Below are 72,089 nucleotides of genomic sequence, written 5' to 3'. Positions count from 1 at the left end.
TTCGGTAAGGCATGCCATCTTTCGGTAGAACTTGAGCATAAGGCCATGTGGGATTTGAAGAAGTTGAACCTTGAATGGGATGTCGCGGCAAATCTAAGGGTGTCACAATTGAATGAGCTTGATGAATTCCGGTATCATGCCTACACAAGCTCGTCCCTTTACAAGGAGAAGATGAAGTACCTCCATGACAAGTACATCCACAACAAGGAATTTAAAGAGGGTGATCTTGTGCTATTTTTCAATTCCCGGTTACGGATGTTTCCGGGCAAGTTGAAGTCAAAATGGAGTGGCTCCTTTGAAGTGGTGAATGTAACCCTCTTTCATGATCTAGATTTGAAAAATAAGAATGATGAGGTGTTTAGAGTCAATGGGCACCGAGTTAAACATTATCTTGGCAAGGTTGATGATGGCCACATTGTGGCGGTTCTTCATTTCAAATTATTAGTAATCTGCGTCGTACCGCGACGTTAAATCGGGCGCTTCTTGGGAGGCAACCCATGTGTATTTTTCTTTTTATTTTCTTCTTTGTTAGATAGGTGTTATTTTGTGCTAACTTGTTTTGAAGTGTATGCAGGAATGGGTGTGCATTGTAAGGATTGTACAAGAAAAATTGGCTAAGTGTCACAAAAAGTGCGGACCACACAACCACTCTGCGGCCGCACAATTCTATGTGCGGCCGCACAATTCTATGTGCGGTCGCACAACTGGAAGATCAAAATTGCATGCTCTCTGAAGTTTGGCCTGTCATAAATCCTTAACAAAGTGTGGCCGCACACAAAATTGTGCGGTCCGCACAAATTTTGCGGCCGCACTCACTTTTGTGCGCTGCGCAGAACGTCTTCGAAGGAACAGGTAATGAGTATGGACCGCACTCAAAATTGTGCAGACGCACTCAGGTAAGTTCTGGGCCCGACGGGTTAAAGTATAAATAAGGCTTTTCTCAACTTTTTACACTTTACATTCTCTAAACCTTCAAGCCCTAAGCAAACATAGTGCATCTCTTAGATTCTCAGCTGCATTCTCCATCACTAGTATGTTCATTTCATCTTTAGATTTTTCATATTCTCTTAGTTTTGTTCTTTTTTCTAGGGTTAATTTCATACCTAAAAATGTCAATAGTTAGTCATCTTTGCTCTAAATCATGTGGGTAGCTTCATAATTGTTAATTGGGGCCTGGGTAAATAGATAATCATGCTTGATTATTAGGGCCATGTCTAATTCTTGCAAAACTTGTATGAATCGTAAAGCAGTGCTGTGTTAATCCAAATTGTGCGGCCGCACACACTTTCGTGCGGTCCTCAGTCTCTAAGTTAGGGCATCTGCATGCTTGAATTGTGCGGACCGCACTCAAAAATATGCGGTCCGCAGTGAAATTATGCGGTCCGCACTATTAAATGATCAGAGACCCAGTAGTCTGAACCCGGGGCTGTGTGGCCGCACTCAAAATTGTGTGGTCCGCACTTTTGATTTTGTGGCTGCACTCACTTTTGTATGGTCTGCACTGCCTCTTTTTTTTTTTTCATAACTGGCCTGCAACTATTATGCATATATCTGTGTCCTATGTACCTGAACTCTAACTGATTCTTATTGTTATGAATTGCAGATGATGGTTAGATCACGAGGTGGAGGAGATACATCAAAAGGGAGGGCAGAACCCTCCCAAAGCCGAGGCCGAGGACGAAGCAAGAGTAACCTACCACTAGCCATCCAGAGAGTGTTAAGTAAGAAGGCTATGGCCAACAGAGTCCCTGAATCATCAAACACCAGTGAGTATCTCCCGTCTAGGGAAGTTTCTGAGGGAAACTCTGACCAAGCCCCACCTAACACCCAACCTCAACAAGTCCCGGGTAGATTCCACTTAGTTGACGAATCATCTTCTGCTGCTAGTTCTTCTAAAGGTTCAGAAGAGGGTAGCCATGATTTTGAGCCCTCTTCCTCACATGCCCCGGCTGCACCAATCAATGTTGATGATGATGATGACATAGCGGATAAAGGTAGAGGGGGAGACACTCAAGTGGGTGGTCTTGAGAGGACAAAGAAAAGGAAGATGTGAAAAGATAGATTTGTCAGCTTGACTGCCTTCAACAGATTTAGAGAGTGGTGGCCCCAGAGATCGTTCATTCTTGAGCGACAATTCTTGATGAAGGATTTGGACAAGCACAACCCAAATGTCCTCAGACAGTTCCAGGAGAGAAAAGGATGGAAATGGTTCACCCAAAGCACCCTCGATGCAAATGAGCACTTGATTAATGAATGTTTTGCCAATGTGGCTCACATTAAGAAGGGTACCAAGGTGAAAAAAGTGCGAAATCTAAAAATCCGATTCGACTCCTGTGCTTTGAACTCTTACATGGGATTTGAAGAAGTGGAGGCAGCCCAATACTTGGAAAAGATGGCTATGGGTGATACAGTTTGCCCGTGGCTAGCTGAGATTTTGGCTATTCGAGGATCAATACCTATGTGGCTCATAACAGGGGTTCCAATAGTCTGGGCCACCCTAAACTTTGAAGCTAAATGGTGGCAGACATTCGTGTGCAGCCGCATTGACCCATGCTTAAATGAGAACAAACTCCCACTTCCCCAAGCAGTCCTGGTGGCTTCAATTATGGCTGGGTACCCGATCAATGTGGGTGCTATAATGTCAGCCAACATCACTTTGGTTTTCCAGAAGGATGAGAGATCCTACAACTACTCGAACTTCCTCACAGAGTACTTTAATGATCAAAAGGTGGAGCCGAGGCAATATGATACTAAAGTAAATGCCAAGAAGCCTTTCTCATGGTATCACCTACAGGGTTCTGACAACCCAAAGTTCAAGGGTAAGGCAAATAACTCCGTTGTCCAGTCTGAGGAGCCAACGGTAGTAGTTACTGATTCAGTTGTTGAGCCTTCCGCAGGTGCTATGCCTTCCACAATAGCTGGACCTTCCACTGGGACAACAGACATGCCACCATCTTCTTCTTCCAGAACATCAGCTCCATTATTAGTGCCAGATTCATCTACTTATCTACTGACTATGCTGCGAGTCTCCCAGACATTAGCGAGTCTCAACAACTGGATACAGGCAGCTACTTCAAAGCTGTCTGACATATTCAGTGTTGTTGCAGCACAGTCTTCTACCCAGGCTGCACCACAGGTACCTCTTTCAGTGGAGGAAATATTGAATAAGATTCTGGACAACCAGAAGACCATTATGGAGACTCTGGTGGCACATGGGGATGTCATTGAGGATTTGGGCAAGTAGGTAAAGAAAATGCGAAAGTCTCAAGCTTCGAAGAAGTCAGTGGATAAGTTGACAACAACAGTTACCAAGCTTTCATCGTCCGGATATCTACCACTGGACCTACTCATGGAGGGAAAACCTTCAGCACCAGCAGTGCCAGAGGCATCACATATAGCAGTTGGCCAGTCTGAGGAGCCGGTTGTGACTGCCCACACCGCTGAGGAGATAATCCAGATGCTCAGCAACCCTGTTGTCCCTTAGCCAGGTGATGATGAGATACAACTAGAGGAGACCGAGGGTGTTGAGGATCCCATGCAAACTGAGACCACATAGGAAGTTCTCTTAACTCTCTACCCTTCCCTGTTCTTATTTTTGTTAAGCATTGAGGACAATGCTTATTTTTATTCGGGGAGTGGTCTATTTTGATTGATTGACATTGACATGTGGCCTGTAATAACTCTTATACTATTTTTTTTCCTTTATCTTTATTTTCTCTTTGGTATGTATATATTCCCCCCCTTTGTTTGATGTATATATTCATTTTACTTCGGTTTGTATATTCATTTATCTTGCTTTCCGTAGTTTATTTCATAGCTTCTTTACTTTGTCTTTCTTAGTAGTAGAACTTCTTATTTACTTTAGTAGTTTCTTTTTGATTTGTTAGCTTCTTTTTACGTTTGAGTGATCAATAAGCCTTTGGTTTTCTTAATGCCACGGTTCTGTCCAAAGGTAGATTTTGTGTGAACCGGGTGACTTTTCCCAACGATGGATAGTGTGATAATCTTCTAAAGGGATTGAGTCTGTTTTCTTTTATGTTTAGGCAAATATAGTAGTAATGAATAAAAGAGTCTCTAACATGCTTCACTTGGTACCAACACATTTACCCATGACCTTATGGTTAAAAACAAATTGTTGGCAGAAATTAGCTCTAGTTGTGACCTTTTGCCTCTTGTGTTGACTTAAGTAGTCATCGAGTGGTTCAGTCGAGCCATTTGTGATTCTCAATATCAACTAGGGTTATTGTGGTCCCTCAACTCCGTTCTCTTTAGCAATCGTGAGAGGTGAGGTATTGAATTGCAAGTCCAAGTACTTGTGCTAATAGTCTAGAACTTGCCCCGAATATTTTTCTAGGCGAAATTCTTAGTGTAGCTTGGCTTGAGAAATAGATTGTAGGCTCTCCTTGGTCCAATTTGTAAATTTGAAATCTTTCATAGCCTACCAATGTGATATCCCTAGTCAACCCATTTGAGCTTTTTCTTTCAATAACCACGTTACAAGCCTTTATCCATTTGGTAATGACCCTCTCTTGGCACCCGATCTTTTCTTAGCAAAAATATAAGTTTGGGGGAGAGATGAGGAGTTTAGAAGTGATAAAAGGTACAAAGAAAAGAAAGAAATGAAGAAAAGGGAAGGCAAATAAAAGAAAGAAAGAACAAAAAGAAAAATACCAAAAAGAAAGTGAATAAGGTAGAAAGTTGAAGGGATTCAAAGAAAACAATGATGATAGGCATGGAGTAAATAGAAAAGCAGAAAAATGAATGTCATGATCAATAAAGAGTGACGTTACATCTCTCTAGTTCCCCCGAGGAAAAAGAAAATGACTCAAAGAGTCGAAAAGGTATGAGCCGAAAAGAGAAAATGGAGTGCTTGAGGAAAGATGAAACCATTCTATTCCAACAAATCCTACCTTGATCCTAAAGCCTTAATTACATCCCGCAAAAGCCCTACATGATCTCAGGTTGAGTGAGCTTACATTAGTGGTGATTTACATGAGGGGCAAGCTTATGGTACTTAGAGCCGGACTTGTGACATTCTTTTGAGAGAGATAAGCGCACTTTTCACAATCCTTGATTCGAGTGTTACATTCTAAAGTGAGATTTGCTAATGGAGAGTAGAGAAGGAGGAGTTTGGGATTCAAAATGACCTACGTGAAAGAACGAGCATCCTCAATGAATAGAGTCAACTCTTGATGCTCTAGTGTCGCATTAGAACTATGGTACTCAAAAGGTCAAATTATCGCATTGTTGATAATTCATATGTGTTATGGGTAATTGTTGGTCCCAATTGATGTGTAATTGATTCACCTTAGGCCAGCTAAAATATCCATTTCTCTAGTGGAGGTGGGAATTACCTTAATTGCTTGAGGACAAGCAAGAGCTTAAGTTTGGGGGAGTTGATAAGTAGGGATTTTGACTGTTTATTTGCTCTCTTTTACTTGCGTTTTAGCTCAAAAATGCGTAAAGGTATTCCCAAAAACTAATGAAATGTGCTTTTGTACAGGCACATTGCAAAATGAGCCAAAGAAGTCAAAACCAACTCATAAAAGAGTCAAAAGTGGACAAGGACCAAAACAAGGCAAAAGGTCCACAGTGCGGACCGCACAATACTGTGTGCGGCTGCAAAATAAAGAAAGAGCCATGTCAGTTTTTCTTCAGAGTATGCGGACCGCACAAATATTGTGTGGCCACAGAAGAGGAAATTCAGAGAGCTGGTTATGGGCAAGTTGAAGGAGTGCGGACCGCACCATAATTGTGCGGCCACAAAATGACAAGTGCGGCCGCACTCAATATTATGCAGCCCGCAGAAGTCAAAGATCAGAGAGATGGTATTTCAAGTTCAAGAATAAATGCGGACCGCACCATTTTTTGTGCGGCCGCATAATCAAGAGTGCGGCCGCACTCATATTTTATGCGATCCGCAGAAGTCTCACACAACTAGAGCTTAAGATCAAAGAGTGCGGACCGCACTATAATTGTGCGATGAAGAAGCAAGAGTGCGGCCGCACTCACAAATGTGCGGTCCGTAGTAGTTGAATGAGTATGGCCGTAATCCAGAATTGTCAAGCGAAGTCTCATTGTGCGGACCACACAACATTAGATTTTCTTTCCCTAATCAATTATTAAGCATTATATCTTAATTTCTTCTTGTATTTCTTTATTTTTTGTGAGTAGCTAAATTTCTAGCTAGGGTTGTGGCCCAACCCTAGTGTGGGTACTTAATGGGTGTTTGATTTAGGGTTTGTTTGTGATTGGGTTAGTGATATTTAGCCTAGTTCTTGCTTGAATTCAAGAATTAATGGTTGCAAATATTGATTCGTGCCTAATTGACTTAGTCTCTACTTGAGAAAGAGAGACTAAGTCTAGAAAAACTTGGCTAACAAGAAATTGGGGTGAACTCAAGAAATTGATAGCCCCAATTAAAGGGTTGAATATAGAGATAGTAAGAGCCGACTTGAGCTGTTATCACTTGTTTTGTGCAATACCCATTTGGACTGGAGAAAGTCAAATTGGGCAAAACCACTCAAACTACCGAGAGGTATAGAGTGGGTAATTGTGTGTGATTGCTATATTACAACCCCGATCAATCAGGCTTGTCCTAGAGTTTTTAACCCATTAGTTAACCACCTAGGTGGAAGTCACAACCCTAGATCTTTTATCATTTGGAAAATAACCAAAACCAAAAAAATTGTCTTCTAGTTTTATAATTGCAATCAATAGTTTAAAGTAGAAGTAGAAACAACAAACAAGAATGTGGAAGTATAATCTAAGGCATATTATACAATTACACTAAATATATACCTAATCCCAATTCTAACTACCTGAGGATTCGACCCCAACTTACGTTGGATTTTATTATTGCTTCGACCGCCTCACTACCTATATTTGTAGTGTGAGTTTGGGCGACATCAGAAGGTCACCTTGAAGGCCGAAAGTGTTGTGGAAAGAAATTATTTTCGCTTGATTGTATAGAAATTGGTTTTGATTTGAAAGGTACTTTCTAGGTGTCATGTCCAGATATTACTCTTGATAATATAATGTCGGTAATGTTGAGATTAGTGTTGTTGATATACCTTGTGATGCTTTGTCAAGTTGTGGATGTGTTGATAGGGTGATTTTAGTGATTCTCTGGCAGGTAGATAGGCCCAGTTACAGGGAAAACTCTGCCGAAATTTTAAAGAATTTGTAAAGATAGCCAAATTTTAAGGGCCATAAGTAAGTTGAGATTTTGGAAAGGAAGTATAAGACCCATGTAGTCATAAGTGACTATGCATAATGATTGGAGGTAAAAGTATGGTAACTCTATTATTAGAAGTGACTTGTAAAACATTCAAGGACGAATGTTCTTAAGTGGGGGAGAATGTAACACCCCGAAAAATTTCGAAGTACTTAAGTGCTATTAAGAAAATTGATGTGCGCTAATTATATTATTTTGGGTGCAGACAAGGACTATTATATAAATGATATCGATTGATCATGATAATATATGTATGAGGTGCATTAAGAATGGTTTATGGTCTAAGGAGAGCCCTAAGTCCAAGTCAACTTGAAAATTTCATAATAGACTAAAGTTTCAAGTGAGTTCGCACAAAATCTAACTTCAAATAAGCATAACTCTCATTATACGAAGTGTTATATAGTGTACTACCCATCAAATAAAATATCTTTGAGTCTAGTTTCTAACTCTTCAAACCGTTCATCATTTGGATACTTCTACAAGAAGTTATGACCAAATTACCAAAGGATGGAAAAATATGATTCTACGACCAATTCTGCGATCGCAAAATCGTTATGCGATCGCGAAACTGCTTCTGCGACCGCAAAACTGGTCGCAGAATGGACCAGAACAGCCCAATTCTGGGCATCGATTTTGTGATCAATTGTGCGGCCTGCATACCCATTCTGTGGTCCATTATACGGCCGCAGACCTGATTTCGGAGGGTTAATTTTTCTATTTTCATAACCCGACCCCATTTTAATAAATAACCTTTAGGGCTTATTTTGGGGTATTTTTCTGAGGGTTTTAGAGAGAGGTAAGAGCATTTTAGAGAGAGAATGAGGTAACCTAACATTCTAATCATCCAATCTTCAAGAATCAAGGAAGCTAATCACAAGATCTTCATCTAAGAGGTAAGATTCAACCTCTAGTCTTCAATTTCGAGTTTGGGGTAAAAGATTGGTGATTGGGAGTATGATTCTTGGGTGTAAAAGTATTATGTATATATGATTGTACCAATAAGGTTTGTGGGAAGATTGTTGAGATCAAATAAGTAAATATTGGGTTGTGGAATGAAGAAAAACTTGTAGAAGAACCTTGTAACCAAATTTGCACACCTAGTGTTTGATAAAATGCTCAAATGAGTTGAAACCATGAAAATCTTCCTAATTATGGTTCACTTTTGTTATGTTTCTAAATAGATTGAAGTTGCTAGGATTTTCGGAACCTCGTAGTAATGTAAGGAAGGTTCAAGAAATATTGGAGCCGTCCGGAGGTCAATTCACATGAGAAAGCTATTTTCGAATATCGGCCTAAGTTCAAAAAGGTAAGTATCTTGCCTAACCTTGAGTGGGGGAATTACCCCTTAGGCATTGAGTCTTATGTAAAAATTGTGTAATTGAAAACCATGTACGTGAGGTGACGAGTACGTACTTGGTTTATATGTGCAAATTATATCGCTTGAAATTCGTAGACTCCCTTATGTATTAAATTGGAAAATTGTTGGAACTTAGTAAATCCTTGATTTGTCATGTCTCATTCCTTGTTTGTCGAATTTGTATTTTATATGATAATTTGGTGTGATTACCATTTGACTTTTATGTGAACTTTGTGTTTGTTTGAGTTGCCATTTTTATGGAAAGTACTTTCATTATTGATTCTATATATAGATAATTGAAATGGGAAATTTAGTTAATAAGATGGATAATTCTATTATTTTACGTGCTGTGATTTAAACGAGGTGTTGTTCCTTGATGAATTACTTTTCAATTCATGTTGTTAAAAACTTGGTGTAACGACCCGGCCGGTCGTTTCGAGATTTATAGCCCTGTTTTTCCCATTTCTACTTTTTTGTGCTTTTCAGCTATATTATGATATATCGGGTTAGTTGGTTCGGGTCCGGAGTGGTTTCGGAGTGGATTGAGACACTTAGTCTCTAAAGTAGAAGCTTAAGTTGGAAAAGTCAACTGAACATTGACTTATGTGTAAACGACCTCGGATTTGAATTTTGATGGTTCTGTTAGCTCCGTTAGGTGATTGTGGACTTAGGAGTGCGTCCAGAATGTGATTTGGAGGTCTGTGGTAGAAATAGGCTTGAATTGGCGAAAGCTAGAATTTTGGCGATTTTGGCCGGCAGTGCAAATTTTGATATCGGGGTCGGATTGGATTTTCGGAAGTTAGAGTAGGTTCGTGGCGTCATTTCAGACATGTGTGCAAAATTTGAGGTTATTCGAACGTGATTTGATAGGTTTCGGCATCGTTGGTGGAATTCAGAAGTTTAGAAGTTCTTAGGCTTGAATCCGGGGGTAATTTGGTGTTTTGATGTTGTTTTGAGTGATTCGAAGGTTCGACTAAGTTCGTATGGTATTTTAGAATTGGTTGGTATGTTTTGTTAAGGTCCCGGGGGCCTTAGGCGTGTTTCGGATGCTCAACGGGTCATTTTTGGACTTAGGGAGTTGGCAGATTTTCTAGTGTTATTGCAGACATTTTTGTTCATCGCGTTCGCGAGGGAGATCTTGCAATCGCGTAGGTCATCTGAGAGGTCAGCTAAAATTGCTCTTCACGTTCGCGAAGATGAAGATGCAATCGCGTAAGGTTATCAGGAAGTGCACCGCGAACACGTGGGCTAGGCCGCGTTCGCGAAGAAGAAGTGTAGCAGCAGTGGAGTTTGAGTGTTACTCTTCGCGGTCGCGTGAGGAAAATTACGATCGTGTATGTGTGAGCAGCTAGTGCATCGCGTTCGCGTGAGGTATTATGCGTTCACGTAGAGTAAATTTCTGAGGGAGCGAAGTTGTTCTTCGCGATCGCGAGGCCATTTTCGCGATCACGATTAAGGAAATCTGGGCAGCAGTGTAAAATTTTATATCGAGGGTTTGAACCCATTTTTCATATTTTGAGTTAGAGACTACGGATTTAGGCAATTTTTGAAGGGATTTTCAGGGAGTTGATTGGGGTAAGTGTTTCTCACTTGATTTTGGTTAAATTCCATGATTATATCTTGATTTTTATCATCTAAATTGTGATTTGGGGTGGAAAATTGGGGAAAGGTGGAAGAGTTCTTGAGATGGAATTTTGAGGTTTTGAAGGGGATTTTTTGTCGGATTTTGGCAAATTTGGTAGGACTAGACTCATGAGTGGATGGGATTTCGGATTTTGTGACTTTTGTCGGATTTCGAGACGTGGGCCCGGGGGCCGGGTTTGGGCCGATTTCGGATTTTGGCTATAATTTGGTATTTTTTTCTTCTGGAATTGATCCCTTTGGCCTATTTTGATCGTATTGTATTGCTTGTGGCTAGATTCGGGATGCTCGGATGCCAATTCGAGAGGCAAGGGCATTGCGGAGTAGAGATTTGCTCGGATTGAAGTAAGTAACGATTGTAAATCTGGTCCTGAGGGTATGCAACCTCGGAATTTTGTATCATTTTACTATTTGGAAGTGGCGCACATGCTAGGTGACGGGTGTGTGGGCGTGCACCGTTGGGGATTGTGGCTGAGTCCGTCCCGTATCAACTGTAAAGTTGAATGTTTTGTTGAAACTATATGATTCTTATGTGTTTTAGAAAGAATTTCTGTAAGTCAGGCTGGATGCTATGTTTAGGCCTTATGCCAGTGTTGTTAGGACCCTTAGAGGTCATTTCTTGCTATCCTCTCACTGTTTTTGATTAAAAATATATACTCAGTCATGTTTATACATATTTACAATATAACTCAGTCTCTATTACTCTATTTTGATGCATTATATATATGTTGTTTGGGCTGAATACTTTGTTTTCTGAGAGCCCGAGAAGCTGGAGAGGTTTATGACTGAGTGAGGCCGAGGGCCTGATTTGTGAGGATATTTATGGGATCGGGCTGCACGTCGCAACATGTTTGATATAGGCCGAGGTCCTTATTGATTTATGCCATGATTGGATTGATATAGCGCTTGGGCTGAAGGAGTCCCTCCAGAGTTTGTACACACCCCAGTGAGCGCAGGTACCTACTGAGTGCGAGTGTCGAGTGCAGAGTGACTAGGAGGCATGAGTGATGGTGAGGTTTTCCTGAGGGGCTGTATATGAGTGATGTTGCCCCAGGGGCTGATTATGATTTCATTTTTTTGCTCACCTTTGCATTGAGCCTTTGTTTGAAAACTGTTGAAAGATGTCTTTAAATGATTTTACTGAAACTGGATTTAAAAGAACTTATTTGATTCAAACCCTGGTTTTGAAAGCATGCTGTATTTTATTGAATTTTTGTGATATGAACTTTACTTGCATTATTGCTCGTCACTACTTCTCAGTCTTTATTTACTGTTGTTACTTACTTAGTTGGCGTACTCATGTTACTTCATGCACCTTGTGTGCAGATCCAGGTGTATCTGGACACGGTAGCGATTGTTGACTATTTCGGTTGCAGTTTCTCAGGGATAGCAAGGTAGTTGTCTAGCGATCGCAACCCTGCTTTTCTCCCTCTTATCTTCCTTTAGTTGTATTTAGCTATTTTCCAGACTATGTTAGTCTCGATATTGTCAGACAAATTGTAGTAGATGCTCATGACTAGTGACACCCCAATGTCGGGATTTTCTTTTCCGCACTTCTGTTTTGATTTGAACTCCTTTACGAAGGTTTTTATGTTAAATAGCCTTGAAATTATCTTTGAAATGAAAAATATCGGTTTGTTTTGGTAATGAGTCGGCTTGCCTAATTCCACGATAGAAGCCATCACGACAGGGTTAGTTTGGGTCGTGACAAGTTGGTATCAGAGCCTAGGTTACATAGGTCTCACGAGTCATGAGCGAGTTTAGTAGAGTCTTGCGGATTGGTACGGAGACGTCTGTACTTATCTTCGAGAGGCTGCAGAACCTTTAGGAAATCTCACATTCTTGAATTCTTGTCGTGCGAATCCATTGATTCTAGTAACTAAACTTCTATTGTTTTGTTCTCTCACAGATGGTGAGGACTCGTACTATCGGTCAGGATGGACAGCCACCAGTACCACTAGCCATAGGCCGAGGCTGCGGTCGAGGCCATGGTAGGGTTAGAGGTGCAGCCCGCACAGCAGCTAGGGCAGTACCTGCAGACCCACCAGTTACCCCAGATCAGGATCAGCTCCCAGTTATTGATGCCCCAACTCAGGCACCACCTGTTCTTATTATGATTCTAGGCCTTCTGGAGGCCCTAGCTCAGATTCTGACAGCGTGTACCAGCCTTGCTCAGGAGGTCTCTATCTCGACGGCCGTAGCTACTTCTCAGGCCAGGGGAGGCACTCACACTCCCGTCGCTCGCACACCCGAGCAGGTTGTTCAGGGACTCCAGACACCGGGGGCACCACCAGCCCAGCTGGTTGCAGCTGCTCAGGACTATGTGGTTCCTGTTATGCCTGAGGATGATCAGCATAGGTTGGAGAGGTTTGGGAGACTCCAGCCTCCACCTTTCAGTGGCACAGAGAGAGAGGATGCCCAAGACTTCTTGGACAGGTGTCATAGGATACTCCGTACAGCTGGTATTCTGGAGACTTGTGGGGTCTCATTCACTAATTTTCAATTTTGGAGGGCTGCACTCAGATGGTGGGAGACTTATGAGAGGCGTAGGCCTATTGGTGCAGCACCCCTTACTTGGCAGCAGTTCTCCGTGGTCGTTTTGGAGAAGTTCGTGCCTCAGTCCCACAGAGAGGAGCAGCGCAGACAGTTTGAGTAGCTTCGCCAGGGTGATATGTCTGTGACGCAGTATGAGATGAGATTCTCAGAGTTGGCCCGTCATGCTATCTGGTTGGTTCCCACAGACAGGGAGAGGATCATGAGGTTTATAGATGGTCTCACTTTTTAGCTGCGGTTGCTTATGACTAGAGATAAGGTATCTGGTGCTACTTTTGATGAGGTTGTCGATGTTTCTTGGCAAACTGAGATGGTTCGCGGTCAAGAGAGGATTGAGAGGGGGCCAAGAGGCCTCGAGGATAGGGAGGATTTAGTGGTGTTCCTTATGGAGGTCAGTTCCAGCATGACAGAGGCCGTCCATTCAGGCATGCTTAGCCAGCACGACCAGTTCACCGTGGTGCATCATCGGGCCATGGTTCTCACAGTTCTCATCAGGGCGACTCATCACTCAGTGCCCTTCCAGCCCAGAGTTCGTCCCGTACTCCATCAATTTAGGGCTCCTCTATGCCAGGTTCTTCTACTAGTTATCCCGATGCTCGGGGCTTCCTTTAGTCCCCGCCACCAGCACCAGGGAGTTGTTTTGAGTGTGGGGAGTTTGGGCATATGTGGAGGAAGTGTCCTCATCGTCATGGAGGTCTATCTCAGCAGAGGAGTTAGCCTTCGACTTCAGCACCAGTTACTTCACCACCCGCCCAGTCAGCTCGGGGTGGAGGTCAGTTAGCTAGGGGTCGCCCTAGAGTAGGAGGCAGATCGGGGGGTGGCCAGGCCCGTTTATATGCCCTCCCTACCAGACTAGATGTTATTGCTTCAGATGCTATGATTACAGGTATTGTCTTAGTTTGTCACAAAGATGCCTCTGTATTATTTGACCCTGGTTCCACTTATTCATATGTTTCCTCGTATTTTGCTCATTTTATAGATATGCCCCTTGAGTCTTTAGTTTCATCTGTTTATGTATCTACTCCTATGGGCGATACTATTGTTGTGGACCGCGTATATCGGTCATGTGTGGTGACTATTGGGGGTCTGAAGACCCGAGTAGACCTTTTGTTGCTCAGCATGATTGACTTTGATGTGATATTGGGTATGGATTGGTTATCTCCATGTCATGATGTTCTAGATTATCACGCAAAGACCGTGACGTTGGCGATGCCAGAATTTTCGAGGATTGAGTGGAGCGGTTCTATAGATTATGTACCTAGTAGGGTGATTTCATATTTGAAGGCTCAGTGTATGGTTGAGAAAGGTTGCCTATTTTATTTGGAGTTTGTGAGGGATGTTAGTGCAGAGACTCCTACCATTGATTCTGTTCTGGTGGTACGTGATTTTCCGGATGTGTTTTCTGTAGAACTGTCGGGTATGCTGCCTGACAGGGATATTGACTTCGGTATTGATTTGGTGCTGGGCAGTCAGCCCATTTCTATTCCACCATATCGTATGGCACCGACGAAGTTGAAGGAGTTGAAGGAACAACTTCAGGAACTCCTTAATAAGGGGTTTATTCGGCCTAGTGTGTCACCTTGGGGTGTACCGGTTCTATTTGTAAAGAAGAAGGATGGTTCCATGAGAATGTGCATTGATTACAGGCAGTTGAACAAGGTCACAGTCAAGAACAAGTATCCTTTGCCTCGTATTGATGATTTATTTGACCAGTTTCAGGGAGCGAAGGTGTTCTCCAAGATTGATTTGAGGTCCGAGTATCACCAGCTGAAGATTCGGAATTCGGATATTCTTAAGACAGCTTTCAGGACCCGTTATGGCCATTTTGAGTTCTTGGTGATATCTTTTGGGCTGACCAATGCCCCAGCAGCGTTCATGCATTTGATGAACAGTGTATTCCAGCCCTATTTGGACTCATTCATTATAGTATTCATTGATGACATCCTGGCGTACTCTCGTAGCCAGAAGGAGCATGCCTAGCACTTGAGGATTGTATTACAGAGATTGAGGGAGGAGAAGCTTTACGCAAAGCTCTCTAAGTGTGAGTTTTGGCTCGGTTCAGTAGCATTCTTGTGGCACGTGGTGTCCAGTGAGGGTATTCAGGTGGATCCGAAGATGGTAGAGGCGGTGCAAAGTTGGCCTACACCGTCCTCAGCCATGGAGATTAGGAGCTTTCTTGGTTTGTCGGGCTATTACCGTCGCTTTGTGGAGGGATTTTCATCCATTGTATCGCCCTTGACTAAATTGACCCAAAAGGGTGCTCCATTCAGGTGGTCGGATGAGTGTGAGGAGAGCTTTCAGAAGCTCAAGACTGCTTTGGTCACAGCTCCAGTGCTAGTTCTGCCATCAGCTTCAGGTTCTTACACCGTGTATTATGATGCCTCGAGGGTAGGTATTGGTTGTGTTCTGATGCAGGAGGGTAGGGTGATTGCCTATGCCTCACGCCAGTTGAAGACCCATGAGAAGAACTATCATGTCCATGATCTTGAGTTAGCAGCCATTGTTCACGCCTTGAAGATTTGGCGTCATTATTTGTATGGGGTTCATTGTGAGATCTATACTGATCACCAGAGTCTACAGCATCTGTTTAAGCAGAAGGATCTTAATTTGCATCAGCGGAGATGGTTGGAACTTCTTAAAGACTATGATATCACTATTTTTTACCATCCGGGGAAGGCCAATGTGGTGGTCAATGCTTTGAGTCTTCGGGCGGAGAGTTTAGCATATCTTCCGGTAGCAGAGAGACCTTTGTCATTGGACGTTCAGGCCTTAGTGGTCCAGCTTGTGAGATTGCATATTTCAGAGCCGAGTCGGGTGTTTGCTTTCGTGGTCTCCAAGTCTTCTCTTTATGACTGTATCAGGGAGCGTCAGTATGATGACCCCCACTTGCTCGTTCTTCAGGACAGGGTTTGGAGAGGTGATGCTAGGGATGTGACTATTGGTGATGATGGCGTGTTGAGGATGCAGGGCCGGATATGTGTGCCTAATGTAGATGGGCTTCGGGAGTTGATTCTTGAGGAGGCCCACAGCTCGTGGAATTCCATCCATCCGGGTGCCGCGAAGATGTACCAGGATCTGAGGCAGCACTATTAGGGGAGGCAGATGAAGAAGGATATAGTTGGGTTTGTGGCTCGGTGTCTCAACTGTCAGCAGGTTAAGTATGAACATCAGAGACTGGGTGGCTTGCTTCAGAGGTTAGAGATCCCATAGTGGAAGTGGGAGCGGATCATTATGGACTTCGTAGTTGGGCTCCCACGGACTTCGAGGAAGTTCGATACTATTTGGGTTATTGTGGATCGGCTGACCAAGTCCACGCACTTCATTCCAGTTGGCACTACTTACTCTTCAAAACGGTTGGTTGAGATTTACATCCGAGAGATTGTTCGCCTACATGGTGTCCTAGTTTCCATCATTTCAGATAGAGGCACTCAGTTTATGTCGCAGTTTTGGATGGTCGTGCAGCGGGAGTTGGGTACTCAGGTTGAGTTTAGCACAGCTTTTCACCCTCAGACAGACGGGCAGTCCGAGCGCACTATTCAGATATTGGAGGACATGTTGCACGATTGTGTCATTGACTTTGGGGGTTAATGTGACCAGTTCTTGCCGCTCACGGAGTTTGCATATAACAACAGCTACCAATCGAGTATTCAGATGGCTCCGTACGAGGCTTTATATAAGAGGAGGTGTAGATCTCCAGTGGGATGGTTTGAGCCGGGTAAGGCTAGGCTCTTGGGGACAGACTTGGTCCATGATGCATTAGATAAGGTGAAATTGATTCAGGAGCATCTTCGCACGGCGCAGTCTAGGCAGAAGAGCTACGCAGACAGGAAGGTCCGTGATGTATCTTTTATGGTTGGGGAGAAGGTTTTGCTGAAGGTATCACCCATGAAGGGTGTTATGAGGTTTGGTAAGAGGGGCAAGTTGAGCCCCCGGTTTATTGGGCCTTTTGAGGTGCTTCAGAGAATAGGGGAGGTGGCTTATAAGCTTGCCTTGCCACCCAGCTTGTCGAGTGTGCATCCAGTGTTTCATGTTTCCCTCCTCCGAAAGTATGTTGGCGATCCGTCCCATGTTTTGGACTTCAGCACGGTTCAGTTGAGGGTGATATGACTTATGATGTGGAGCTGGTGGCCATTTTGGATCGGCAGATTCGGAAGTTGAGATCAAAGGACATAGCTTCAGTGAAGGTGCAGTGGAGAGGTCAGCCTATGGAGGAGGCCACCTAGGAGACCGAGCGGGAGATGCGGAGCAAATATCCACACCTATTTGAGACTCCAGGTTTGTTTCTAGACCCGTTCGAGGACGAACAGTTGTTTAAGAGGGGGAGGATGTAACGACCCGGTCAGTAATTTTGAGAGTTATAGCCCCGTTTTCCCCATTTCTGCTTCCTTTTATTCTTTTCAGCTATATTATGATATATCGGGTTAGTTGGTTTGGGTCCGGAGTGGTTAGGAGCGGATTGAGACACTTAGTCTCTAAAGTAGAAGCTTAAGTCAGAAAAGTTAACCGGACGTTGACTTATGTGTAAACGACCTCGGGTTTGAATTTTGATGGTTCCGTTAGCTCCGTTAGGTAATTTTGGACTTAGGAGAGAGTCCGGAATATGATTAGGTAATTCTAGGTGACGGCACCGTTGGGGATTGTGGTTGGATCTATCCCGTATCAACTGTAAAGTTGAATATTTTGTTGAAACTATATGATTCGTATGTGTTTTAGAAAGAATTTCTGTAAGTCAGGCTGGATGACATGTTTAGGCCTTATGCCAGTGTTGTTTGGACCCTTAGAGGTCTTTTCTTGCTATCCTCTCATTGTTTTTGATTAAAAATATATACTCAGTCATGTTTATACATATTTACAGGATAACTCAGTCTCTATTACTCTATTTTGATGCATCATATAAATGTTGTTTGGGCTAAATACTTTTTTTTCTGAGAGCCCGTAAGGCTGGAGAGGTTTATGACTGAGTGAGGTTGAGGGCCTGATTTGTGAGGATATTTATGGGATCGGGCTGCACGCCGCAGCATGTTTGATATAGGCCGGGGGCCTTATTGATTTATGCCATGATTGGCCTGATATAACGCTTGGGCTGAAGGAGCCCCTCCGGAGTCTATACACATCTCCAGTGAGCGCAGGTACCTACTGAGTGCGAGTGCCAAGTGCTGAGTGACTGGGAGGCATGAGTGATGGTAAGGTTTGCCCGAGGGGCTGTATATGAGTGATGTTGCCCGAGGGGCTGGTTATGATTTCATTATTTTTCTCACCTTTGCATTGAGCCTTTGTTTGAAAACTGTTGAAAGATGTCTTTAAATGATTTTACTGGAATTGGATTTAAAAGAACTGATTTGATTCAAACCCTGGTTTTGAAAGCATGCTGTATTTTACTGGATTTTTGTGATATGAACTTTACTTGCATTATTGCTAGTCACTACTTCTCAGTCTTTATTTACTGTTGTTACTTACTGAGTTGGCGTACTCACGTTACTCCATGCACCTTATGTGCAGATCCAGGTATATCTCGACACGGTAGCGGCTGTTGACTATTCGGGTTGCAGTTTCTCGGGGATAACAAGGTAGCTGTCTGGCGATCGCAGCCCTGCTCTTCTCCCTCTTATCTTCCTTTAGTTGTATTTAGCTATTTTCTAGACTATGTTAGTCTCGATATTGTCAAACAATTTGTAGTAGATGTTCATGACTAGTGACACCCCGATGTCGGGCTTTTCTTTTCCGCACTTCTGTTTTGATTTGAACTCCTTTACGAAAGTTTTTATGTTAAATAGCCTTGAAATTATCTTTGAAATGAAAAATATCGGTTTGTTTTGGAAATGAGTCGGCTTGCCTAATGCCACGATAGAAGCCATCATCACAGGGTTAGTTTGGGTCGTGACACTTGGTATTGAATTATAAAGGCTGTGAATCATATTGAGGCAAAGTGTCAAATTGTGAAATATTATTCGGTAGAGTTGTTCACTCCCGAACATTTTGTTAAGATGTTGTGCATGTTATAATTAATTAAATAAGTTTAAATTGAGGCGTTTATATATTTATTAAAAATTTGGATTAAAGAAGGTATTGTCCTATGATGAGTTATTCTCCCATCCTTGTGGTTGTTTTTGAGATTTTATATACATTGTGTTGAGCCGTGGACTATCTGTTGTGAAATTAATTGACTTTATTGTACCTTTGGAATGGTTGTGGTATACGAAAAATTTGTAAATATGAGTTGATGATGATGTGTTGTTGTGATAATATTTTGTGTGAATTGTTGTGTGATTTGGGTTACTGTTATGCGGTGTATAAGGGTGGCATCCCATTATTGACATTATGCGAGCATAAGGGTGGTATTTCACTGTTGTTATATGTGTTGGGATATTGTCTGGGCGGAGTGATAAGGGAGGCTATTAAACAGAGCGATAAGGGTGGCTATAGGAGCGATAAGGGTGGCTATAAGAGCGATAAGGGTGGGTATTGATATTGTCAGGGCAGAGGGATAAGGAAGGCTATTATAGGAGAGATAAGGGTGGCTATAGGAGAGATAAGGGTGGCTATTGTCAGGGATGATATGTGATGATGTGAGGTTACTGTATTGGTAATGTTTATGTGATGATGTGGGGTTATTGCGTTGGAAATTTTCATGTGATGTTGTGATTTTCCTTGTATTTATTTTTATATCTTGTACAATTTGTCTCGTTGTTTCGGTAAACTTGATAATAGTCTGATCTATGTTAAAATTGTGAGCATGTGGCTATTGCCGGGCGGATTATATTATTGGCACGTGAACTGTCCGTGCATATGTGATATGTAATGTGGGCACGAGGTGCCAGGGAAATGTAATGATTATGTTATTGGCACATGAACTGTCCGTCCAACTGTAATATGAAATGCGGGCACGAGGTGCTGGGGAATGTATGATGATTTTTATTATTGGCACGTGAGTTATCCGTGCAATTTGATAAAAATATGGGGATGGGGTGCCGTGGAAATATGAAAGTGGGCTGAGACCCGTGTTATGAAAATATGAAAGTGGGGTGAGACCCGTGTTTTATGATTATGAAATGAGGTGTCACAAAGTAACTTTTATTTGAAAGAAGTATATTCGAAAGATATTTATTTGAAATAAGTATATTTAAAAGATATTTATTTGAAAGAATTTTATATTCGAAAGATATTTATTTGAAAGAAATATATTCGGAAGGTATTTATTTGAAAGAATTATATGTGAAAGATTTATATTTGAAGGACTTGTTTAATTGGTTGTACTTATGTTCCTTATTCGTTTGAGTAATAATTATGGTGTTCTTGTTGCCTTGCTGTTTATATCCCTAGTTGATTTTGTAACTATTATTGCTAGTTGTTTTTCAGTACTATTGTATATTGTTATATTGCACAGGTTATTTGACTAGTGAGTGTCTTGACTGTACCTCGTCACTACTCCACCGAGGTTAGTCTTGATACTTACTGGGTACTGAACGTGGTATACTCATACTACACTTCTGCACATTTTTGTACAGAGCCATGTATTGGAGATATCGGACTCGGGCAGAGTTAGTGTGTTGATCGCAAGGATTCAAGGTAGAGCTGCTTGGTCGTCGCAGTCCCTTGGAGTCTTTCTATTTTATTGTACTGCCAACTTTTATTCGAACAGTATTGTATATTCGATCCTTGAGATCATTACATGTATCCAGTTAGAGTTCGTGACTCAGTATTACCAGTCTTGGGAGGTTGTTATATTTGTAATTATTTTCGCTGTTGGTTTTTGGCAACTGTATTGAATTAAAAAAATGGCATGAAATGAAATTAAAATCGGCTTACCTAGTCTTAGAGACTAGGTTCCATCACGACGCCTAAGGTGGGATTTTGGGTCGTGAAAATAATCCAATTATCCATTAACTTCACCTTCTTAGACATAGACATATGAAACACCGGGTACATGGAGAACAATAATAGGGAAACATCATACTCATAGTTTGGCCTATTTCCTTTAAGATTTCATAAGTCCTAATGTGACTACACATACTTTACCTTTATTAACAATTCACATAGCATCCTCATGGAAAATATATTGAGAATAACCCGTTCACTTTCTTCAACTCTAAATCTCTACGCCGAACACCCAAACTAAACCTTTGGCGATCTCTAACAATTAGTCTAAGATGTGCTAGCTTGAATATGACCATAAAAGTTTCTATCCAATATATTTGATCACGGAATGATGCTTCTTCTTTGACATGTTTGAACCTTTAACCCCCATAGGTTTACTAAAAATAGGAACAACGAGGTTCGAGATTGGGGTGGAATTATTGAAGAATCCATCAATGTGCCGAGCACGACATTTCAGGAGGTTATATCTTAAGAGACATGAAGCTTACTACCAATAGTGCTGACATGGTTAATCATTATGATGACATCATTGATTCGACATATGAGGTATAGAGTTTCCTAGTAGGCATTGATAATGTGGGGATCATATTCATGATTCTGAGAATTAAATAAATGAGTCATTTTAGACATGTGACATATGGGAGACATGGTCGGGAGGATAAAGACATTAGCGTCAGTTATTCTTGGAAGGCTATGAGCCATGAAGAGGACAACAATAATTGTTTCATTCCATACGTGCCTTGTTTGGCAATAGTAAGCCTCAAAGAGAAATAGCACTTATGTGACACCAGTCGCCTCTTGGAATGTAGGGAAAATCAATTTAACTAGAAATGAGAATATTCTAGCATCCTGAATGTGATATGGGTTTCAAGATACACAAAGTTGCATTACGCTCTTAATTGTATTTGACACAAGAAATCTATGCCACAAACCCGTGAGGATGAAAAAGAAGTTGAACATTTGTGAGATTATTATCATTCTGACAACTTAACCCTTCCTGATAATTGATTCTATATAAGAGAACTAGAGATACAACGAAATTTTATTTCAAACCAATATGCTCTCATGTTACTAGACGGTGAAAAGGATTCATGATAATATACACAAAGGAACAAAGTGATTATTCAAACCATAGGAGCAACATACACCGGAGAGAAAAAGAGTGGCTCAAGAAGGACCTCAACACTAGGTTGCTTTACATTAGATTTGATACCACATAGGTAAATATTATGGTAGTGCGTGCATAGGCACAAGTGAGCAGATGTTATCAAAATGTTATGTAAGAAATTCATCAGGTATGGTCTCTTGTTGAGAATTTAGGAAATCAAGTGGGAAGTATTACTCCTAGAGTTATAACTCAATTCAAGGACATAATTATATAGCTCAATTCCACAAGAGGTTGTAAATAAGAGAATTTGTGATAGAGTGGATTCATGAATAACGCATCTCGTTCAAAGAGTAAGTACATGCACTGTTTTGTGATTCAACATCTTGTTCAAACCATGTTTATGTGAGCTCTTCAATATGGGTGCACATATACAATAAGTAAAAATTATGTGGTGTTCATAACGATATAGCAAGGAGTAACTTACTTGGTAACTTTAGATTGATAGGGCAGTGCCTTACTTGATGCCCCTCAACTCCACAACCATAACGTATTTCAAGAGTCATTCAACACGTCCCCAAGTGGCGTTTCTTACAAATCAAACATTCTGACTTATTGGTACAAACAACCCTCTTTCATTTCTTAGGTGCTCTTACCACATGATCCGGTGGCACGATAACATTAATAGGGACAAGTACACTTCCCTTAGCAACTGGTTCTCTCATTTCCTTCTCGTTGCCTCGAACCAGTGGTTTACTCATATGAAAAATGAGACATGACGAGGAAATTAGCTTCCTATCTTGAGTTCTATCGCACGATCTCGAGTATCAAAGAAGTGTGAATTTCCTAAATGTCCAAGTATCCTCCTCATTATATATGTGGTCGACAACACACCGATAAGGACTCTACTAGACACGGCTCCGAGATATCCTAGGACACTTTAAAACCTTAGGCTTTAATACCAAGTTTGTCATGCCCCAAACTCGGGAAGCGCGACCGGTGCTCAACCGAGTGAACCCGACCGAGCAAGCCTATTAGATTTCCTTCTACCCAAACTCATCCATTAATAAAGAAGAGATGCACTCCATTAATCAAACACTGAAAATATTTTATTAGCAACTTCCATTCATTCCATTAGCAACTTCGTTCATAATTTCCAAAGTATTACAAGTTTATAGATATAACGAAAAATATGTTTGTCAAATAGCAACATTTCTAGTTCAATTACCAACATCATACACCACACACAACCTGTCTACGGAGCCTTTAAATATGATGGAAGAATAGTATGGAATTGCCGGGAACAAGGCCCCAGCTATACCCCAAGACACAAAGTGTAACATCAAGTGACATCGGGCCCGGAATAGAGTAGGGCTCACCAAAACCTGTTGAATAGGGAGTAACTACTAACAAGGACCAAAGCTACACCGCTGATGAATCACCTGCATCCATTGAAGATGCAACGCCCCCGACAAAAAGGACGTTAGTACATATAGAATAGTACTAGTATGTAAAGCTAAATGTCCTCTTTCAAAATAGAATACCAATGTAAGAAAGGGAAATCCATAGAAATAACAAGTCACAATCAATGATATTCAAATGCCAAGTTAAAACATAATAATTTCCAAAATATGAAGATAACACTGCGAAGTGATAATCAAATTATGATGATAATATTATATTTGGATGGGAGATCTTTAGCACCGATATATCATTGTTCACAATATCACCGTTCACAATACCAATGTTCACAATACCAATACCACCATACTTTTAGCACGGAGTCCGATCACGACCCGATCGGCTAGGCCATCTCATTAGAGACATCAACTACAATCACTCTCAATACCAATACCACCGTACTTTTAGCACGGAGTTCGATCACGAGTCGATCGACTAGGCCATCTTATTTGAAGACATCAACCACAATTACAATCTCAATCACAATCTCTGTGCAAATATACCACAGTGAATCTAGCACAGAGTCCGATCACGACCCGATCGGCTAAGCTGTCTTATTTGAGGACATCAACCAAAATCACAATTTCAATTATAATTTCCAGCTCAATCACCACCATGTGTGCGGTATGGTGTCCGATCACGCCCCGATCAGCTAGGTCATCTCCTCCGAGACATCATCCATTTCTATCAATCATTTCATCCCAATTAAGGGGAATAATTTTATCACATCAATCTCATCCCAGATAAGGGAAATATTTTTTATCACATCAATCTCATCCCAAATAAGGGGAATAATCACAATCCACTCCTACACCGGCACGTGTAGTTTCGAGGTTAGGTTATTTCAACCTACCCTTCCTTGGTGACTATCGATGCTCCCAAAAAATATTATTATTGTTTTTGCACACAAAGGTAATATAGGTACAAATGTATTTACCTCATCATCTTTCGCATTGTATGAATCTCCACTAGTATTTTCAACCAATAATAACAACAATATTCTCTTGGCTCTTTTGTCCATTCACAAGATTCTTTATTCAAGGCACGGTGGCCATATTTGATATTTCACACTTTTATTTCTTCCCTCTCATGTATCATCATCATAAATATCAACATATATAATATTCTGAAAATCACAACTTTAAGTTCATTAGAAATAAACAATTTAAGCACAATAGATTTCTTTCCGAGAATGGAGTAAAATAATTGGCAATTGATGCGCAAGTTAAAATCATCAATAAGTAACACACCATTTATTCTTGAAATACTTTTCCCCAAAAAGGGCAATACACAATTTTCACTCACGAATATGTAAGAACACAAAACACATTGAAACTATTTACAAAGCATAGCATTAGTTAAAATAGCCACATGTGGGCGTCACTTGAGTTCATAAGCTCTTAGGCAATTCTATTTTCAAAGTCAATTTGGAATAGTTGAATCAAAGCTCATTTCATAACTTTTCTCACATCATTTCATTTCATAGGCACCATTAGCCATAATTATAACTTTCACTCCTGGCACGTTGGCCACACTTTATATCCCCAATTCACTTATTTCACTTCCAACTATCTTTATAGATTATCAACAATAAGATATTTCCAATCAAGACTTTAGGTACATATTTGAGCAATTAAGAGTCTTAAGCATATTGTATTTTCTCACACAATTTGGCATCATAACCTTCATTTGAAACACAACTCAAAGACATAGTATTTTAATACACATATCATTCTTGAACACATTTCCAAAAGATAACATAATGTGATAGGAACATTCGAAACACGTTTTGAATACATAATTCTTGACATTTTGCTTATTCGGGACAATCGAATTTATTGGGAACATCCATACTTAAACCTTATGGGAATATCATGGAATTCAATTCTAAGAGAGTAGTTTAGCCAACATACCTTGCTTTGAGCTTTCCTTAAATTACTACAATGTTGCGAAAATTCTAGCAATCCCAATCTATTTTGAGACATAACAAAATTGAACCACAATTAGGAAGATATTCATGGTCTCAGCTCATTTGAGCATTTTATCAAACACTAGGTGTGCAAATTTAACTACAAGGTTCTTCTATAAGATTTTCTTCCCTCCACAATCCAATCTTTACTCATTTGAGCTCAACAATCTTTCCACAAACCTTATTAGTACAAACATGTATAAATAATACTCTTACACCCAAGAATCATACTCCCAATCACCCATCTTTTACCCCAAACTTGAAATTGAAGACTAGGGGTTTGAATCTTACCTCTTAGATGAAGGTCTTGTGATTAGATTCCTTGATTCTTGAAGATTGGTGCAAGATTGGATGATTAGAATGTTAGGTTCTCTCCTTCTCTCTCTAAAATGCTCTTACCTCTCTCTAAAATGCTCAGAAAAACACCCCAAAATAAGCCCTAAAGGCTATTAATCAAATTGGGGTCGGGTTATGAAAATAAAAAAATTAACCCTCTGAAATCAGGTTTGCAGTCGCATAATGGACCGCAGAATGGGTGAATGGGTATGCGGGTCACACAATGCATCGCAAAATCGATGCCCAAAACTGGGCTGCGCTGGCCAGGTTTGCGACCATTTTGCGGTCGCATAACCACTTCTGTGATCGCATAATGGTCGCAGAATCGCATTCTGCTAGCCTTTGGTAATTTGGTCATAACTTCTTGTAGGAATGTCCAAATGACAAACGGTTTGAAGCTTAGAAACTAGACACATAGACCTTTCTTTTGATAGGTAATAAATCATATAAATCTTCATATCAAGAGAGTTATGCTCGTTTGAAGTTAGGTCTTATGCGAACTCACTTGAAACTTTATCCCATCATAAAATTTTTAACTTGACTTAGCCTTGGGGATCTTCTTAGACCATAAACCATTATTAATGCACCTCATACATATATTATCATGATCAATTGATATCATTCATATAATAGTCCTTGTCTGCACAGAAAATAATATAATTAGCGCACATCAACTTTCTTAATAGCGCTAAAGTACTTCGAAATTTTCTGGGTGTTACATTGTTATAGTTGTCATCAATAATTAGAAATTGGAGAATTTTTAGGGGCTAATTATGGGATATGTCACTCCCCTTTAATAGGAAATCTAGCGTACTTATAGAGTATATTTTTATACATTTGTTGTACAATATGTTATTCTATTATTAGTTGTAGGTTATGAATTTTTTTATAAATCCATAAGTAATTATGAAAATTTCCCTATTTATTTTGGTTATAGATCAATTAATAAACTCAAAAACAAAAGTCACTTTGTTTATGTGCTCAAAAGTCAGAATACGAATTATTAAAATTCTTTTTCTACAACTCGCCCATTGCTAGGATATAGCATTAAATTGAAGACATAAAACTAATGATTTAATTTTTGGGGGGATTATTACTTGTTCCTACTTGAACACCGAAACTATTTAGCAGGAGGGAATTTGTGCTCATCTTTAATTCGATTATTATAGATTATCTTTATTGTTCTTTGTTTATTATTGAGAACCTCCCTCCTATCTCAAGTATCATCATTTACAACCTACATGATACATAACAAAAAATTTGGTTTGTAATTTGAAGGAAAAAGAGAAAAAATATATCCAAAAAACAAGAGTATACACTAGTTTTCGGTTAACTACTATATCATCTCTACTCCAGCTAAATATCATGTAGTTTGATGTAAAACTTTCGTTGCATCCATTCATTTAAAGAATAATAATTTACTATTTTAAAGTTTGAATATCCTTAATAAAATTGTTGGCTACGCTAAACTAAAAGATATCACTTATTTAATGATAGACTTCGCAAAACAGCAATTATAGGTTAAAAAGTTGGTTAATGCTCTTTTCATGGGACCAGACCATCTTGACTAGTAGTCTTCAGATTTATAGGAGTGAAAGAAATTGGATAACGACATAGCACCACCTACAAATGGCAAGTTGCAAATAGTTTGGATATTACTTTGGAATGAGAGTTAATTCAAGTGCTAATTCATTAGCATCTTAGGACAATTTGTTGTCGAACGTCCAAAAGCACCATAAACAAATATTACACCTTAATTATTATTAGCTACTCCTACTGTTATTATTATTATTATTATTATTATTATTATATCATGAAATTTGGACATGTCATTTTCAACTTTGCTTAAATGTCGTTTATGCATCTTAGTAAGGAGACGCGATCAATTTTAAGAGTAAATAATGAAAAATCTTACAGATAAGAATACCTAAAATTTATATAACTTTTATATGGATGTATGTTGTGATTACAATACTTAGTTTTAGTTTTGTATCTTTGTATTTTTGCTTCGGTTTTATAATTGGTGTGATTGCTACTGCCCTTCATTTTATCTTTCCTAACCCGAGGGTCTTTCAGAAATAGTCTTTCCGCCTTCTTGAAGATAGGGGTAAGGTCTGCGTACATACTACCCTCCACATACCCCACTTGTGAAATGATAAAATGGCACCGGGTGACAACACATAACAGGAATTGACAATTATTTAGCCTTATATTAGGTTTAGCAAAGACAGCACCAAACAATTGGCATTATATAACCAAATCCTAAAAAAACTATTCTCTTATATATTCTCTCTCAAATAATTGGCCCCAAACCGTCTGCTCCCCCACCCCACCCCACCCCCCCTCCTTCGCCGCTCACTTCTCATCTTGTTCACTGCTTCCCTCTCACTTTCCCTCCCACTTAAACTTGAGTTTTCAATCTGAAATGTGTTATACAAAGAAAGAAAATAAATTTAAATATACTTTTTTGATATACACATTAATATTATGCTATACATTGTGATATACAAATAATATAATTATTGTTATGTTATATATATTAGGATATACAGATAAAAAAAACTAGAAAAATAATTAAAAAATATTTGGGAGTTTTTTCGGATACTAATGAAGAAAATGAAACCTAATTTCTAAGACGATGGTTGCCGCGAGAGAAGAGAGAGAGGGTTTTAAATAGTTTTTGCTATTTTTAAGAAAAATAATTTTGATGGGACTTATTTTTTTAGGATGGTGGTTGAACCATTAGAAGAGAGAGAATAACTTTAGGCTACCGTATGCCAAATTCTAAAACGTTGACTTTTTTATATCAATTGTTGGACCTAATTATCATGCCATGCCAAATTCTCTTGTGGAATTACACTGGATCTTGTTGTTGTTGTTATTGTACATGGATGAATGTCATGCACTAATATTCCAAATTGTTTTGTCTTCTTCAGACGGACAATATTGTTGGCTCAACTAAATCAGACTAATTATTGCATCCAAACTTTCACTACAAGAACTCTTTCATACAACAAGTAAAAACTCTATCCTCTTTTTGTAGGGAACAGGTTGGGATACTTAAAAGTTAAAACTCATTTAGCTCCTCACGGCAGTCTTTTCTAAACTCATTTCCTCCTCACGGCACTCTTTTCATTCTCAATTACACCAATTTTTATGTATACATTAAAAGAAAGAAACACTGCTATATATAGGGGTAGGAATTATTTACAAAATAAATAAGATTTTGTGGCTAACTGAAATTAGTTGAACACTGCTATAACTGAGTTGAATTTGGGCGGGTCAAAACGGGTCGAGTCAATAAATAAGCGGATCAATGACCCGTCCAAATTGGGCTGAGATGGGCTGGGTCAAGATGAGCTAAAATTTGGGTCATAGCCCAATTCGCCCAACTCTTATCAAACTATAATTAATGTGTTTTCTTATGAATTATTTAATTTTCAAATAAGATTTTTTTTCTTTTATTACGGTTATATATAACATATCAAACAAAAAAAAATATGTTAAAATATTTTAGCAAAGTTACTCATGGATCAATTTGGGCTAAAATTTTGTTCAGTTTTAGATAGATTGGGTAAAGATGAGCTGAATTCAACAAATCGGTGGGTCAAAGACTAGCCCAAGCTTGAACGAGTTAGGCAGATCAAATGGGTTTGGATTCAAATTGCCACCCTACTACAAATAGTTGGGTAACAGGTATCTAAATTTACATAAAAAATTTTTTGAGTAAATGACGCTGTATGGCCGCCCAAATATTTTAATAGCCCATATTTTTATCTTTGACCCGAAATGACCTTTAGGCCCAATTCTTTTGCAAGTTGTAGCCACAATTCCTAATGCACTTCTCTTCACAATTCATTCTTATTTCCTACTCCTCCAGTTGTTTGTTATTCTCCTCTCACTTCCATCATCGATATAATCACCACCAATCCAGCTTATCTCCACCGCCTTCCTCACACCACCGCTCCAGTTTATCTCCACCACTGATCTCACTATCACCGATTTACCATATTTTCATAAGTAAATCCTCATCTCCCTCTCAAAACACACTCAAATCTCAACTCTAAAATCAAATCGACCAACGACCATCCCTTGCGAATAGGAAATTTATAGAAATAATTTTTCTTTGCCTAAAACATCTCAACCACTACCTCTAACCGATGATAATTTTATTATCTTCCGGATCTGTAAGGAATAGAAAATACTTGGCTAGTGATATCTATCGGCCATGGCTGTGATCAGATAAAGACTCTGGTGACCTTCCCTTTCGCTTTTCTTTCCGCTCCAACTTTTTTGCAGCGACCTTACTAATGTATATATGTTGTATAACAGGTGTATATATATACTATTATACAATTTATATACACTGTTTATTCAATATAAATGGTGTTGGTGGGTTATTGGTGTTTTGCGAGCCGTTTTGAAGGTTGGGCTTCATGATTCTTTAGGATGAATTTAGGGGTGGCATGTGGGCCGGTCCGGGCCCTAAATGGGCCAAGTGAGCCGGTCTCGTAGGCCGCGGTCCCAGTCCCGGGCCGGTCCTTAAATAAACGGGTTTAGAGGTCCCGGGCTTAGCGGTCTTTTTGTAGGAACCAGCCCAGGACCGGACCGACGAACTCATGGTCTCGGGCTAAACGGGCCAGGTCCGCGGGCTAAGTGGGCCCAATGACTAAAAATTAATTTTTTAAAAAATATTAAATAGAAATTAGAGGCAAAAAGATGTTAAAAAAAATATTTAAGGCAATGCCTTATAAATTTATTATAGAATTGTGACCTAAATTTTTTAATTCAAATTTAAAGACAAAAATATTGTAAAGAGATATTCAAAGTAATGCCTTATAATTTTATTATAGCATTAAAAAAATATGACAATATACTTCTTAGTCTTCCTCCCCCTATGGAATGAGCACAACAAGGTGCTAATACCACCATTGAGAAGAAAAAGAAACTAATCAAGATGTGTCAAAATACAAGTTACATAATAAATACTAATTTTTGATCATACAAGTTACATGGTATCTCTTACAAACTTCATAAATTCTTCAAGGTCCGGAGGTATTTTCGTTGGTGGTGGCGAAAAAGTAGCTTGGTCATCGCCGCTTCCATTGTCGGGCGAAGCGGCATCCTCCGCAGCTTCAGCTAGCATTTCTTCGTAAGCTTCGTCTTCAAATGCTAAACCATTATAAACAATTTCATTCCAAAATTGAGGGCATCCTAATTTCATATAAGGATTTAACAAAACAGCGTTATCACTAGTTGGGTTAACATCAGGAGCAGGACTAGTGGGTGTATCATCATCCGGTTGAGTTTCATCAAGATCAATTTCTTCATCATCATTTTCATCAATAGTATTATAATTATTAGAATAAAGGTCATTCATTATTTCATGGTCTAATTGTTCACCGGGTGCAATATTATGGCAAAATTGACTATCGATAAATTGTAATAAACTATTATCGGTATCAAGAATAGGAGGTGTAGGACGGATATGGGTTTTGATTCGGGGAGCCGGGAGCGGGGGGGGGGGGGGAGGGGGAATAGCAGTACCACTAGATTCGCCACTCTTGGAATTTTCCTTATTCTTATTTTTACCAGAAATATTTTTTAAGGAAGACACTTAATTAATCAAGTAATAGCAAATAAATAAAACAAACAAAAACTATAATATTAAGACCTAAGAGTTGGAACGAGTTTACCGAATTGACGAACAACTTATTGAAAATTGATTAATGTTGAAGACTTCAATTCACCAACTTCACAATATTTTCACAAATTGTAACAATCTCAATATTTTTTTACTATTTTTTGGAATAAAGTAAGCAATAGTAGCAAGTATAGAAGAAAATTAGAGAGAGATTATGATAAATTGATATTGATTTTGTAAGAAAAATAAAAAAATGGGAGGGGGTGGGGGATAATTTATAGTTGAAAATAGGGAAAAAGTATAATTATAAAAAGTTTGGGGTTAAAACAAAATTGGGGGGAGAGGGTTAAATGGCTATTTTCTAAATAGCCAACAACTTTTTTTTAAAGCCTAACGGCTATTTTTTTAAATAGACAAATGACTACTTTTTAAAAAAAAAAATTACCGCTAGGTCCGTTAGGCCCGCCAAGGGACCGGTCCGGTCCCGGTCCCTTGGTGGGCAAACGGTCCCGGTCCTAACGGTTCAAAGGTAAGAACCGGCCCACGAGACCGGCCCAAGCCCACCTCTAGCGGTCCTACTGGTCCCGGCCCACTTAGCCCACTTAGCCCACTTGACCCGCGGTCCCGGACCGGTCCCGAGCCCGGACCGGACCACTTGCCGCCCTTAGATGAATTTATGTGTATTTCGTAGGAAGAAGTAAAAGGTGAAGTGTATTTGTGGAGGTGGTTGTTGTTGCCTGATTTTTGAATATGAGATGTATAATTAGTATATCTCATGTACAATAAATGTATATGTAGTGTATCTTTTATGTAATATCTATGTATCTATATACACTTTGAGTTTTTATACAGTGTACACTAATTATATAATATATATACACTGATTATACAATTTCAACTACGAGAATTTCTTTGGTGAGAAAAAAAAGAGATGAAATTGTATATACACTATTACATTGTATAAATTTTGTATATAAAGTGTATCCCATATTTTTCAGTTTACCCCTAAATCCTAATGTATCTTTAGTGTATCCTAAGCATTTTAGTGTATCCAAAGTATATATATTTCTTATAAAAAAAGTATATATATATATATATATATATATATATATATATATATATATATATATATATATATATATATATATATATATATATATATATATATTGTTCAAAGATATATAAAAAGTGTATATATTATTCTACAATACATAAGAAGTGTATATATTATTTTACGATGTATAAAAAGTGTATATACACTTTATACTAGTGTAAAGTGTGTACAACATATACATGACCTTTTTTTTCCCTTTCTTATATCATGAGTATTTTTGCTTATGCAATATCATATTTTTTTTAGATTAGATTAATAAAAAATTTAGGTTCTTAGTAAGATATAAAAAAGATTATAATTTATATGTAATAGGAAGAAGTTTGGTGGTTGCAGAGGTGAAAGTGCTCAAACTTTATCCCAAAAAAAAAAAATTCTAAACATAAAAAGGAGGTGAAAGTGTTTGAAATAAAAATAAAAAAATAAAATTTTCGTGTGTCATAAAAAAAAAATAAAAAATCCTAAACCCTAAAAGGAACTTTTTTTTGGATGTAAAAGGAATTGAATCAAAAACTAAGGCTCCCAAATGCAAAAGAGAGTTCAAATTACAAAACAATTTGGCGGCTGCTGGTTTTTATTGTTTCAGTTGTTAGCCCTTCCAATTGGTTTTGGGCTATTAATTGTATGGTTTATTTTGTGGCTATTTATTTGTCATTAATTTTTACCGGATGACTATAAGTGATAATAGCTCAAATTTTTTCTAAGTTTGTTTGTGTAATTCTTTTTGTTGGTTAAACGTGAAGTTATTTTTAAGATCAATTGGGTTTCTTTGAAAATTTTGGAAAATTATTTAGCAAAAATTTCAATTGACTAGCCAAACACATATTCAACGTTCAAAAAGAAAAAGAATTTCAATTTTTATTTTCGAAAAATCCTTTTTGTCCAAATGGGTCAAGTTGTTTTCCTGCAAATTCAACGTTTGGCCTTGAAGATAGTCTTACGTTGAAGCTTTCCCTGAAAAAGAGCAGCGTTTCAACTCAAAAAAGACCCGAACCCGTTGATCTTCTTTCGGTCATTAACGGTGGCAAAGTAATACTATAAGCTTTCCTCAGTATCTTTCAATTGACTAAACTGACTTGCACAGTAAGTAGAGATTTTTTGTCAGAAACAAATGGAAAGCGTCACGCTTAAAGAAGAAGAGGCAGAAGAAGGTTTAGCAATTGCAGCTCTCGGCGCTCTCTTCAAACTTACCGAAGTTTATCTTTCGTGAGCACTCTTTTCCCCCTCTTTTTTATTTTGAGTTTCTATAATTAGCTGTTAGGGCAAGTGATTTGTTTGATTTTTACAGAGATTATTCGTCATGGCAAATGCAAGAAGCGCAGATTTGTCTGGAATCTGCGGTAAGTTTTTTTAATTTTTCTACTGGCTATGTGAATAAAGAAAAGTAAAATCCCGCGTTAATATCGAAACAAATATTGAGAAGTACCGAACTATCTCTCTTTAGGCGCACGATAGTTTGCCCTTTCTAACATGCGCGCCGAGGAGGAACACCAATGAAGCTCCCATACCAAATCGGAGAAACGAGCTTAATACTCCACCACGTGTTGCTAATATAGCTGAAGGAAGGCCGTATTAAGCTAGATTCTAACAATGCAAAGACAAATCTCGAAATTAGGGTTGTTGAAAACCAGCTTATGCAGCCAGTAAGTGCCCAGAGGAATGAAACTTATAATGGAACTTACACGTGGGCAAATTTAGTTCAGGGAAACCGATTAGCATCGAGAGGAATGAAGTTGCATTATGTAGCCCCTACAATTCGGAATGGCGAGTAAATTGTCGAATTATCACAAAGTGAAGTGGAGAAGGAGGCTGAGAAATGGAAGCAAGCAGTTATCCTTGATGTGGTTGGGGATACACCAACTGTTCGTTCACTGAAGCGATTCATTGCCACACAATGGAATTTCATCTTGAAGCCAAAGGTGTTATATTACGATGATGGCTACTTTTCTATCCGGTTTAATAGCATGGAAGATAGGGATGCAGTGCTGTATTTTGGGCCTCACACTATAAGCAACAAGCCAGTTATTACTAAAGTTTGGTCCCCCGAATTCAACTTCAATGATGAGATACTGAAAACTTATTCCACTATGGGTAAAGCTTCCTAATCTATCCTTGAACTGTTGGAGTGTGGATTCATTGAATAGGATATGCAGCGGGCTGAGAATTCCATTATATGCAGATGATTGTACCTCTAAAATTGATCGTATTTCCTATGCTTGTATATTGGTGGAAATGGATGTTACTGAATCATTACCTGAGACTATAAAAATCTGACAAGGGTTGTGGGTTCGAGTCACCAAAGGAGCAATAGCTCCAACAAATGGGGAATCAAAGGGGAGGGAAATCATTAAAAAAAAAGGACTATAAAAATCCAAGAAGGTGTTTTGAACAAGAGGTGGTGTATGTTTGGAAGCCTGAGTATGATGGTACATGCCTGCAGATAGAGCATTTCTGCCAGGCAAATAAGTAACCAAAGCAGGACTAAACATTTCGTTACAGATTATGCATCTCAGTATACCCTTTATGTATTTATTTATTGCTTTTTGATTTTTGTGCAGAAACCAGTTCAGAATTCCGTTTTCTACAAAAATAATTCATCTCCATTAGATGGTAAGTGTTTTTTTGGGTTCCCTCGTTTCATTAGTTAATTGCCTGATTACTTGTTACATTTGATTTTTTGGTTATTAAGGATTTTCAAGTGATATTGGAAAATTAAGAGTAGACAGTTGTTCTGTTTTATCTTGGCAGAGTTTGGGTCTTTACCGGAAGACTTGGAGCTTATCAGACAAATGAATGAAATGGGACTCCCCATGACATTCCACACTAACAAGGAGGTATCATACTCCTTTTCTATTTTAACTTGTTTGATTTTCACATGTTTGCTTTATATATAAGCTCCAGGTAGTAGACCTCTACATCATTTCCATAATTCCTGTAAACAATTCTGTCGCACTAGACAATACTTATTTTTTAATAATTGATGCTTTCATCAGAAAAAAAACCTTTACTCATATCCAGTCTCTGCATAATATCTGTTTCTTTGTCTTCTGATAAACATAGGATAGTTAAAGATTCTATATTTGAGTAGCATTCCAGTTTTTTCTGATAGTGAAACTGCTTTACGATGATATTGTTTAATGGAGAAATGAGAGTCTACTCTTTTTATAGGTTTCAATCTGCAGTGAAAATAATGCATGAATCAGGTTCTTAGATGATAACTAGGTTAAGAATTCAAGCACTATTTGTTAAGGATATTCACTCATGGTATGGTGAGTGAAATCATTGTTTCATTTCATGTTTCTGTTTAGGTATTCATTAAATAATTGAATAATATGTTTTAACGGTTTAATTAAGTCCTAGATTCCTGTAGAAATTTGATCTTCTAGATTATGTTGGCATCTTGTACTCGTTCAAGGGGTATAACTTCTTCCCTGTATGTCTTTTTGTATGTCTCTCCATCTCTTCTTCCAGAAGAGAAATCGAGCAGTTCTGGGAAAAATAAAGAATGGAAAGAAGATGAGTCTTTGGTCCTGTGAGAATACTCAGGATGAAGTGCTAAATTCAATACAAGAGCAGAAGGAAGAATGTGAGTCTAATGGTACTCTGCAAGGCAACTCAAACAAGGTTTCTTCCTCCATGTCAATTCTTGGACAATGTGAATTCTCATCCTGCTATACCGAGGATGGTTTAGTCAGTTGTCTTAATGGTGGAGAAGAAAGTTTGAACAAATTGAGCGCTGGTTGTGCTCACATGTCCCTTGAATGCGCTGTTTGCAATCGGCAATCGGATCTAAGTCTGGATAATGCAAAGGATACTGTCTCTACGTGTGAAAAAGTTCAATTGGAAAAAGATGTAGTAGTAATGGTTGGCTCAAGTTTGGAATGCGGTAATAAAGCAGAAAGCTGTCCAATCGATAGCAGTGTTGATAGTGGATGGATCAGTGGAGAGGGATTAAATGGTCATTGTGAGAGAAATCCTTTAAATGGGGAGCAGATGGAGTATGGCTGTATTGGAAATCCTTTAAATGGAGAGCAAGTAGAATCTATTGCTATGCAAATGACTGAGCATCACACAGAAGATGGGCAATTCTGCAGTGATGTTGGTGAAGAGATACATAATTGTAATACAACTAGTAACAATTGTGAAGAGACGATTAATGATTGGAGGTTGTATTGGGACAATGATTACCAAAGAAACTACTTTTATAATGTGATGACCATGCAATGTACATGGGATCCACCTCCAGGAATGGACGACCTAGTATTTACTAATTTTACTACCAAGCAACCAGAGATAGCACTTGAAACGGTGGAGTTGGAGGATGCAGATTTAAAAGAATCTAATAATCTGCAAACTTCTGCAAGTATACAGTCTGACCTTGACATTGCAGACAGATTTAGAGATGATGAGGTATTGTTGGACAGACAACTCAATGACTCAGAGGCGACAGGGCAATTTGCTGACAATTTTTGTAGTTTAAGCTCTACCAAACAGAAAAAGAGAGTTAGGAAGACAAAATTCAAAGGGAAGTTATCAATAGAAAGTCAAGGTTTGTGACCTTGAACTATGCTTAAATCTTTCCTTGCATTTATATGCTTTAATGTTTATCACATTAACTGTGTTGGTTCTCTGCATGATGAGTGGGTAATTGAATACTCCATCCGTTTCAAAAAGAATGAACCTTTTACTATTTGGGGAGTCAAAGAAGCTTTTGTTTGACCATGTTTTTAGCAAATGATTTTTAAATATTTTGAATTGTTAACTATTGTGACTTATAGTACTTTTTATGAAGTTTCTAAATATATAAATTTTATTTCAAAAAACTTAAAGAATCTATGTCCTAATTTACACAAAAAATTAGTCAATTTGACCCTCGTACTCCAAAAAGGTTCAAACAAATTGAAACGGAGGGAGTATAAATTATTGGTAAGCGTGGTTTGTTAGTTATGTGCCATGGCCCATGGGTCATGGTGAACAGTAATCCTGTTTGCGATACACTGTGCCTGAGTGCAGTTGAGAACCTTCTAAAAGCCACTGGGACTTTATCTATGGTTTTCTCTGATTTAAGTGTTTCTTTCCAACAGTGTTCTCAACTAGAATGCTATGTTTTGCCAGGTTCAACTCAACGAATGTGAAATTTGATAAGTAGCATATACTTCTCTTCAAAATTTCTGTACCTGAAATTTGCTGCTGACAGTTCAGTAGTTTGTAGCCAGAGTTCAGAATCTCTTTCTTCTATGGCTATGCTTGTAGCTAGAGTTCAAATTACTTTGGTTTGGTAAACTTGAACAAGAGAGTCTTTTGGCATTGCTCACTTTATTGAGTAAACTACTTCGGCATTGGATACTGCGGCTCACCTCCGTCTCTGTTTCTACGAATATTTTCGTCTCTAACCTCCTTATATGTGTCAAAGCTATTAGTGGCGCTAGCTATGTATGAAGGTCCAGTTACCTTGCTTAATGTATATTCTTTTCTTTTCTTTTTCTCTTCCTGGTCCATAGAGCTGCAATTCTGCGATATTAATGAAGAACTATCTCCCAGTTTGAGCAAATATTGGTGCCAAAGGTATCTACTATTTAACAAATATGATGAAGGAATACAGATGGACGAAGAAGGATGGTTCTCAGTTACGCCGGAGGCCATAGCCAAGCATCATGCACTTCGCTGTGGTTCTGGTACTATAGTCGATCTCTTTACTGGAGTTGGTGGAAATTCAATTCAGTTTGCTAAGAGGTTCGTACGGCTGCATTGCACTTTCTGCTTTTGGTATCTGTTGTATTAGGTTCCTTAGGTTCTTGTGAATGTAACTATTAGATATCAATCCCATTGCAATTGCAACTCTCAAAGATTATTGGGCCTCATATTGGAGCTTATGCTTCGAGTTTTCCTACTGTTACTTTAAAGGATAACGTTATTTCTGGTAGATTTTCTTCCTTTGTTACTTGTATACTATCTTTTAAGACTTTTTAATGAAGGAGGAAATTGCATTAATAAGACATCAAGAAGATGCAGATTTACAAAAGATGACAAAAGAAGACACTAAGTTAGCTCCTTTACAATGTCTAAGCTAAGATCAGGAAGCTAACAAAGTCCAAAAAATTATCCACACTATTAACAGGAGTGTGAAATATCCAACTAATTAAGCTAACTAAACAAATAGCTTTTAAAGAGTTTGTTGGAGTTGAGATTCCGTGAAAACATCTGCCATTCCTTTCATTCCATAAACACCAAAAAATTGCTGCTGGGATCATTGTCCATATCCTCTTGATGGCTTTGTCAATCTTTGAAAAATCCAGCTGATAAATGCATCTTTATTTGTTTGTAAAAATTCAGTTTTATCAATTGGACATTTCCATGTCGAAGTAACTGAATCCTTTTTGGTCTATATCTATATAAAATGTTTTTATTTATCAGTAAACAATATTTATCTATAGAAAGTATTTATGCAGCGAAGAAAAATATATCTATGGAAAGTATTTATGCAGCACTTTGCTTAATCCTTTGCTTATCTATTCTAGCATGACTAAGAATGTGAATGCTTTCTTTCACTGACAACACACTTAAATACAAGCAATTCTTAATTTTGTGGATACCTATTTTCAGGAGTAAACATGTCATTGCAATCGATATTGATCCAAAGAAAATTGACTTTGCTCAGTATAATGCTGCCATTTATGGAGTCTGTGACCAAATAGACTTCATTAGAGGCGACTCTCTTGTTTTGGCTCCAAAGTTGAAGGTAACAAGTTTTTCTGTTCTCCATTACTCTTCTTACTGATGCTTGGGTGGGTCCTTGAAAGAGAAGTGTGAGAAAATTCTTTGCTTAGCCTTTGAAATTCGAGTGGTCTGTCACTTCATGCTACTATTTTCTTCCTGTGACATAATTCAGCTCTGGCGTTTTTTTTCTTCTCGAATCCGTGCTGTTAGATTTAGTTTGTACATTTTTTTGTGTGTTGTAGTGTAATTCAGCTTTGATGGCTCTCTTGTTATTTTCTATGTTTGATTGTCAAATCTTGTTCTAAGTGTTTGTCTTATTTCTCTCTTCTTTTCTCCTCTACCTAGTTTCAAGATTTACAACGGTCTTTGCTTTACTTCAGGCAGATGTAGTCTTCATGTCACCACCTTGGGGGGGACCAGACTATTTGAAGGAAAGAACATTTGACATGAAAACCATGCTTAGGCCGCATGATGGGTATGCCATTTAGATATGCCTTGAGACTTTGCATCCTCAGTTATCTATCTTAAGCGGTACTTCTGAAATTATGCATCTTTTGTGTATTATTATCAGGAATTTTCTCTTCAGCATTGGCAGGGGAATTGCCTCCAAAGTTGTTATGTTCCTTCCAAGAAATGTTGATATCAATCAGTTGGCAGAATTTTCACTATCCGTAAATCCACCGTGGTTATTAGAGGTATTCATCCAGCATTCTCCTGTTTTTTTGCAGATATTCTTAATGAGGGTCATGCACTAATGGTGTTATCTTTCTCTGCAATCACCTTCCATTAAAACACACACACACACACAGACTCCCCCCCCCCCCCCCCCTTTTTTTTTTTCTTTTTTGAGCAACCTAGTGATAGACTTTGTTTACACTAAATAAGCTTTCCAATTTATTGCTATGTTACGTGGATAAGTTTATGGGGTTTATGTGTGTGTGTGTGTGTATAAGTAACTGGAACTGGTATGCCTAGCTTTTGCTAATTCGATTCTTTTCTGTAGGAAGTACCCTCACTCATGTCAATGTAAGGGTGGCAAGTGGGCCGGGCCGGTCCCAAATTAAACGGGCCAAACGGTCCCGAGCTAAGTGGTCTTTTTGTAGGGACCGTTTGGTCCCGGGCTAAACGGTCCCGGCCCGCGGGCTAAATGGGCTAAGTGGGCCCAATGGATTTTTTTTAAAAAATTAAATAGAAATTAGAGACAAAAAGGATGTTAAAAATAATATCTAAGGCAATGCCTTGCAAATTTTATTATAGAATTGTGACCTAAATTTTTAAATATTTTTTAATTCAAATTTAAAGTCTAACGACAAAAATATTGTAAAGAGATATTCAAAGCAATGCCTTGTAATTTTATTATAGCATTAAAAAACATGGCAATATCTTTCTTAGTCTTCATCACCCCTATGGAATGAGCACAACAAGGTGCTAATACCACCATTGAGAAGAAAAAGAAACAAGGTGCTAATACCACCATTGAGAAGAAAAAGAAACTAATCAAGATGTGCCAAAATACAAGTTACATAATAATTTTTGTTCATACAAGTTATATGGTATATCTTACAAACTTCATAAATCCATCAAGGTCCGGAGGAATTTCCATCGGTGGTGGCGGAAAAGTAGTTGGTGTATCATCATCCGGTTGAGTCTCATCAAAATCTATTTCTTCGTCATCATTTTCATCAATAGTTGGATTAGAATAAAGAGCATTCATTAATTCATGGTCTAATTATTCACCAGCTCTAATATTATGGCAAAATTGACTTTCGGTAAATTGTAATAAACTATTACCGCTATCAAGAATAGCAAGTGTAGGACGGATATGGGGTTTGGTTCGGGGAGCCCGAGGCAATGGAGGAGGAACAGATTGAGCACTAGATTCGTCAGTTTTGGATTTTCTCATATTTTTACCAAAAGGTTTTTTTAAGGAAGCCATCTTAATTAATAAAGTAATAGAAAATAAGTAAAACAAACAAAACTATAATATTAAAACTTAAGAGTTGGAACGAGTTTACCGAATTGACGAACAACTTGTTGAAAATTGATTATCGTTGAAGACTTCAATTCACCAACTTTACAATTTTTTCACAAATTATAACAATAAAGTAAGCAATACTAGCAATTATAGAAGAAAATTAGAGAGAGATTGTGATAGATTGATGATTTTGTAAGGAAAAAATGAAAGAATGAGGGGGTATTTATAGTTGAAAATAGGGAAAAAGTGTAATTATAGAAAGTTTTGGGTTAAAACAAAGTTGGGGGGGGTTAAATGGCTATTTTATAAATAGCCAACGGCTATTTTTGACAGCCCAACGGCTATTTTTTAAATTTAATTTAATTTTTTTATAAGTTGACCGTTGGGACCGTTTGGCCCGCTAAGGGATCGGTCCGGTTCCGGTTCCTGACAGGTTAAATGGTCCCGGTCCCGTCGGGCCCAAAGCATAGGACCGGCCCACGAGACCGGCCCAGGCCCACTAAAACCGGTCCTGGCCCGTTTGGCCAGCGGTCTCGGGCCTGGACCGGCTCACTTGCCAGCCTTATGTCAATGTTTACAGATTTATTGTGTTCCACTTTTCTCTATCTAGAAATGTTTCCATTCAAAAATTTGTGGTAAAGTTGTGAAGAGAATGGACTTCACTGATTGACTAACCACTAATTTCTTTGTTTGGTTTACTTGAAATAAGTGATTCACTGTATCAGCTGTACTTATCCTCCCTAGTATTCCTTTCTCCTTCTGTTTTTTTCTTCTGTCAGCGGCTGGGGGGACGTATGGGAGTTCTTTGTAGTTTGGTTTCTTAATTGACTTAGTTTATTGACACGCTATATTTTAATTCTGGGAATGCATGTGACCTTAGGTGGAGAAGAATTACTTAAATGGCAAGTTGAAAGCTGTTACAGCATACTTTTGTAAACCCTCCTGAAAGCTGTGGTCGGATGAATCTGATAATCTCTTTTGCCAAGTGGAATGATGAATATCTTCTTAAACGGCAAGTTGAAGGCTGCTACAACATACTTCTGTGAACCCTCCTTATAAGCTGTGGTCGAATGAATCTTGTAATTTCTTTTGCCAAGTGGAATGGATACCTTTCTCCGGAGCACATGGGGTTTGTCTTTGCTGTGGCTTTCATCTTCTGTATAGTGATGTATGTAACAAATATGCTCATATATACTTTGTACGGTTATATGAAGTTGAACTGGCAGCGATTGTTGTCACGGGCAGCCGTTTCCATTGACATTGGTATTAGCAGGAAGGGTTAGTAGAGCTCTACTAGTTGGTAGCAGTGCAATGGAATTCTGGGAAGTGAAAAATTTTCGTTGTCAGTGACGGAATGGTGCATGAGTTTTATCCGTCTAGTTCTGCAATGTACATGCGCAAGGATCTCCTGTCTCATGGTTATAATGTGTGGCAATTCCATCGGATGCAAGTGTGTGACTTAGCGATCTATGAAGTTTGTGAAAATCATAGGAGAGCAGGGTTAATACCAACAGAGACAAAAGCATGGGTGATTTCTTCTCATCCTCCTAAGGCTTAGTGGGTAGAGTTAGTACTTGGGCTAATAGGAGTTAGTAGGTAGCAGTGTAATTGTCGAGGTGCGGACAAGCTGATCATGAGGTCGCAGTGTAATTGTCGAGGTGCGGACAAGGTGATCATGAAACCATCGTCATTGGAAAAACAAATTGCGGCGATTCCATCCGCCATATTGCTGCTTACTGCAGCTGGCCGCTGTTGCTTCTGCTGCTAATTGCGAAAGTGCTGGAAATTGACTGGCAAAATAGACTTGGAAGGTAGAAAAAGGATTCAACTTCGTGCCTTGGTGTCTGACTCTCCGCTTTTTGATGTGATAATTGGAAGAAATGGTGGTGAGATGCCATTTGGATTGGACTAATATAGAAATTATTATACTTAACATTCATCTTGTAGTTTTACTACCAGTATATGTGACCGGTAATATGGTTTGGTTATTTGGCCTAATTGTATAGTTTGTATTTTGCTTCGGTGATTAGTAAAGCATGTCTTATATCCTTGCATAACCGTGACAGGTAGAACCCCTCGGCTTAGCATTATTACAGATTTAGGGTAGAGGTTGTTTAAACGTTTCTTTCCTTTTGTTTGGATGTGATACTTAGCATTCACTAAAAATTTTGGATTCCCTGTTACTTCACCTTTTTTCATCTCTTTTGAAAGTATAAAATGGATGTTAAAATACATTTTGGATATTAAAGGATAGACATTTTGGAGCAAATCTGCAATTGATAGTTTCAAATACGGCCAGTTTTTGAACAATTCTTTAAATGCATATATTGTAAAGTGTTATAAATATATTATATTATGGATGTTCATTTAGTACTCTGTTGTAAATAAGCCTGAAGAAGCTTATCCATATGAGACTGCGCCGTAAATATGTTTATCTATTTAGTACTTTATTGGAAATAAGCCTCCTGAAGAAGCTTATCCTTTCGGTATTCCGGTATGGATAAATATTACCCATGGTAGAAGATTATCTATATCTGGTACAACAACTTAGAGTAGCAGTTTACACAGCAGCTTGCAGTAGCAGCTTACACAACAACTTCCTTTCTTCTATAAATAGAGGAGAATTCAGTTTATTATGTACATAAGTTTGAAGTTTGAATAATATATCAGTTTCTCTCTATACTTGTCTTTACTTTACTGTCTTTATTTTATAACACGTTATCAGCACGAGACTCTGCCATCTCGAGAAAATACTTTGAAAGTATTAGAGGTACGAACTTTCTTTTTCTAAATAATGTCAAATCTTTCTAAACTTGAGTTTGTAGCCCTGGATATATCGGGCAAAAGCTACATGTCTTGGGTGCTTGATGCCGAAATTCATCTTGATGCGATGGGTCTGGCAGACACCATCAAAGATAAAAATCAGGCATCAAACCAAGACCGTGCCAAATCAATGATATTCCTACGCCATCACCTTGATGAGGGCCTGAAAATGGAATATCTTACTGTTAAAGATCCAGTCATACTGTGGAATAATTTGAAAGATAGATATGACCACCTGAAGATGGTCGTTCTTCCACAGGCACGTTATGATTGGACTCATCTAAGGCTACAAGATTTTAAATCTATCAGTGAGTATAATTCTGCTATGTTCAGAATTATTTCCCAATTGAAACTATGTGGTGACAATATTACTGATCATGATATGTTGGAGAAAACTTTCACCACTTTTCATGCCTCGAATATGCTCCTGCAGCAGCAATATCGAGAGATGGGATTCAAAAAGTATTCTGAACTTATCTCACATCTTCTTGTAGCCGAGCAACATAATGAGCTATTAATGAAAAACCATGAAAGTCGACCTACTGGTTCTTGTCCATTCCCTGAAGTGAATGAGACGAACTTCCACCAAGCTAAGCGTGGAAGAGGACGTGGCCCCAGTCGTGGTCATGGCCGTGGTCGGGGAGGAAACTCTAATCGTGGTAATAACAATGCACCAAAGAACCCTCCTCACCACCAGCAGTGGAAAAGGAAGGAACAAAAGCATGAAGCGGTGCAAGCAGCAAAGCCAGAAAATGCATGCTATAGATGTGGAGGAAAATGGCACTGGTCACGTACATGTCGTACGCCAAAGCACCTGGTTGAGCTGTATCAAGCCTCCCTGAAGAAGACAGAGAAAAATGCTGAAGCAAATTTTATTTCTGAAGATAATTTAGACTTCATGCATTTGGATGTAGCTGATTATTTTGCACTCCCAGAAGGAGAAACAAGTCATGTGATCGGTAGTGAATCTGTAGAAATGTAAATATTTTAATTTTTGTTGTTTGTAGTAGATAGTATGGTTATGTAATTGTTGTACATAAATAAAAGTTATGCTTTGAAAATAATGTTTACTATCATATTTATTTTGTTTATGTCATTTTGAAGAATATGGATAATCCTCAAATTATGTTTGGATCAAAGACCAATCATGAAGATATTTGTGTAATTGATAGTGGAACAACTCATGCCATATTCAAAGATCAGAAATACTTTTCTTATTTGCATAAGGAAAAAGCAAATGTTTCCACAATTTCTGGTAATATAAGTTTGATTGAAGGCTCCGGAAGAGCTACTGTATTTCTGTCTAAGGGAACAAAACTTATTATCGACAATGCATTGTTCTCCTCCAAGTCCCGAAGAAACTTGTTGAGTTTTATAGATATCCGCCGAAATGGGTATCATGTTGAGACAATAGATGAAATGAACGTGGAATATCTTTGTATTACAAAGAATATTTCTGGCCAGAAATGCATTGTAGAAAAGTTACCAACTTTATCTTCTGGCTTATACTATTCAAAGATTAGTACAGTTGAAGCACACTCTATCGTAAACCAGAAGTTTACTGATTCAAATACTTTTGTGCTTTGGCATGGCCGTTTGGGCCATCCTGGATCAATAATGATGAGACGAATTACTGAAAATTCGAGTGGGCATCCATTAAAGAACCTGAAGATTCTTACAAATGATGAATTTTCTTGTGATGCTTGTTATCAAGGCAAAATGATCACTAGACCATCACCAATGAAGGTTGGCATTGAGTCCCCTGCCTTTTTAGAACGTATACATGGGGATATATGTGGACCTATTCACCCACCAAGTGGGCTGTTTAGATATTTTATGGTCCTAATAGATGCATCTTCAAGATGGTCTCATGTGTGCCTACTATCATCTCGCAACCTGGCGTTTGCAAAGTTATTAGCCCAAATAATTCGATTAAGGGCACAATTCCCAGATTATCCTATAAAGGCTATTCGCCTTGATAATGCTGGAGAATTCTCATCTCAAGCTTTTGATAATTACTGCCTATCAGTTGGAATAAAAGTTGAACATCCTGTAGCTTATGTTCATACTCAAAACAGCCTTGCAGAGTCATTTATTAAACGGATGCAATTGATAGTAAGACCACTACTTATGAAAATAAAATTACCCACTACTGTTTGGGGCCATGCTATCTTGCACGCAACATCACTTATCCGTCTCAGACCAACACATTATAATAAATATTCTCCGTCACAATTAGTTTTTGGTCATAAATCAAATATTGCCCATCTACGAATTTTTGGATGTGCTGTATATGTGCCAGTAGTACCACCACATCGCAGTAAGATGGGCCCCCAAAGAAGATTAGGAATATATATTGGGTTTGAATCACCCTCTATTATTCGCTATCTTGAACCATTGACGGGAGATTTATTTACTGCTCGATTTGCAGATTGTCGATTTGATGAAATAAATTTTCCACAATTAGGGGGGAGAGAAAAAGGAAATCAAAAGAGAAATTGTGTGGAAAGTTTCATCATTATCTCACTTTGATCCACGTACCCCTATATGTAATCAGGAGGTCCAGAAGATCATCCATTTACAGAATATAGCAAATCAAATGCCAGACGCATTTACTGATTTGAAAAGGATAACTAAGTCGCATATCCCTGCAGAGAATGTGCCTATCCGAATTGATGTCCCAGCAGGACCATCTACTAGCATGAGAGCTAGTGAACCTAAAGCACGCCTGAAGCGTGGTAGACCTTTGGGTTCTAAGGATCGAAATCCTAGAAAAAGAAAATCGACAAATGATCAAAATGATATTATGAAGGGATCTCCTGAAGAGACCCAAGATCTGATTAGTTCTGAGATTCCTGAAGAAATCAATGAACCCGAGACTCAAGTGAGTGAGGAACTTTTAATAAGTTCTACTGGTGATGGGATTAATTTAAATCGATCTGAAATAGTGGTGGATAATATTTTTGCATATAATGTTGCACTTAACATTATGCAAGATAGTGAGAATCTTGAACCCCGATCTGTCGAAGAATGTCGACAAAGATCTGATTGGCCAAAATGGCAAGAGTCAATTCAATCGGAATTGAAGTCACTTGCTAAAGAGAGGTCTTTGGACCAGTAGTCCAAACACCTGCTGGTATAAAGCCAGTTGGTCATAAATGAGTTTTTGTGCGAAAAAGGAATGATAAAAATGAAGTTGAAAGATACAAGGCTCGCCTTGTTGCACAAGGATTCTCACAACGACCTGGAGTCGATTATGAAGAAACATATTCACCAGTTATGGATGCCATAACATTTCGATATCTCATCAGTTTAGCCTTACGTGAAAGGCTTGAAATACATCTAATGGATGTGGTTACAGCTTATCTGTACGGGTCACTTGATAAAGAAATTTATATGAAAATCCCTGAAAGATTTAAAATGCCTGAAGCATATTCAAAATCTCGGAAAAGGTACTCAATCAGATTACAAAGATCTTTGTACGGTTTAAAGCAATCTGGGCGCATGTGGTATAATCGCCTCAGTGAATATTTGCTGAAAGAGGGTTACATAAATGATGTTATTTGTCCATGTATTTTTATAAAGAAAATGGCTTCAGAATTTGTTATACTTGCTGTTTATGTTGATGACATAAATCTTGTTGGAACTTCAGAAGAGCTCCAAAAGGCAATTGAATATCTTAAGAAAGAATTTGAGATGAAAGATCTTGGAAAGACAAAACTTTGTCTTGGTCTGCAAATTGAACATTTAGCAGACGAGATCTTTATCCATCAATCTGCCTATACATAAAGGGTCTTAAAACGCTTTTACATGGACAAAGCGCACCCATTGAGTACATCAATGGTTGTTCGATCACTTGAAGTGAATAAAGATTTGTTCCGACCTCCAGAAGAGGATAAGGAACTCCTTGGTCCCGAAGTACCCTATCTCAGTGCAATTGGTGCACTAATGTATCTTGCTAATGCTACAAGGCCTGACATAGCATTTTCTGTTAATTTACTAGCAAGATATAGTTCTTCTCCTACACGGAGACATTGGAACGGGATTAAGCATATATTGCGATATTTAAAGGGAACTCTTGATATGAGTTTGTTTTATGCTAACAAAGATAGTGCAGATCTTGTTGGTTATGCAGATGCAGGTTATTTATCTGATCCCCATAAAGCTAGATCTCAAACCGGGTACGTTTTTTACATGTGGAGGTACTATCATATCATGGCGCTCCACAAAGCAATCTATTATTGCTACTTCTTCAAATCATGCTGAAATAATAGCTATTCATGAAGCAAGTAAGGAATGCGTATGGTTGAGATCAATAATTCATTTTATTCGAGAAAAATATGGTTTGGAATGTGAGAAAAGACCCACAATTTTATACGAAGACAATGCTGCATGCATAGCCCAATTGAAGGGAGGATTTATAAAAGGAGATAGAACGAAGCACATTTCACCAAAATTATTCTACACACACGATCTTCAGAAAAATGGTGACATTGATGTGCAACAAATCCGTTCAAGTGACAATCCGGCAGATTTATTCACTAAATCTTTACCAACTTCAACTTTTGAGAAGATGGTATACAAGATTGGAATGCAGAGACTTAAATATTTGAAACAAGGTTTTCATCAGGGGGAGTAAAATACGCGATGTACTCTTTTTTCCTTATTAAAGTTTTTTTTTCACAGGGTTTTCCTTATAAGGTTTTTAATGAGGCAGCTAGCAATGCGTATTACTAAATATGTGTACTCTTTTTCCTTCACTAGAATTTTTTCCCACAGGATTTTTTTCTAGTAAGGTTTTAATGAGGCACATTATCTTTTAATAAATATCCAAGGGGGAGTGTTATAAATATATTATATTATGGATATTCATTTAGTATTATGTTGTAAATAAGCTTCCTAAAGAAGCTTATCCATATGAGACTGCACCGTAAATATGTTTATCTATTTAGTACTCTATTGGAAATAAGCCTCCTGAAGAAGGTTATCCTTTCGGTACTCCGTTATGGATAAATATTACCCATGGTAGAAGATTATCTATATCTGGCACAACAGCTTAGAGTAACAGCTTACACAGCAGCTTGCAGTAGCAGCTTACACAACAACTTCCTTTCTTCTATAAATAGAGGAGAATTTAGTTCATTATGTATATAAGTTTGAAGTTTGAATAATATATCAGTTTATCTCTATATTTGTCTTTACTTTACTGTCTTTATTTTATAACATAAAGGTATATAAATCTGTAGAGTTGTTAAAGACCTTCCTAGTTCTTTTTGAACTTGAGTTACTGTGTCAATCAATATGATTTTTTTTTGGGCAATACAATCAATTTGAATTTCGTAAATCTAAATGGCTACCACAACTCATACACCAGTCACCACTCGGGGGTATTCTCGCCCCAACTGAGTAAAATGGAGCAAATCCGATTGAGTCCAAAGATGAGATGTATCTTGCAAGTTAATCGTGTTTAAGACTGCCTTGTCGAGTTGATTGAGGAAGATGAAGGATGGATCCTAAGCGGGTAAGATTAACATAATCTACTGGACCATGAGCTGATAATCCTGGGATTACCAATCCTACCATCCTAAATATTATTTCAGACCAACTTTGTCTGTAATCACTTCCCTTTATCCAAGGTAAAATGAAACTCCTAATTAGCTCAAAAGCTGCATTCAACACCTTTGGTAAAACCCATAGCAGTGAGAAGTAATTCTTGTTTGGTTCTTCCTCCAAAACCTGCAATTAGTAAACTAGACTTTATTGAATTGAAACAAACCCCATAAACAACTGAATTTTAATTATTAAGACTGATAAACTCGTTTCCTAATCAATAACTTTTGATAAATGTGTCTCCCATTTATTGCGATGACCAAAGCGGCAATGAATATGATGGTACTCCACGCCTATTATCTTAACATTCTAGATTCGCCCATGACCAAGACTAGATTATTATATATAAGAATGTCAAGTATAGAAAGTTTACCTTGCCATTGTAGAGGCTGTTGTAGTATAGACATGATCCAAAGTGCTTAAAGAAGAGAGTTTTGTCATCATAGGGCAATCTTGGCACCATATCATTGCAATATACATACCTAAAATACTTCACATCACACTTCTTGAACTTGTCCATCATAAAATTCCCAAATTGTTCATCTCCAACCCTAGGCTGTCCAAATGTATAAACTCCTTCCAATTTATCCAATAACCAATCCTCTTCATGCAAAGCTAATATAGCTGCAAATAATATTGCTAATGCACCACCTAAGCTATGTCCTGTTACTATGAATTTTGCTTTCTCATTTTTGCTCAATATTTTCTTCAAATCTTGTCTGATTTTGTAATATGCAAATACCTTATTATTTTGTTCTTGGTTTTCTTGATCATTTATTTCTTTTGGCCAGCCTTGGTTCTTTTGCAACCCTAAAGCTTTCATGAAACCTGCATGGATTTTGCCCATCCCTTCAAGATCGTACCATGAGAGATCTATATCTGTAATCCATGCATCTGCATAAAATGGACTTGTCCCTCTAAATGCTACCACAACTAGGTTTGGCTCTTCAATTTTGTCTTGAAACATTGTGGCTTGTGTCGAGTATTGTTCCTCGTAAGCTGACAAACAAATGAATAAGAATATTTCACTTTCTGTTTGCATCTTTATTTTCTTTTATTTATATAGTATTTTGTACAACCAAATTAAAGTAAAGGGAAGCAAGTGAGAGAGAGAGCGCGCGTGTGTGTTTTCTTTTCTTAGAACTTCTTTATGTACACTGACATTATAAATAAATTTTTATACTATCAAGCAATCTAAAATATAATTACAAATAATTATCTATAATAAATAAGATTAGTAACCTAGACAACAAGACGATTATATAAACATGCTACAATAAATAAGATTAGTTATAACCTATTGCTCTATCTTTTGTAGCAATTAGATTTTAATACTAGCTTAAGCATAATGAATTAGAACCTCAGTAATTGGGATGTTTGAAGTTTTTCATCTATAATGAAGTTGTATTCAATTTCATCTTTACTTTAGAAGAAAAATCAAACACTCTATTGAACTGGAAACAAATGATCAGTTTACGACCAAAGAAGGTGGAGAATTAAATACGTAAACTGCAGTTCTCTATTTGTAGGTCAATGTTGAGGTCTCGACATTCCCACCTATTCTCAAGTTTAAATTCTCTCAAAGTATAAAATTATGCTTAATATTATTTATAATATATATCTATGCTGTCAACAACATCAACAACAATAAATAAATAAATTATGTATAGTCCCACGAATGGGTTTTGGGGAGGATATATAGTACGCAGACCTTATTCCTACGGTAAATATAGAGAGACTGTTTGTAATAAACCCTCGACACAAGAAAAAATAAAAAAAAAATCATAGCAACAAACAATAACGAGAACAAGATAAAAAAGACAAAGCAAAAGGAACAACAAGAAGATATGCTGTCAATATGTTAAAAGGAATATTTCACTAGTAATTATATACATATAGCTTAATAAGTTAAAAAAAAAGAAGTCAAAAAGTAAAACCAACATAAGAAGAAGCTAGTAAAAGATCAGGCGCACTTTTCGGGTCACTTAATTATTATGGATAGCAATAATGAAAGCAACCATCTCAGTCTATTACATTAATTTTTGCTATTGCATATCAATATCCCCTAGTACTTGGATTGCTTAATTAATTAATTAGTCTGTAAGATCTGGATATGAACTAAGATTCTGTTTTCTTAATGATAACGCTAAAGTCAAAGATCGATTAACTCAGATTTTATAATAATTGTTAAATGAATTTTTAATTTAAGAGATAAGTATAGCTGGAGCAATGTAATGACTTCGAGGATGTCACTTCACCTATAATGGAATCTACTAAGTATTAATTAACTATATAATTAGCTTACTGGTCACCTACTTGCATTTTATTTTACGTTTTCCGAGTGAGAAAATAGTATTACGGTTACAGCTTTACATAGAAAGGAAGGAAAAAGTGGTAGTTTGCTGATTTTCATAACTGTGTCAGCGAAAGGACTGGAAATACTTGTTCAAAGGAAAGTAATATTTGGGTAACCTAAACGGATTTGGCTCACCTCGGATCTCTCCATTTTCATCTATGCACGTTTAATTTAATGACACTTATCATTTTTCGGGTCTAAGGTCCAAGATTTATTTAGAATAAATCTTGGTTAAACTAAATATTTTTTTGCTGGATTAGAATGAAAAATAATTTTCTTTTGCACATTTTTTTTCTCGTTCTGATTGGGCAGACAAAATTAGTTAGTGAGAGAGGAAAAATATTTTCTTATCAAGATTAAAACTAAAAAATCTTATATTTTTTCTTTTGCACATTTTTTTCCGTTCTGATTGGGCAGACAAAATTAGTTAGTCAAAGAGGAAACATATTTTGTTACCAAGATTAAAACTAAAAAATCCTATATTTTTTTATTTGTCCTCTCAGAGAGGAAAAATATTTTTTTCATTTGTCCTCTTTCAGTTTTAGTTGGGCAGACAAATGAAAAAATATAGAATTTTTTAGTTTTATTCTTGGTAAGAAAATATTTTTCCTCTCTGACTAACTAATTTTGTCTGCCCAATCAGAACGAAAAAAAATGTGCAAAAGAAAATTATTTTCATTTTAATCCAGTAAAAGAATATTTAGTTTAACCAAGATTTACTCTAAATAAACCTTGGCCCTTAGATCCGAAAAATGACAAGTGTCATTAAATTAAATGTGCATTGATGGAAATGGAGAGATTATGTACAGGAGGTGATCCAAATACAACCTAAACTAATCCAATGTTGAATTTTATAAAATAAAAAAATAAAAAACTTAAATATACTACTATCAATATAAGAAAATTTACACCATTACGCCACTTTTACAACAAGTAATATGTCTTATTTTCAAAATTACAAATCTCACATTGGCTTACTTAGAGATACCATTTGGATGAATTGATGGTGTAAAATTTTTTTTAAACTACCGAATTATATAACTTAAACTCATTTTCATTATGTTTTATTTGAATCTCCACAAGCAAAGATACATGTTTGACCAATTTGAGGAAGATTTAATTTATACACATTGATATATATATATATATATATATATATATATATATATATATATATATATATATATATATATATATATATATATATATATAGTGTAAAGATTTCTATAGTATATGGAGATGTTGTTTAATCTGTAATACTCATATTAGTTAGGTACCCTTTTTACCATATTGCACTTAATGCTTATTATAGCGATTTACTTGTAATTATCTTAAAAATAACTTATTATGTAAATAGTTTTACTCCTTTAATACTAGAACTTAAACTCTTTCAGGGACATGACATCGTTGTTGGTTGATAGAGAAAACTCAACTTACCATTCCAGAAATTGTGCAACCCCAAGAAGTGCATCTGAAGAAGAAAAAAGACAATTTAATTTTTAGTAAATATTTTTTCAGTAGAAAACTTTTAACTTTTCTTTGCGATGAAGGGAAGATTGCTTCAATATTGTAAAGTAATAATTACCTGCCAATGATCATTGATTACTGTTTTATTGAGGGCTTCATTTTCGTAAGATAGTTTAGCAGCCATAATTGACAGGTGTGCGTTGTATCTGTTGTCTCCTATCTTTATTGTCTTGTCTAAGTCCACTCTCACATCAAGATTTCCGATCATCGACCTGAACTTCGCCGATGACTTTTCCGGCGTTACTACTTTTCCTGTAGTACCACAAAATATTGTATTTATATATGCTTACAGCGAAAAGAATTTTATACTATCAATGTAAAGAATAATTACGTACGCGATTCTTGTAAATAAAAAATAAGTAGAAGTTGGACGAATTAAGAAACCCCTGAAATTAATTCTGCAATCCACGCCATGACATTTTCATGAATCTTCAACTTTGTTGTGTAAATTCTACATATTTTTGTTTCATAACATTTCAACTTTTCTTTAAGGATCAGTCGTGAGATTAAAATCTGGAAGATACCCTTAGTCCTTAAATACAAGAACATTTTTTTCTTAAATACTAGTATACTCTAATTCTTAAATTCAAGAACATGCGATTGAATTCATCATCATCATCATTTAATACTATACTCTAATTCTGCTTTTCTAAAAAGAGTATTGGCTCTAGCAATAAATTTTTATTTTCAGATATTCATAGCAAGCCAAAGAAATCATACACTAATTCCAACTTCTAAATCATAATGCATGTATCTTGTATGCATGAACCATGCATTTGACTTCATTCTACTTGCATGTTCAAAGCAATTACTTTAAATTTCCACAGAAAAAATAGAAAAAGATACATAGAGAAAATTTAGAAATTCTTCCATCTTATGATGAATGCAAAGCTCGAGAAATTCCGGTAGGGAGCGATTTCCCGTTAAATAGGTTCTACGTAGTGTGAATCTAAATTAGTCGAGTCAGTAGGTTAAAAAAGAAGAAGCAAAGCACTAATAATTGGGGAAAAAGAGAGAGAGGAAAGAATGGAAATCCAAACCTTGTATTATGTTCAACAAAAGCTGGAGAAAACCACCATTGAATGAAGGATAGTTTTGCAAGAGCTCAACTATAGAACCTAAACTGGCCATGGGTTTTTTAAACCAAAACAAGAATCTCTGCAATATAACGGAGATAAAAATGAGCCATCGCCGGCGAAAACCTCTGATCCCCTCAACTCCGGCCGAAACATCGAAGAAGTTTCTTTTATCTAATTCAGTAGAATAGAAGATACGAATGAAATCAAAGAAACTAGCTTCTTGTGGCTTCAATTCAAAGTAACCTTTACAGAATTCTTCCTTGTTAGCCATTGATGTTATAACTTACAAGAAATGTGTATGAATAGTTCACAAAATGTCTATATTTATATAGTAAAGCATTAGTCATGACCTGACACTTTCAATTAGTAAACACGGTTTTTCCTAATGGAGTAATTAGTAAACTAATTGATAATTCAATATAGATAATCTTCCCAGGTCTTTAAAATATAAGATTGTCAATTGTCAAAGTTTTAGTTAATCGTAAATCAATTTCAAGTACACGCTGTCTTACTTTGTCTTTGGTCTTAAGATCCGTAGACAAAGTCGATCGTGGAATTGAGAGCTAGCAATCCAACATGTTTGATATACTTAATTACGTGGTTTCTCTTTGAATAGTCCTTAAGTCAGCCAATTACATTATTAATTATTTAATATACTCGTTAGTTTGCCTTCATTTTGTTCAAATAATACTCGAGAAAATACAAATAACTTCGATGTCCTATAAAGAAAGAAATGTAGCTATAAAATACTAAGCTGAATTATTGTGTTTATAAATTTTCTATGAACGTAAAATTATTTATGCTATTAATATAAAAGAAATTTTCCTCTATATCATAATTTAACCTATTGTAATAGGTTGTACTATTGTCTTATATTTTTAGGTTATTTATTTCACTTATTATGAGCAATTACACTTATTCTTTTTAAGCGGAACTTAATAAAACTAATTCCTAAAAAACTCATGAGGGTGTAATGCTCCATGTTAAGCTGTCAGAGAAGAATTTACTAATTATCTTTGGTGGTGGTTGATGCGTCATATGAAGTGATAATATAGAGCGATTAACAAGATTTTAGGTACCCCTTAGTTAACCTTATCTTTATTAGTGCAAAAATAGTGGCATTCGGATATATATATATATATATATATATCCCTTTTAGGTAAAGGTGGAACTGATGATTAAAACTAATTCCTAAAGCAATTTGGAGGATACAACTACACGTGAGCAAATTCTAGAATCTTTTGGCAGAAGAATAAGATTTGTAAAGATGGGATTGTTAAGATATGGTTGCATATTTAGAGGTATTCCAAATTAATAGTGAATATCAGTCTTTTTCTTTGTGGGTTAAATTGAGTATTATAATAGAAGAAAATAAGCAGTTAAGGTAACAATATTACAAAACCAAGGGAGTATTTTCTATCTCCCGGAAAATGAAGGCTACTTCCTACTTCGGTAACATTACTACATTCCGAAAGTTTCCTTAAAAATGTAGTGTTTAATGCGTATTTTCATGTTATTTTATTTATAAACATGGGAGGAACAATCAAAAATTTGAATTTGTCGAATAGTTTATACTTAGCACCTTCTGTAACTAATATATATATATATATATATATATATATATATATATATATATATATATATATATAGATGCGCGATAGCTCGTGTACATCATGCTGTGCTTTTTCATTCATTAATTTTCTAACTTTCATATTGGTGTGAGAAGAGAGCTTGTGTTAACCAGAATGTTACTCAGGCCAGTCCTAACATAGGAAAGCAACTGGCCCACTAATTTTTAGTTAGAGACTCGACCCAATTGTACCCTTTACTTTGTATTTTGTAATTTATATCATCTGTAATTTTTTTTCCTTATATACTTGTAAATATATATGCACACAATAATGAAAAAAAAGATCAGATTGGTCAGAATTCCTTTGACCGACTCATTTCTCTCTCTTGTTCTTCAACCACTAGGGTTTCATTCTCGTTAATTCCGCCATAGCTCACAATTGTTCCAAGTTAACATGGTATCATAGCAGGATTCTAGACTCTTCTCGTCGTGAGCTTTCTTCCGGTTGTACCCTTGCTGGAGGATTTTCGTTGTTTTGGTTTCGATCGACGACGGGAGTAGTCGAAAACAATATTCATCATTTTTTTTTTCACCGAAGAAATTTGGGGCTCTTTCAATGTCGATCGTTGCTTGAGGTGTATGTCTTCCGAAGTTTCGATTTTCACGGAGGTATCATCAAATTTTGTGAAGAACAGCTTCTCTAGGGTTTGCAATTAAGCGAGACCTTACTTCTTCGGATTCTCAGAAGAAGGCTAGTATACTCTTTCCTATTGCATGCGTTGCATTTCTATTTGCTTCTATTATTCTCAGCCCAGTCTCTTCTCCTTGGACAACATGGGCTTCACTCCCTTCTCCTTGGATCCGTCTCACCCTTTCTATAGTCATCCGTCTGATAACCCGCAACCAATTGGTATTTGTATCGTTCAATGGGTCTGATTTTGTGCTTTGGAGAAGTAGTATGATTACATCTCTCTTTGCAAAGAATAAGTTAGGCCTTATAGATGGTAGAATCTCCCAGCCTATATCATATTCCCCTTATTATGCGTACTAGGAAAGATGTAATGACATGGTCAAGACATGGACAATAAATTCAGTATCTAGAGAGATTGCTACTAGTGTGATGTGCCTTAAGACTGCCAAGGAAGTCTGGAAGGACATCAATGAAAGGTTTGGACATCAATGAAAGATTTGGACAATCAAACGGGTCCAAATACATTCAACTTCAAAGGAAAATCCATTCCACTACTCAGGGGGTCCTCTGATATAGCTTCATAGTTTACAAAAATGAGAAGTCTTTGGGATGAGCTGCATTCTTCCTATGTAGGACCTGTATGCTCTTGTGGAGCTTTGCTTGAGTTCATAGAAGATCAACAATTGTTTCAATTCCTAAATGGCCTAAATGTCTCCTACTCAACTGTGAAAAATGCTATTATGATGAAGAATCCCCTTCCACCCATAAGCAAAGCCTATTCCCTTCTTCAACAAGATGAATGTCAAAAGGAAGCTCACTCTTCTGCTCCAAACTTTTCTGGTGATACATTTTCTTTCTTGGTTTCTCCTGGTTCATCCAATGGGAACAAGACTTTCAGTCAGAAGGTAAATTTTGAATCCATGAGGAATAACACATTTGTTTTCTACAAGTATTGCAAGAAATCTGGACACACTATGGATAAATGCTACATGCTTCATAAATTCCCCCCAGACTTCAAGTTCACAAAGAGCAAGAACTCTTCTTCATGTGTCCAGACTAAAACCCATGTTGCTTCTATACCTGCATATGCAGCACCAGTTACACAATATTCTGAGCCATCAGCTCATGCATTCACTAAAGAACAGTACCAACACCTTCTGACCTTGTTTCAGTAGGCTCATTTATCCCCTGGATCTGCTCATGAAGGTTCCAATGTAGCCAACTCTGCTTTTGCACATTTTACAGGTTTGTTTAGTAGCTATGCTGTAGGTTCTGTGGATTCTCACGTGTGTGCTTCATCACAGTTAGTTGTAAATTCTTGGATATTAGATACATGTGTCATTAATCACATGACTCCATATAAACACCTACTCTTTAATATACAACCATTAACCAAGCCATTCCTTGTCACTTTACCTAATGAATATAAAGCCAAAGTTGTTTCCACTGGTTCTTAGCATCTCAAACATGATATAGTTTTGCTTCATGTCCTTCTTGTTCCTTCCTTTCATTTCAATTTGATTTCTGTGCATCAACTCATGTCAACTAGATTGTTCATCTTTATTTACCAAATCAATTTGCTCTTTATAGGGTCCTTCTCTGAAGAGGCCACTGGAAATTGGTAAGATTGTAGGAAAGCTATACTACCTCTATCCAAATGCTGACCTTTTCCTTACTACATCCACTTCTATGTCTATCTCTACTTCATGTTCTTCTTTACCTGTTTCTGTTTCTTCTGTTAAAGCTAGTCATATAACAGATATTGTTGTTGATGTTGTTTCCTATAATCAGTAATTTATCTCTAATAAAGTGAATTTATTTTGGCATCAAATATTGGAGCATATGCCTTTTCACAAAATGAAATCTATTATGCACTTGTCTGATAATATTTCATCTAAACAAACCTTCTTCTGTCCTATTTGTCCAATGGCTAGACAATAAATATTACTTTTTTCTGAAAGTGTTATGTATTCTACTGCCCTATTTCAAATATTTCACATTGATATTTGGGGCCCATATAACATTAAAACTTACAATGGGTTTCGATATTTCTCGACTTTAGTTAATGATTATACAAGGGCCACTTGGATCCATCTCCGTTCTTGTAAAAACAATGCACTTTCCATCATTAAAGTTTTCACTGCTATGGTCAAAGTGCATTTTAAATCTTCTATCCAAACTTTTAGATCAGACAACGCTCTTGAACTTGGGAGTAACTCGTAGGGAATCCTATTTTTGAATAGTGAAGGGATCTTACACCAAACCACCATTCCACATACTCTCCAGCAGAATGTAGTAGTGAAGAGGAAACACAAAAATCTTCTTGAGTTGTCCAAAGCTCTTCTTTTCTAGTCTAATCTTCCTCTCAAATACTAGGGTGATTGTGTCCTCACTACCACCTATCTAATCAATAAAATGCCTTCAGTTGTTATTAAGAATCTGTCACCCTATGAAACATTACATGAGATTCCTCCATCCTATGATCACCTTAAGTCCTTTGGGTGTTTATGCTTTGCTACCTCTTTCAAGGTAGGCAGAGATAAATTCCAGTCTAGGGCCATACTTTCTATTTTTTGGGGTACCCTTGTGGCAAAAAAGGTGACAAACTTCTTAACATTTCCAATCATTCCGTTTTCTTCTTTATGGATGTAGTTTTCCATGAACACGTGTTCTCTTATAAGTCTGATTGTTCTCATGTTTTATCCCTTTCTCCTCTGTCTTCTCTTATGGATTATATACCTCCTCCTGCCTCTTCTACTCCTGGCACTGATCATTCCTCTTCTTCCATTCCTCCATCCAATCTATTTTCTAGCCATTCCACTTTCCATTCCCCTTCTCCTCTTCATTATTCTCATGTTTATCCTTCTTCTTCCTCTTCATCTTCTGATTATTCCTCTCCTCCTTCTGTCCTTCCTTTGAGAAGATCTTCTAGACCAGTCCAACAGCCCATTCACCTCAAGGATTATATCTGCTCTTCTGTTCTTTCTTCTGGATCTCTTTCCTCATCTTCCAATGTATCCTCTGTTGATTTGCATATGTATGAACCTTAGTTCTACCAACAGGTTGCTTCCAATCCTGCTTGGCAAGAGGACATGTTAAAGGAATTTCAGACTCTTGAGGCCAATCAGACATGGGATATTGTGCCTCTCCTCTTCACAAGAAAGTTATTCCTTGTAAGTGGGTTTATAAATTAAAGCAAAAGGCTGATGGATCTATTGAAAGATACAAATCAAGACTGGTTATCAAAGGTGACTCTCAGTAGGAGGGAATTGACTTCACATAAACATTCTCTCCTGTTGTTAAGCTCACTACCATTAAATATTTATTAACTCTGGCTGCTAAGAAAGGGCGGACTATTTTCCAGCTTGATGTTAATAATGTCTTCCTCAATAGTGATCTCTATGAGGAGGTCTACATGAAGGTTACACATGGTCTTGACATCTGTGGTTCCTCCTCTTCTTCTTCTCCTTTGGTTTGCAAACTCAAGAAGTCCCTTTATGGCCTTAGGCAAGCTTCTAGATAGTGGTTTTCAAAACTGTTTGAAGAGCTACTTTCTAAAGGCTACATTTCAAGTCTCAATGATTACTCTTTATTCACAAAGTCATCCTCTAATTCTCTAGTTGTCTTGGATGTGTATGTTGATGATATCTTATTAGCTAGTAATGATCACAATGAAATGCAATCTCTAAAATCTTATTTGAATGATACATTTTAGATCAAAGAATTGAGTTCAGTGCATTATTTTTTGGGGTTGGAGATCTCTCTTAATCCTCAAGGGTACATCATGAGTCAATATAAGTACACTTCTGACCTTCTCTCTGAGTTCAATTGTCAACACTTCTTTCCTCTGCTGACTCCTTTGGATCCTTCTGTCAAGCTCACTATGGATATGGGAGAGCCCTTTTCTAATCCTAGCTTGTATATAAGGTTTGTTGGGGAGCTACATTTTTTTGCAACACACTAGACCTGACATCTCTTTTTCAGTGCAACATTTAAGTCAGTTTTTTACAGAAGCCTCAGGTTTCTCACATGATGGCTGCTTTACATGTACTTCGATATCTCATGAATGACCCTGCTCAAGGTGTTCTACTTTCCAGTTCTTCTGATTTTTCTCTTCTAGCTGATTTTGATTCTGATTGGGTAGCTTGTGATGTATCTTGCAAGTTTGTTCGTGGCTATTATATTACTTTTGGTGAAAACTCTATTTCTTGGAAGAGCAAGAAATAACCTACTATGTCATTGTCTTCTGTTGAAGCTGAATATCGGGCTCTTCGAAAGGTGACTGCTGAAATTTCTTGGCTGGTTAGGCTTTTGGGTGATCTTGGTTTGCATGTTACCAGTCCTGCTTCTATTTTTTGTGACTCATAGACAACCTTTCACATGGCAATGAACCCTGTGTTTCACGAGAGTACCAAGCATATTGAGATTCATTACGACTATGTCCGTGAATGTTTGTCTTCTGGCCTAATTTCCCTCCACTACATCTCTACAATAAATCAATTAACAAACATCATGACTAAGGTCCTAATTGGGCATCCTCATCATGAGATTCTTTGCAAGTTTGGTGTGGTATCACCCTCAAGCTTGAAGGGAAGTGTTAACCGGACTGTTACTCAGGCCCAATACAACAAAGGAAAGTAACTGGCCCACTAATTTTTAGTTAGAGACCCGACCTAATTGTATCCTTTATTTTTTATTTTGTAATTCATGTCATCTGTAATTTTTCCCTTATATAATTATAAATATATATATACACAGAATAATAAAAAAAAAGATCAGATTGGTCTGAATTTATATGACCGACTCATTTCTCTCTCTCTTTTCTTCTTCAACCACTAGGGTTTCATTCTCATTAGTTCCGCCATAGCTCACAATTATTCCAAGTTAACAACTTGTTCTCTTCTAACACTGTAGGGTATGCTTTTTATGTTCAAACTCCGAAAGTACTCTATTGTTTCAAATTCGTTTAGTCAGCCTCGTACCTAATTAATTGGATAGCCACCCCCCGACTATATCTAGATCTTAGAGGACCACGCACCTAGCTAATTTAGAGAAGTTTTTGATTAATTTAGACAGACACAAAATTGAATCACTTAAAAATGTGACTTTATAAGTTTAAGTTTTGTAAATGTCTTGACAAAATGCTGAATTTAAAGTTTTCTGCATCTGAACTCATTAGTTATTTCCTTTTATTTGGAATATAACAATATAACTTCTACAAACTTTTTTCTGATTTTACTTTCGAATACTTCTTTTTTCTAACCTCAACTTAAATATTGTCCCACTACTAGAAAAATGCAAATTTCTCAAGAAAATTTCTCACAGATATATTATCAGTGGCAGTTCCCACTGAAATATAAAAATATTCAGTGGGAAATGGAAAAGTTTTCTTTTGCCTTTTTTAAAAACGTTCCCACATACTATAGGTGGGAATTAGTTGGCGCAAAAAAGCGCGTAATTTGTTTCCCACCGAATCAGTGGGAATGCCATTAAAAATAAAATTACTAAAATCTACCCAGTAAAACGGTGGGAACCTAAGATAAAAAATTATTTTAATATTCCCATTGATGTAGTGGGAAGCTCAAAATTTCGAATTCTAATATTTGGTCCAAAAACCCGCGAGCTTAAAAATTATTTCACCAAAAAAATTGAATTTATATAAGAAAATTCCCACAAATTTACCGAGTGAATAAGTGGGAAAGTATTTCCTATTACATTAGGTATACCACTTATTTTTCTCCTCTTTTTTACTCTCATTCTCTTCGCAGACCAGTGACCTTTTCCCCATTTTCAGAAATTAGCGAACTTTCACTAAGCTCATGCAAAATCGGTAAGGCCTCTCTCTCTCTCTCTCTCTCTCTCTCGCTCGCTCCTCCCCTTTCTTTCTCCCTTTTTCTGATTTTACCCTAAATGCCTAAAAACCTAGAGTTCCTCCCTGCCTGAAAATCTACCTTTTGTGTGTGTGTAGTTGGGGTGTGACAATATTTACGTGCTGATTATGGTGTTAGTTCCGTTCAATTTCACGGCTTTTTGTCTGGCAAATTCGGGTTAAGCTTTTAGGTTTCAAGACGTTTGCAGATTCTTGAATTTAGTTCTCTTTTTTAAGTCTTTACTTTTAAAGTAGATGTATTACAAGTATGTTGGGTCTAATGTATTAGGGAAAAAATGAAATTTGTACTTTTAAAGTAGATGTATTACAAGTATGTATCAACAACTTGCCATGATTTCATAGAGCTTGCTTCGAGAGGGTATTATGATATGTCAAATTCCACGGAGTCATCACTTTGTTTCCCTTATATGCTTCTGATGTTGTCAATTTTATATGATTTTAGATCTTTATTTATACTATTATTTTTGTAGGATTTCATTATTTGGGCTGGAGATCCAACCGGTATGGGAAGAGCTGGAGAATAATCTATTTATGGCTATATTGTGGTCTAAATGGCTTTGTGACTACTTTTAGCAACACCAGTGAAAACTGCTGGTGAAAATTGATTTCCTTGGTGCTAAGTTTCATAGCAATTCATGTCCTTTGAATGCTGACTTGCTAGAGCGTGTTACGATTTTGTTTTAGATTTTTCTTCTACGTGAGGCAATAAATTTTTTGAAAGTTCTTGAATCTTTGTGGAAACTCATTTTAGTGTAGGAATTCCACATGCTAAGATCCATGATCAAGCAAGAGCTTTTGATGCGTAAAGCTAAAATCAATTTACTTTTATGACTGTTGCGTGTGATGTGCCTTTTCTTATTTAAACTCATTTGCCTAGATTCAGACAGCTGTATTATAATCTTTTAAAGTTTATATTTCGCATGTGTGTTGCCTCTGTTATGATTCTAAGTTTGGTTGTTCCATTTTTATGAATTTCATTTTTTGGTCATAGTTGTGAAGTCTTGTTGTTTGTACATGTATATCTTGGTGCACTTTATCCCGTATATATGTATGGTAGGAATGGAGCATTTATGTTAGGAATGAAGCATTTATGTTAGGAATTTTTTAATCTCTTCTTTACTCTACTTCACTAGTTATTTTCTTCCTACCCTTTTCTCTGTTTCTCAGTGTAAATTCAGTTGCAGAGCTTTGCTAGCTAAAGCTAAGGCGGAGTATATATTTAGTACTGCAATTCTAATTAATTTAGTGTTCTCTGATCATTGCTTTGGCTTATTTACATCTTTTTTTTACCAACATAAGTTTTTTAAGTATAATTATCATCTCTTTTGCTTCTTTTGAAAATTGGACCAGGAAGTAAAGATAGAAAAGTGTGAAAGAAGACAAAATCAGGTTATAAGTCTTGAGGTAACTTCATTTGCTAATCTCTAAGTTTATTTCGGTTGTTAAATGTAAGTTAAGCTGTTAAATTGCTAGAACAACTACATGAATTCATATTGCTTTTACTTTGATAAAAAATCATTTATTGTGAATATTATATCTATCCTCCAAGTTTAAATTTATTTATGGATGATAACCAATGTGTTAGAATCTTGGTTTCATATTGCTCTTAACTAAATGCTCTTAACTAGAATCTTGGTTTCATATTGGTTTAAAAAATTCATATTGCTCTTAACTAAATGCTCGTTTGGCCAAACTTCTTCCCAAGCCAAAAGTATTTATTTTTCTTCAAAAAAATACTTTTTCTCAATTTGAGGTATTTGACCAAGCTTTTTTGGGGGAAAAGTGCTTTTGGCTAGAAGCAGAAGCAATTTTTAAGAAGTAGAAAAAATTAGCTTTTCCATAGAAGCACAAGCAAATTTGACTTTTCTTCCAACCAAATATACCCTTAGCAAAATAGTATATATAACAAAATAACCTTACTTAGTTTTAACTATTAAGTAATATATAACGACTTTTGGGATGAACTTTCATATATATTAAATAATTTTTTGATATATCTAAATTATCTTGAAAGTATAAAGTACTTTTCAATTTTATGTTTATATTTTACTTAAATAAAATAAAAAACTTAATTATTATCATTAATAATAAATATTTATGATTATTTATCTATTTATTTAATATTAACTATTAAGCAAATCTCTTAGTATCCATATTCGTAATTTGACAATTAAAAATACATTTTGAAAAGATTGGACAAACACAAATTGTTGTTCAAAAATTTTTCAAATTGAATAGCCAAACACAAACTACTTTTCTCAAAAAGTACTTTTCAAAAAGCATTTCTCAAAACAAGCTAATATTTTCAGCTTGGCCAAACAAGCTATTATTCTAGGAGGTACAATTTATGTACTCCTCATCCGCGTTACTTAAAAGTTTCAGACCAATAAGTCATTTATCTAAAGTTTAAAGGTATTAAGGTAATGATTCTTTTAACAAAAATGAAACCATATTGTTTACCCTAAAATGATATAATTGAATTTGTAGCGTGATTTATAGACAAACGAACTGTTTTGATCCAAAAATAGTAAATAAACACTATTATAAGATTTAGCAATTAAAATTGAAAAAGATGACAAGCCTGTATCCGATAACAGCGTCTTCGAGGACAAAAATGAGAACAATGTAAAAAATCAAATAAAGTTGTTTTAATTGAGAGCGAAAGTGGAATACAACATAAGTTTTGCCAAGAATTTTATGTGTTACAATGGCTATACCTAGGAAAACAAGATCCTAGGATCAAGCCACTTAAATGATAATATAGGAGCCATTGATGAATATGTATCAACAGGCCATGAATGCAAATATTCTCTACAACGGCTGCCCATTTAATGTTAGAGAATATTCTTCATTGAATTCTACCAAATGAAAAATATTCGATCTGCTTTCATTGATCATACTCCCTTCGGGTTTATCCGATGTCAATTGCAGTTGTTTTCCCCAGTATTGGTTGTTACTTGATTCGCCTTTCAACTATCTTTGGACCCACATGTCAACTATCATTTGATCATTTGTTATAAACTAATTTTACCTTATACAGATAGTCCCCCTGTTTTCTGATGACATATCTTTGTGTCACCGAAAAGTTGGTGAAAATCCCTTTTTTGGCGGGAAATCTCTTGAACAGTCTCTAATGCTTGAAAGGATGCACGTCTTTTCGCATTTAATACCCCGAACACGTGTTACCCCATGATTCAATAATATTTTTGCCAGTTTTCGAGGTAATCACGACCTCGATTTTTTCCATCTATATCAATTACTTATACTCATCATTTTACCTCTTTCACTTTCAAAATTTTCATAAGTTTATCATCTTCTCTGCACTCAACCTCCTCCTGCTTAGAAAACTTTCATCTTCTCTAACTTTCTAAAACTTTTACTGTTCTTTTACTACCATGGCTTCTTCTACTGAATCTTTTAGAAACTCTGGTCTTCTCTTCGGTGGAGGCCCGAAGAGAAACAAAGACAAATAAGTTGATATGTTTTCGAGCCTCACACTATAAACAACATCATACCCAAACACCTGAGAAGCTTCCATCTGCATCTCCACGGACTTGGGCTGTTAACAGGTACCCCTCATCTATTTGCTCTTCCAGTATTCCCGTTGTGAAGGAGGACTATAATTTTCCAAACCTTAACATCCTCGCTCTGGACATGATAGAGCGGGTTACCTTTACTAAGAAAGGTTTTACGTATGTCTATTCGTATCCCTTCACCTTGGGCCCATTTTCCTTGGGGACGAGTGAAGGGCTCGACCCTATAATATTAGAGTTTTCCACCGGTACCAGGTCTATTTGGCACAAGTAGCCCTATATATAAGATGAATGGTGGCTTGCCTATGCCACTTGTGCATGAAGACTAGGAAACCCTAACCCTGGCACACATGATGAATCTCTACTCCCCCAAAATCTTCCATAGGGGAGTAATAAATTTCAGCAAATGTGACCACCACGCTATTCTCACCAGCGTGGATGACGATAATGATCGTGGGTGGATGGAGAGATTTGTCATCATCGCCACCAGGGACATCATCCCGGCAACAACTATGCCTTTTCCCAAGTCGTGGAATCGTTTTCGTAAGTTTTTGATTCGTTTCCTTCCTCTGTGTAAAGATTATTTTCCGTTATTATTGACCTCTTCATTTCTTTTGTTTCATCTACCCGGTGGACACCACCACAGGTTCAAGTCATGGTCCAATAGGTTTAGAAGATTCTGAAAATTACAACACCAGAATCCCACTGATGGAAGGAAATGGCTCCCAAATATGGGTGGAGGGCGAAGAACCATGGTAAAGTGAATCCCTCTTCCTTTTACCTATATATGAAAGTAGATAACTTTATTAACTCTATTTTTTGCTTGGTTCAGGACTTCCATAGAGATCCGTCACCTGCCCCGAGGTCGACATTTTAACCGGCCCCAAGGAGGCCAGGAGGGTGCTCTAAAGTGCCCTTTCTCGAAGCAGTGCCCGTGGATGTGCTTCCGGTGAAGGTGCTTCCTCTTGGAGTCCCCATTTAGATAACAAGCACCCAAAAAGGCGGCGTTCTTCCTCGGTTGGGGATAAAAATAAGAAAATAAAGACTACAACAATCGAGCCGACCATAGTGGTTATTGTCAAAGATGGAGAAGTCAGTGATGAAGTGGCTCCCCCCAAAGGAGAAAAATAACTTCATCAGCTCAACCGGACACTCAGTCGAGAGAGCTTTAAAGCCCGACCGAAGAAGAGGTCCAAGAACTTTGGGGAGAGATGGAGATAGTAGAGGATGATGATTCTCGCTTCTCGACCCCCGTTGCTATTTTTGGTCCAATGAGTTTGGGCCTCGGGCCTCTTCTGCCTTTAGATATTGAGCAACCAATAATTAGAGCTACACCTACTGCAGCTGCTTCTCAACCTTCGACGCCAACAACTTCACGCCCCTCTACACCAACTACACCTTCATCACCAACGCCCACTATGTCTTCTCCACCGTAGACAGATGCTCGAGAGAGGAATGCTTCTCCTCCCCGGTCTCCCGATCATGGGAATTTGGTGCACATTTACTCACCCCTTCCCCAGATCCCCAAGGGAGGAAGAGTGCTACTATTTCGGTTTTGAAGGAGTTCCATCTGCTGTCCAGACTGGTGGAGCTTGCCAACTACCTGAAGCCGCTAGCTTCAGAGAAAGCTAGTAAGAAAATAAGCTCCCTTTCGGGAGAGTGTTTGGTAATAATGCAATGCATAATGCGGCAGCGGTATTATATTTGCTTTCTTATTATTTGTTTTCCATCTATCTGCTATAATGACATTTCTAATCTTGCTATTCCTTTTTTGCAGGCCAACTTCTTTTCTTCAGAGGGCCTGAAAAAATTAATCCTCGATAAGCAAGGACTCGCGTCCGAGTGGGATAACCTGTTGGCCAAAAGGGACCATCTTGCTACACGCCTCCCGGTGTTGGAGGCAAAAGCTGCTGAGGAGGGCGAGCTTAAGGCTAGTTGCAGCAAAGTGAACAAGATATGATGGCCCACATTCAAGAAGCCACTTCATTACATGAACAACTTCAAGAGGCTAAGGCTAAATGTGTCGAGCTCCAAGATACTGTACTTGCTATTGCCGACGCGAGTCTACCTCTGAGGAATAAATGAATAACTTGAAAGCAGCCTTGAACTCCAAAACCGAGGAGGCCAATGCCGCCGAGGAGAAGAGGGCCAAAATGGAAGAAAGATTCAAGAAGATCATGGAGCAAAATCGGATTCACCTATCTACATCTCGTGTTTTTTACTCGAGCCTCGGTGCCATGAGATCCGAGAGGGATGGCCTTCAGGACAAGGTTGACATGCTTAAGGAAAAACTCCAATTTCAAGAGGATTCCCTTGCATTTGAGAAGACGTATGCTATATATCAAATGAGGAGATAAATCTTGAAAGAGGCCAAAGCGGGCATCATCAAGGCCTGAGAACTAGAGCTAACTGATCGAGAACGTCTTCCTGCTGCTGTAGTTGATTCTTCAAGCACCAGTTCCAAGTACTCGGGGACCGAAAAAAAGATCGAATAAGGCAAGGATGAAGAACTGGCAGCTGATCCACCCTCTTCCACCGGGGGAGATGCAGATCCCACTCTCCCTTCGGGCTCCGGCGACGTCAATACTTAGATTTTTTCTTCTTTGTATTTTGTTTGTACTTTATAATTATGCGAGACTTTTCATTGAGTTTGGAATTTTGATAAATGAAGACAATATTTTCTTAAGTGTTGTGCAAGATACATTCTTTTTACATTGAATTAGTCAAAGTTTCGGGTATACTTTCATCCGATTGCTTACAAATCCGGGCATGCATTCTTTTGAAATCAACCCTTTACTATGAGGGTTTTATAAGAGAGGGCCCTCTTATGTTTACGATGCTCTTGAAGAGAACGTCTCCTGTTCATTCCAGCTCAAGCATTTGAAATTTTTTATTAACTTTCAAATGATAAAATCAACTCATCGTTTGGACAAGAAACAAGATAAAAATAAAAGGACTTTATTTTATTCCTTATATCTTTAAATGTACATAAGCATTCGTTTTGCTAAAGGAAAAAAAGAAAATGCCAATACATGTGGCTAACTCGTACAACTTATTTCTACATGGTTGACCAGGAAGTCCCCGGTCCCGATGAGACATTATTGTTCCCGGTGCTCGCAGTCCCCGATTTTTATGGCATTCTTACTGTTGTATTTTATACTATTCCCCCCAGTGTTCGAATGCGAAGTATGTGAATTGGAACACTGGAGGTATTGCTTCATTCGTGGAAACAACTCATGGACGGTTAAATAGTCTTTGGTTCGATGGCAAGTTTTGCTTCCCATTAGAAATTTGCCATCGAGCCAAAGATTATTTAACCATCCCATAGCGGTTTATCATTTCAATGCATTGTCATTCAAGGGTCTTAATCTTGCTGATGGTGCTTCTTTCGTAGTATGCTTTTTGTTGCTGCCTCGTTAAAAACCTTGCCAGAAAAATCGGTTGGGACAATAACTGGTCGAATGAAAAAGAGTGCAGCACATACTTTCAGTTTTGATGGGATCCATCAATAGTAATATATTTTGCGGTGAGTCACATTCCAATTGCTGGGCAATTTGACTCCATCTCGATTTTCTAATTCGTATGATCCCTTACCCGTGATAGCTGAAACCCGGTAGGGACCTTCCATGTTGGACCTAGCTTCCCAACATTGATTTCCCGAGTGCTCTGAGTCACCTTCCTCAAAACCAAGTCTCCTACTTTGAAGTAGCAGAGATTGGCCCTCCGATTGTAGTATCTTTCCATTCATTACTTTTGAACCGCCATCCTCATGTGTGCCAAGTCCCTGCGTTCATCGAGCAGATCCACCTTCACCAGCAACGCCTCATTGTATGCTTCCTCATTTGCTCGGGAAAACTGTAAGGTTGGTTCCCCTACTTCCACTGGTATCAGAGCTTCCGTGCCATATATGAGAGAGAAAAGAATCTCTCCATCGTTCGATATGCCCATAGCACACCCGGTAATTCCTCAGTCCATTTGCCTTTAGCAACTTCTATCCTCATTTTGAGGTTTTGGATAATCACCTTATTGGTTGACTCCGCTTGTCCATTAGCGCTCAGATGGTACAATGAGGATGTAATCCTTTTGATTTTTAAGTCTTCTAGAAATTTTATGACTTTTGAGTCTATGCACTGTGATTTGTTATCGCAGGCAATCTCTTTCGATATTCCAAACCGGCAGATTATGTGATCCCATAGGAAATCGACCACTTCGCGCCCACTAATCTTTTGGTAAGTACCTGCTTCAACCCATTTAGTGAAGTAATATGTTAAAATTAAAAGGAATCTTACCGTTTCGGGACCTGGTGACAGTGGGCCAACTATATCAATCCCCCATTTCATAAATGCCATGTGGACAATACCGAATGCAAGGGTTCCGCCGATTGGTATACCAACTGTGCATAGCGATGACATTTGTCGCATTTCTGAACAAATGTATCTGCATCCTGCTCCATCTAGGGCCAATAGTGTCCTGCCCTAATCAGCTTTAATACTAACGAATCGGCATCGTAATGGTTCCCGCAGATTCCTTCATGGACTTCTCTCATTACATAGTCCGCCTCCGAGGCTCCCAGACATCGGGCCAACGTGCCTTGGTATGATCTCCTATATAATTACCCATCCATGAGGCAGTAATGGGCCACTTTGGTGCGTAGTTCCCAAGACGTCTTCGGGTTCACTACCAGTTGGGAATCACATTTGATCTTGATGACCTTGGAGCCAAGTCCCCAGGCCAATTCAAGCCCTACAACCAAAGACTCATATTCGGCTTCATTGTTAGTTAACAGAACAATCTTAATGGCCTGCCTCAGGATTTCTCCCGAGGGCATGGCTAAGACTACCCCGAGCCCGAACTATTTTACATTGGAATCTCCATCCGTAAATAAGGTCCAAACGCCTGATGTCATTTTCGACACTAGTACTGCCTCTTTAGCAGCTAGGGGCATTAATCTGGGACTAAAATCGGCCACAAAGTCGGCCAAAACTTGTGACTTGATCGCAGTCCTAGGCTTGTACTCAATATCAAAATCACTAATTTCAATCCCCCCCCTCCCCCCATTTATCCAAATGGCCTGATAGCTCAGGCTTGTGAAAAACATTCCTCAAGGAAAGGTTGTCACAACGGCTATCGGGTGACACTGAAAATAAGGCCTGAGCTTTCAAGAGGCGACTATAAGAGCTAAGGCCAGCTTTTCGCGATGCGGATAGCGAGTCTCCGCTCCCGATAATATTTTACTAATATAATAGACAAGAAATTGCATACCTTCTTCCTCTCGGATTAAAATGGCACTTACCGCTACTTCTGAAACCACTAGATATATCATCAATTATTCACCTTCCCCCGATTTTGATAGTAGCAGAGGGCTTGATAGGTACTATTTCAGGTCTTTCAAGGCCTGCTAGCATCATGTAGTCCATTCGAAATTGTTCTTCTTCTTCAATAGCGAGAAGAAGTGATAACACTTTTCCAAGGATCGTGAGATGAACCTGATTAAAGCGGTCAATCTTCCGGCTAAGATCTGCCCTTCATTTACGCTTATTAGTTGTTCCAAAATGTATTCGATGGATTTGATTTTATCGGGATTTACCTCGATTCCTCTTTGAGATACCAAGACCACAAGAACTTACCGGAGCCAACCCCGAACGCGGATTTTCTAGGTTGAGCTTTGTGAGCACCTAATGTTTTACCGTGCTTGAATATTTCCAGCTCCCATCTTCCCACGCGTGTCCCCACTCTTTGTTCCTCTCACTTTGTCCCCACTCCACCATACTTGTCCCACATGCTTTGTCCCCCATGCTTGTCCCCCCACATACAACCCCCCACATATCTCCATTTTCTTTCTTCACGTGAGGGGGCAAAAATATCACCCATAAAATACCATCTTCTTCCCTCTATCGTGAAAAAAAAAAAGGCAGTCACAAAAAAAAACCTTGAACCTCCATTTTTGGACAGGCGAACACTCCATCCATTTTGCTCCAGATATCAGCCTTCAAACACCATAACAAACAGCTGAAATACCTCTGATAAAT

General features: G+C 37.7%; 2 protein-coding genes and 1 long non-coding RNA gene across 6 annotated transcripts; 2 read left to right on the top strand and 1 right to left on the bottom strand.

Moving 5' to 3' along the window:
- The first annotated feature begins 33,207 nt into the window (after positions 1-33,207).
- LOC104092635 (uncharacterized) lies at positions 33,208-43,038 on the top strand. 4 transcript variants are annotated; one of them, XR_685477.4, is made up of 11 exons: positions 33,211-33,495; positions 33,578-33,629; positions 34,848-34,899; positions 35,038-35,123; positions 35,761-36,838; positions 37,791-38,022; positions 38,893-39,028; positions 39,387-39,481; positions 39,578-39,701; positions 41,862-42,597; positions 42,640-43,038. XR_685477.4 is itself a non-coding variant. In XM_070191472.1 (10 exons), the coding sequence occupies exons 1-10, from the start codon at positions 33,401-33,403 to the stop codon at positions 41,925-41,927; spliced, it is 2,016 nt and encodes a 671-aa protein (XP_070047573.1). In that variant the 5' UTR covers positions 33,211-33,400; the 3' UTR covers positions 41,928-43,038. The 4 variants fall into 4 exon arrangements, 2 of the variants coding, with proteins under 2 accessions (XP_070047573.1, XP_009596577.1); XM_070191472.1 differs by having other exon boundaries at positions 41,862-43,038; XR_011412548.1 differs by lacking the exons at positions 41,862-42,597; positions 42,640-43,038 and having other exon boundaries at positions 33,208-33,495; positions 39,352-39,481; positions 39,578-39,632.
- Positions 43,039-49,230: 6,192 nt separating this feature from the next.
- On the bottom strand, positions 49,231-54,670 carry LOC104113702 (triacylglycerol lipase OBL1). Its single transcript, XM_070192130.1, has 5 exons — positions 54,338-54,670; positions 53,356-53,549; positions 53,208-53,241; positions 49,788-50,413; positions 49,231-49,540 (listed from the first exon to the last, which is right to left on the bottom strand). Exons 1-5 carry the CDS (start codon positions 54,645-54,647, stop codon positions 49,262-49,264), a joined length of 1,443 nt encoding a protein of 480 aa, XP_070048231.1. The 5' UTR covers positions 54,648-54,670; the 3' UTR covers positions 49,231-49,261.
- A 2,119-nt stretch (positions 54,671-56,789) lies between these two features.
- On the top strand, positions 56,790-60,393 carry LOC138903474 (uncharacterized). Its single transcript, XR_011412582.1, has 2 exons — positions 56,790-57,882; positions 58,228-60,393. It is a non-coding gene; the product is annotated as an uncharacterized lncRNA (long non-coding RNA).
- The last annotated feature ends 11,696 nt before the right edge of the window (positions 60,394-72,089 follow it).

Source organism: Nicotiana tomentosiformis, chromosome 12, assembly GCF_000390325.3.
Source record: "Nicotiana tomentosiformis chromosome 12, ASM39032v3, whole genome shotgun sequence".
NCBI lineage: Eukaryota > Viridiplantae > Streptophyta > Magnoliopsida > Solanales > Solanaceae > Nicotiana > Nicotiana tomentosiformis.
This window is presented reverse-complemented; position numbering and strand designations above follow the sequence as displayed.

What these genes read in the sequence shown, in the direction of transcription:
- LOC104092635 (XM_070191472.1), top strand. Translation starts at nt 33,401, where the DNA reads ATGGAAAGCGTCACGCTTAAAGAAGAAGAGGCAGAAGAAGGTTTAGCA. An exon ending in AGATTTGTCTGGAATCTGCG is followed by an intron (nt 33,630 to 34,847) that starts GTAAGTTTTTTT and finishes ATTTTTGTGCAG; the next exon opens with AAACCAGTTCAGAATTCCGT. An exon ending in CATTCCACACTAACAAGGAG is followed by an intron (nt 35,124 to 35,760) that starts GTATCATACTCC and finishes CTCTTCTTCCAG; the next exon opens with AAGAGAAATCGAGCAGTTCT.
- LOC104113702 (XM_070192130.1), bottom strand. Translation starts at nt 54,647, where the DNA reads ATGGCTAACAAGGAAGAATTCTGTAAAGGTTACTTTGAATTGAAGCCA. An exon ending in TTTGTTGAACATAATACAAG is followed by an intron (nt 53,550 to 54,337) that starts GTTTGGATTTCC and finishes GTGGTACTACAG; the next exon opens with GAAAAGTAGTAACGCCGGAA. An exon ending in TAATCAATGATCATTGGCAG is followed by an intron (nt 53,242 to 53,355) that starts GTAATTATTACT and finishes TTTCTTCTTCAG; the next exon opens with ATGCACTTCTTGGGGTTGCA.